Genomic DNA, 62,627 nt, shown 5'->3' on the forward strand with positions numbered 1-62,627 from the left:
GAAGTTTTTAGAAAGAAGAGTATATATTAATATAAGCCCGGCATGGCCAGGTGGTTAAGGCACTCGACTCGTAATCCGGGGGTCGTGGGTTCGAATCCCCGTCACACCAAAACATGCTCCTCCTTTCAGCCGCGGGGGCATTTACAACTATTCGTTGGTAAAAGAGTAGCCCAAGAGTCGGAGGTGGTGGTGATGGCTAGCTGCCTTTCCTCTAGTCTTACACTGCTAAATTAGTGATGGCTAGCGTAGCGAGTTCTCGTGTAGCTTTGCGCGAAATTAAAAAAACAAACAAACAGTATAATAATAATTCGACCACACTTTATCCGTCACATAGGATTACAATTGACTAACAGAAATAGGATTATGCCTCTGAGCCATTTCTAGTAATGTTGTTTCTAGTGATCAAAAGAATCTTTACTAATCATCACAGTCATTATGAGAGGATTGTTATTTGATTCGTGACATGAAATGTAACGCAGTAAGAAAATGCAATAAATTCAACGAGCCAAATGTATTCCTTTTTTCTTTTCTTTTTTTTTAAAGGCCCGTGACCTTACGTATAGAATGAGATTTTCTAGTATTTTGGTGTAGCAATATGGCGACTGTAGCTCACAGATTAGGTCATCATCGTGTCCTCTTGCGGAGAGCTTTTCCTTCGCCATCAATTTTTAATCAAGTAAGAAGAATTAGTTACTTTAAAGATAGAATAAATTTTAATTTTTAGCAATCATTTATTGCAAACGATTCACAGATGCTGTGCAAATAAATTACCGGTAAGGCGTTAGTACAAGCTGTCGGTTAGGCTACTGCTAACCAACGAGCTAGGTTTACAATAACCTTCGCATTCACAAGCAGGTCGAATGTATAGTGCTTAATAACTGGATAAATTATATGTATGAAGAGCACAGAGAATACAGTGTTAGCACATATTTATTCGTTGTTTTTAATTTTGTGTAAGTGAAATAACATTTCCCAGAAGTGCAAAGTGTTTAGATCATTTTTCCATCCATTTTAAACTTTCGTTAAATATTAATTACGACTTGAATCCAAAATCTGTATTCTAACTTCTGGTGTATTTATGAAAGGAAAATAACATTAACAAAATTTCGTAGAATGATAAAAGAGGTCAACGTTCATGGGTGATTGTTTCGCCACCACACAATCCAAGCATATTTTAATACAAGAAAAATAAAAAAATGTCTATCACAGCTTGGAATCTGCATGAAGGTGTATTTGTAACAAATCTCATGTAGGTTGGTTGATATATATACGTATATATTTTTCTCTACAAGTGGGTTTTCTCATTATCATGGATTGTTATATATATATGAACAGTTCACTAAATCTGAAAATGGACTTAAAGTTGAGAAAAAATTCTGAGACTGTCTTTATCAGTTTGGGGCACCTAAAAAGTATTATTTTACCAAATGCCATGTAATGGTTAAAACAAAAATACATTATTGAATTAAATACCTAAAATTTTGGACTTAATAACCTTTTGACACCTCCAAAATGACCAAAAATGGGCATATTCCACATTTTTATCTGTATACATGTGGAATCTGTAAAAAGGTGTCTTTATACCAAATCTCATAAATTGGCTCAAATGCAAGGGAGAAATTGTTTAAAAATGCTAAATTATACTTTTTGTAGCATCTTGACCCCACAGTAATTACTGAGAGTGGGTAAGCCCACCATTTTTGATTTTCAGTGTATGGAAGTTTTAGAAAAGTCAATTTGTACTAAATCTGATGTAAATGGGGCAAAATACTGCAAAGTAGTTGACCATAAACCCAAAAATTATGCTTAAGTGTGAGCTCTAACCCATCTAAAAAGACTGAAAATGAGAAAATTCAACATCCTTGTATGTGTGTGTTTTATATTTGTGCCAGTTTTAAATTTGGTATCTTTAAATATGACTTAATATGGATAAAAGGTGTCTGTACGTTCTTACCAAGTTTTAAAGTCAGTCCTGCAAGAAATGACTGACTGGTGGTTGATTGAAAACTGTTTGGAAGAAGAAGAAAGAAGGAAGAAACAACAGAAAAATAGTGTACGTCTCTACAGAGATGTAAAATGAGCACAAAATGATTTTGAAAGAACAGTTGAAAATGAAATAGTGAGCTAGAGATGTTTTAGTACAGATATGCTTTATAATGTATATGGTGTTTTTGCTGCTGATGAAAACAGTTTTATGTATTAAAAGCTCTATGTTTTATTGATTCAGCAATAGCTTTGTCTGAAAGGCTCAGATATTCAGTCACTAATATATTTTTTAAATGTTCTATGAATTGGTCCCAGTAAATTTTGGTTTCACTACAGGTACACAGCTTACCTTGTTCAGAAGTTATTATTTGCTAACATGCTCTTCTATCGATATTATGGTTGATGACCCACTTTAGGATCAGGAAGATTATTATGCTCTTGATATGTTTTTTTTGTTTCATGAATGATTCTTTACAAAATATTAATACCAGATCAGACATTGCCTGGTTAAACAAGGCTTGTGCAGTTTATTCTTGTATTGCAGTGGCTGTGAAAAGCGAGTTAGTGGTCCCAAGATTGTTAATGTAAGTTTTGCTCTATGTACTTAGCTTACTCTGATTGGAAAGAAGTCATGCATTATCATTCTGTATGTTTTTCTATAGTAATTAATAATTTATACTGTTAATTATTAATTTTATTCCTTTGATGTATAGTAATGACCATTATAAAAAGCTCATATTTAAATCAGAATTGCAAAGTTGTGACTCAATGACAAAACCAACTTGTATTAAACTTTGGTTTTAAAGTGCTGTTAAAGAAATTGTGAAATTAGAGTTTTCCTATGTTTTCCTGAATGAACTACCAGTAAATTTGAACAACAAAATGCAGATGCAGTTTCCTTTCATTGTATTTTAAAATATTCAAACCAAGATTTGTTTCATCTACAGATTATTATTTTCATAGTGATTTTAAAAAAAATTGAAAGTTTGTGTGACACAATTTAAAAATATCAAAATAGCTCATTTTGCTTTATTTGTGACCAACAAGGTAAAATTTTCAGGTTATTAATTTTCTTAATAATGTAATTTAAGTATAAAATGTGATATATTTCCAGTTTATGGAAATATTCTGACACTTGTTTTACAATAAGTGATTGAAAAGTAATGATATTCACGTATGTAAAGAAGCATCTTTTGGCAAGTTGTTTACTGAGTATAACTTATTGCATCAAAAATTTATGGTGCAAGGTTACTTTGGAACTGAAAATTAGATATAAAGTAAGCAATTGCTTTATTAGTGGCTAAGAAAAATGCTATTTCCTGCATTAAAATGTTAAAGTTATTACCTCAAATAGTTAAATAATAATGTACTGTACTATCAACTTAAAGACATAATCTATGCACATTAATAAAATAGTTAAATGAATCTTTTAAAGTAATATTCATTATTATTTGCATATTATTTTTAATGGAATGCATATTGGAGTAATTACAAACAAAATATATTGTTTGGTAAGGGTAATTCAACATTATGATTGCATGTGTTATCTAAACATTTCTTTTCTACAATCAAACTTGTTCAAATATTTAGGGTATTATACAAGTTGTACTCAGCAGTGTTATTGTATTTACTTCTTTAGATCTTGTTTTTAGTTAAAGTACTTTATATGGCTTTAGCTGCAGCAAAAGTTAAATTTAAATTCTAATATATGTACACAACACCCAGAAGTAGGTAGTTTTGTTAAATTTTAAATAGCAAAAATAAAAAAAATCTGCTGGATTCCTCAGTTTAAGAAAGAGTAGATTTATGTCCCAGTTTCAATTATTTATTTAATAAGTAATACAATACACTTAATAAATTAATCTTTTGCACCACGCAAATGTCTGATTGAAACAATACAAATAAAATTAATTTACCTGGTAGTATGAACCATTACATTGAAATCTGTGACAAGGCAAGATCAAATGTAATTCTAATAAGATGTTTTAATTTACATTATGTTGGTGAAGGTAATGTAAACCTTCTCAACAACTAAATGGTAAAATCAAGAATGAAATTTCATGTTTAAATATAAATTGTTTTTAAAACATAAGTACAACAGTGACAAGTATATACTTTTCTAATGATGTCCCACAATATTTATTACATTGTAACTTTAAGTACCATATATTATTATTATAAAATTGTAATTGAATTAAAAAAAAGGAAAGAAGCTTAGAGCTATGAGTTCTTTTGATCTAGCCATGCCATACTTTGTGACACCCCTCAGTGTGGATTCCTGTATGTGGTGAGGGGACCTCCCAGGGAAGGTTCTGTTCTTTCAGTTTACCTCCTCTGGGATCTAAACATCCATCCACATGTTTGCAATGTGTGGCAATCCGTAAAGGGGAGGAGAGGATCCTGGTGGTTGAGGGGTCCAACTCAAACTCACCAATTTGGCCTTGAATTCCTTGGGTCAATCGGCTGGTCCACTTGGGCAAGAGTCAACCAAGTACCAGTGTTGGATGTTCTCAACAGGTGTTGTGAACATTGTATCTGATGCTGGTGTTTGGGTACAATGCTCATGAAACCCTGGTATTGCTGCAGTGTCCTTGTTTGGCACTGCAGTGCATCCCCTCATAGGGCTTCAAATAAAAACATTCCATAGGTAAATGACCATGTCTTGAAGATTCTGAGCAGCAATCTTCAACATCTGTAACACCTGTTGTACTTCATTTTCTTATACTACATTCTCTTTCAGACAGACCTTTAGGGCAGATGTCTCTCTTTTTCATTCAGAAGGGACTAGAGGGACTTGCTGGCTCTCTAAATTTGGTAAAGAAGCTCCTCTCTGGTGGCATATTGGTGGGAACATCCACATCTCAACACAGTGAACTCCTCTTGCGTTCAAAGGCGATTGGGGATATAAATATTAAGGTTACATCTCATGTTACTTTGAATTCATCACAATAAGTTATTGTTGAGAAGGACTTGAAGAACATCCCCGAGTCAGAGATTCTTGCTGGTTTCTCCACCAAAGGAGTTTCTGCAGTGAGGCGCATCTCCAATTGCAAAGATGGAATTATAATGCCGACCAGTATCCTCATTCTGACATTTACATCACCATGTTCACCTGCCACCATCAAGGCAGGAAATCTTAATTACAGGGTATGGCCATACATTACAAACCCTCTCAGATGTTTCCAGTGTCAGCAGTTTGGTCCTTGAAGACATCATGTCGTGGTTCCTTGACGCATGCTCGTTGAGGTGGCAGGACCATGATGCCTATGAATGTGAAACGGACCCTCATTGCATCAATTGCAATGACTCTCACCCATCCTACTTTCGTTCTTGTCCTAAATGGTTAGAAGAAAAATAGGTGCAGCATTTGAAAAGGATTCAAAACATCACTTACCCTGAGGCTTGAAAGTTGCTGTGCACCACTTCATTTTGGACGTATACTGCTGCGCTTCATTCCAATACTATAGTGGAAGTGCAGACAGATCTCTCTGTGCCTCTGAAAAAATTGTTCTCAAACTAAATGAAAAGTATTTTGACCTCCAATGTTATAAAAGCTGATGAATCAACTTCAACACCTGTCTCTGTCCCTAACATGCATTCCAACAAACCCCAAAATCCACATCCTTTGGTTCTGGGTCTGGACATTTCCTCGAGTATGTCTTCTTTTCAAGTCCTGAGATGCAAAACGATCATTTGTTCACGTCCTCAGTCGCTGGAATACTCTTCCAACAGCAAAGATCTGCCCAGTCAACCCAAGGCAGGATCCATGAAGGTTGATAGACCTCCCTCAAATAAAGACAGTAAAGAAAAAAAAGACATGGTCGTAAAGAGAAGGGTTTGCCACCCTATTCACCTACACATAAATAAAAATGGCCACCTTGATACAATGAAACTGTCTAGGTTTATGTTCTAATCTGGTTGATATCAAAGCACTGATTGCTTCCTACCATCCTGTATGTCTTTCCTAACAGGAAAAATTTATGAAACCTGCCAATACAGTTACCTTTTGGTAGTTTCATTGCACAGAAATAACAGGCTGTGTGATGGACGAGTGCATGGAAGGGTGGCACTGTTGGTTGATCAACATGTACCCACCCTGTCTTTGTCACTTGAAGCCTTGGAGGCTATAGCCATCCGTGTTTCCTTGGGTAGTACCATCACTGTTTGTTCTCTCTACCTGTTGCCTGGAGAGACCTATGATCAATCAGACCTTGATGCTCTCATTGAACGGTTGCCATCTCCATTTTCAGTCCTGGGGGATTTTAATGGACATCATCCCCTCTGAGGAAGTGCTGATATTGATTGGACGGGCCACTTTGTTGAGCGTATGCTCTCTGATCTTTCTCTTTTCAATACTAATTCTTCTACTTATTTTCATGCACCTAGTCAGTCCTTTACTGCTATTGATCTCTTAGTTTGCTTCCCTTCACTATTTTCCCACTTTTCATGGAGGGTTGACAATAACCCATAAGGCAGTGAACACTTTCCTACAGTTTTAAGAGAGACTGGCTGTGGCTCATGCTACCTGACCCAGTGCCCTGGTGGAAGCTGGATCAAGCAAACTTGCCCTCTTTCACTGCTCTCGCAGAAATTGATCCCGCTATCATCTGTAATCCATCAGCAGACGATTGTGTGGCAGCAGTAACTGACAGTACTATACAGGCAGAAGCTCATTGTATTCCTAAAACTTCAAGACGTTTTCCACAATATCCTTGTCCGTGGTGGAATCCTGCATGCCACATGGCATGGAAGGCTCAAAAATGGGCCTGGGATACTTTTGGTAGGTATCCCACATTCTCGCACAGCATTGCTTTCCAGCAGTCTCGTGCATATGCTTGGTGGGTAAGATGTCAAAGCCAGAAGAAATCTTGGATTAAGTTCACAACCACCATATCTTCTACCACCAGTTCCAAAGTCATATGGGACAAGATTTGAAAGGTTGGTGGGCAATATAATTCTCTTCCCCTCTCGATCTTGCTCTCTGATGGCCAGGAAGTAACTGATACCTGGAGCATTGTCAATACTCTAGATGAAAGCCTTTGCTTGATGTCCAGCACTTCTGCTTCTTCCTCCACCTTCTCAGCCATCAAGACTTGGGCAGAGCAAATACCTCTTTCCTTTCAAGCTGACTGTCTCTATGACTGTAATCATCCCTTTACATTGGTGGATCTCATACTTACTGTTCATCAGTCTGGCAGTACATTGGTTGGACCTGATGATGTACACTATGAAATGCTGCACCATCTATCTCCTGCTTCTCTTGCTATTCTTCTGATTGTTTTTAACTGGATTTGTCAGAAGATTGTTTTCCCTGATGCCTGGCACCAGGCTATTGTCCTACCTTTCTCTAAGCCTGGCAAGGATTCCAAGCTTCCTTCAAACTACAGTCCAATTGCTTTGATGAGCTCTCTCTGTAAGACCTTAGAAGGATGGTTGATGCTTGTGTTATTTGGTTCCTTGAATGAAACAACCTCCTCTCATTCACCCAATGTGGGTTCTGATGACAGCGCACCAGCATGGACCACCTGATTTCACCTGAAACGTCAATCAGAGAAGCCTTTCACAATGATGACATTTTGTATCAATATTCTTTGACATTGAGAAGGTTTATGATACAACATAGAGGTATGGCATTTTGCGAGACCCCCATATATGTGGGTTATGTGGCCATTTGCTCATTTTTATTAAAACTTTTTTAATGGACAGGAGAGTTCAAGTTCCTGTGGGTTGCACACTTTCCTGTTCTTTTCTACAGGAACTTGGAGTCCCTCAGGGCTATGTTTTGAGTGTCACACTTTTCAGTATAAAGATTAATTCCATCACTGAACAACTCCCTCTTGCTGTTGCAAACGGAGTCTATGTTGACTACTTTCACATCTTGTCAGTTGTCAAACATGAGGTATATTGAGCAACAGCTACAGACTGCCTTCAGTCATATACTGAAGTTGACCACAGCATATGGCTTTAACTTCTCTCCCTCTAAAACCACTTGCATGCAATTTTGCCCCAAAGGGGTATTCATCCTGATCCTGAACTCCATATTGGTGAAGTTGTGCTGCCTGTGGTCCCTGAGACAAAGTTCTTGGGGCTTATCTTTGACCGTAAGCTGACCTTTATACCACAAATCAAGCAGCTACAGGTCAAATGTACAAGAGCACTGAACATCCTCCAAGTCCTCTTTTCCACCAACTTGGGGAGCAGATGATGTTATATGTTAAAGATATATTGTGCTCTTATTTGATTGAAACTTGACTATGGATCGCTGGTCTATGGCTTTGCCAGGATCTTGGTCTAAAGATGCTGGACCCCATTCATCATCAAGGAATTCAGCTCTGCACTGGGGCTTTTTTGCACTTCCCCAGTTCAGAGCGTATATGTAGAGTCTCATGAACCTTCTTTGCACCTCTGCCGTTTGCAACTGTTTTGACTATATGTTTCAAGACTTTGCTCCTTACCAGAGCAATACCCCCTTGGGTTGTGTTTTCCTTTCTCAGTGGGCCATACTTTTTCAGAACAGACAATCTGCTATTGCTCGTTTTTGGCCTTCGTATCCAGGTGCAGTTGGATGAATTGGGTCTGTCCTTGGATAACATTGCTGTATCCACTGGTCATCCCACCATAGTTTCTTACAGTCCCCACATGTGACCTATCTTTAAGTCATCTGAGGAAAGCAGACACTCCCAATTGGAAATATTGTCTATTATTCACTGAACATCTTTTGAATCATCCTTCCATTCCTGTTTATACAGATGGTTTGTTGTGGTTTGGTGGTTGGGTGCAAAATCCCCTCTGCAGCTTGTGTGTTCACTGCTGAACTGTATGCCATTTCTCTTGCCATGGATCACATAGAAGCTAAGCAGTACTTAAACTGCACTGTTTATACTTACTGGCTTAATTCTTTACCGGCCTTGGAATCGCTTCATGCTAATTCACACCCTGTTCTTGTCGATATTCAAAACCGACTGGCTTTGATATTTATTCTAAATATCTACTTCTATCCAGTTTTTCCAGATACCAGGCCATGTTGGTATTCGCAGGAACAGGCTTGCCAACACCACAGCTAAATCTGTCTGCTCTGGCACTGTCACTGCTGTGCCTGTCCATACATGGACTATGGTCCTGTATTTAAGGCTCAGCTCTGTGCCAGTTGGCAGGTGAGTTGGAGTGAGCAACATGAAAACAAGCTTTTCCAAATAAAACCCTCTTCTATTCGATTTTGGGCGTCTTGGTACCTTAAGGTTCGGGAAGAGGAAGTTGTTCTAACTTGACTATGCATTGGTCACAGTTTTTTAACTCATTTTCTTTTATCTGGAACTGATGCACCAATGTGTTGTCTGTGTAATACTCAGATCACAATAAGCTGTATTTTACTGTTTTGCTGTTGTTACGGCTGTAAACAACAGCACCATTTTAGGCATATTCTGAACCAAGGTTTATCCGTAACGTTAGTCAGTGTTATTGGTGATGGTGACACTGTCCACCTTGGAAATGTTTTTAGTTTTTTTAAAGGCCAATAATCTTTTTAATGCTATTTAAGTTTTCTGATTTATACATTAGACTTTATTAATATGACTCCCTTTTAAGAATCAAAGTCCATCTAGTTTGATTTTGGAATTAGCAAATGGCTGTAACGTCAAATAACTCAGAACCAGGACTGGAAAGACCAACTTCAGGTGACTGACGGTGATTTTTGAACTTACCTATTAGTCTTCTTGGCGAGTTGTGATAATTACATTTATGCAACACAAAGTCCTTTTACAACTTGCATTACTGTAGTTTTACTGCTGTAGACTAGACGTATACATTGGTTTTAATGCAATTTATTTTTTTCTTTAACTTTGTTTTACCTTAATTTGCTTTTATGAATTTTGCTAAATTTACTTTAATTTTAACTTTTACCAGATGTTAGCTGCTTTGTGACATAAAACACCAAACCAAGCACCCATATTTTATCAAAGAATATTTAGGAAGAAAAACATTTGAATGTATCAAAGCATTTAATGTTTATTCCAAATGACATAGAACATGACATCTACATATTAAGAAAAACTTGTTTCATTGAAAATATACATGCAATATATCAAACCAAAGTTGGATAACAAAAATCTTTTTGGTAAAACTGTGAAGTGAAGAACAAAAAACTGTTGTGCAGAAAAACACATCTCTAATTGTCTAAATATTTAATATATTCACAAATGTTTATGAGGGTTAGGAAGTCAGCCAGGTTAACTGTAGATGGTACTTATAGTATGTATACTTTAAAACACAATATTTGGCAAGAGCAAATGTTATTCAATCCCAACAGAACATGCATGTTGGTAGTAATAAATTCTCCTGGTGCAGCCAGGTAGGAAGCAGAAATTAAAGGAGGGAACTGATTATAAAACTGGAAAGCATAATTCATTACATAAAAGGTGCAATAACAGCATAGGACAGGATAATTGTAAGATCTAAATACCAGTTCACTTTCCAGAGTAATCTGTTGCTAAATAACAATTTTTTCTGTCTTTGAATAGGATTATTATAACCAGTAGAAATAGCAGAATCCATTATTAGTCTCTCTATGGTAAGGAGATGTCAGTAATGTATTATTTTTCAAATGACAAGAATATTTCCAATGGTGTTCATTATGGACATCAGTGTTCCCAGTGAGTAAACTCTGCTTGCCCAACATGGGAGTAAGGAAAAAAGCCAGTGTGTCTTTCTCATGTGAGCAGCTTAAGAATTGTTGAACATTGCAAACAGGAACTGATAATTTAGAAATGCTTACTGCTTAGCACTGAAGAGCTAAGTGAACTGCTAATTGTCTTGGATTATTATTATCTCTTATACATCCACTCCTGTATTTAGGAATTTGTTTCATTAATTATAATCCTAATCATATATTTTTGTATAGATTCATTTTTGTGTTTTAAACCACATTTGTCTGGAGAAGGTCTAGGTATAACTTAGCTTATGGAGGCAAAAACTGAGAGATGCATTTCTTTAAATTTGAATACTAGAAGCAGGTTGTTTAGAGGGTTTTCTCTGGGAAAAAGTGAGTTTTGTATGCTATGCAGTACAGTAATGATTTCCATCCCCCCTTTTGAAGTTGGTAATACTATAGTGCTTGTGTTTTTGTTTCCCTCTCAATGCAATAATCTGTTGAGAAACCCCCATTTTAAGTGGTATGTGAAACCAACTGGGATATCATCAAATAAGTTCTTCTCTTGTATGACTTGAAGAACCATGGTTTAGCTTAATTGTTACATTTAAACCATCACATTCACAACCACATCTAGAACATTCCAAGTATATTTTATTGCTGCATTATATTATTTCTTCATGTTGTCTTTCATTGGCTTGGTCCATTGATCTACATTTTGAAAATAGTGCCAAACATCATACTTTTTCATCTAATCAAAACCTTTCCAGGGTGATAGTCTCATTGTTTTGGATCAGGTTGTCTTGTATGGCAAATGTTAAGTGGTATACAAAATGGTAGATAGTTCAAGAAATGAATACAGCTGTTGTTGTTTTTTAATCAGCATATGCACTGATGTTTTTTTTTTATTTACCTCACTTTATATTGCTTCATGTTGTGGAAAGAAAATCCCAACCATGGTTTTCTGATGCAAAAGGGACAGTGTGTGTTTTTTTTTCAGTACACAGAGAATTTTATTGAAGGGCCAGAAAGTATGAGATTGAAACTATCAGTTCTTGCTTATTTACACATGTATTGTATACTTAATGTCCATGAGTTGAGAATCATATCAATATGCAATACACAATCTAGTATTGCATATATACTGCATATACCTTAAAAAAATGAATAAAAGAAATATTTAGAATAATGCTTGATACTGTTTGTTCACAAAACATTATGAAATTAAAAACTTGTATCCAGTTTAATGAAAAATCTGAGTATGAGCTTTTTCTGACAACTGAGAAAAAATAAAGTTGTGTTTTTAAAAGTGAGGATAAAATGTTTATCACATGTAGGTATATTTAGTTTTTCTTCATTGTTGCTTACAAAATTAGCAAAATAATATATGGAAGAATATGCAGTAAAAGGTTTCATTATCTGTGATGTAATGAAACATTTATTAAAATCAAAATAATGTATGTGACAGTGATGTTGAGAAAACCCACTTGTAAAGAAATATATATGAAAAAACAGCTTGTTTGGATTGATAAAATATTTTATGTAGAAGAGCGAACAACATTTCGACCTTCTTCGGTTATCGTCAGGTTCACAAAGAAAGAAAGAGGTAACTGACCAGAAGCTGACCACATCTTCGGAAGGGGTTGTGTAACTGAGTGTTGGAATGTAGAGGGCAGTGTTAGATGTTTGAATATATATGTAATTTTATTTTATTATATTTAATATAGGTATAAAGGCATTCCTTTATATTGGTTTATTTTGGGTTTAAGTTGTTTACATCCAAAAAATGAAGAACATCCTATCAGACACGAATAAATTTAAGCTAGTACACACAAATCCAACAAAGACACACGAGACGTAACAAAACAAATCACTACTAAAAATGAAAAAAGCCAACACAATTTCACAAACACTTTATTCCTACCTACGTAAAACCGACTTACACCACAAATATACAGCATCCCCAAACCTCAAAAACGTTCATTACGATCAATAATGTCCACATATGAATCGTTTAATTACAATCTCGGTAAATACATAGCATGGGCATTCTCCAAATATGTAACATCAGCCAGCTCATTCGTCTAAGACTTTTAATTTCAAGTCTAATCTAAATCAACTTAATCATGAAGCCTTAATGGCCAGTTTCGATGTTATATCCCTCTTTACAGAAGTTCCAACCACTGAAGCCTGCAAGATAGCCTTAGAACTCTATATCTGAGACCCTAACCCAACTATAGACATTCCCAGTAACCAATTAGCAACCCTCCTAGAATTCACCCCGATAAAGACAAACTTCATGTTCAACAACCACAACTATATACAAACAAATGGCCTAAGCATGGGCAACCCAGTATCACCAGTTCAAGCCAATATTTTTTATGACACAAGTTGAAACACAAGCAATTAACACAGCATTACATCCACCACTATACTGGTACAGATATGTAGACGACACGATTGCGAGATTCACATCTGCAGAACACACACTTAATTTTTTCAATCACATTAACTCTATGCATCCCAACATTAACTTCACATGTGAACAGGAAGAAAGCAATCAAATATCATTTCTTAACCTCAAAATTACAAGAACCGATACACAACTTAAAACAGAAATCCACCAAAAATCACCCATACTGGACTATACATTCCTTGGAACTCAGCACGTGAAACAAAACAAAAACTCAACGTACTAAGAAACCAAATAAACACAGCCATAAAACTATGCTCACCAGATAAAATTAACGATGAATTAGACAAAATAAAACAATACTTTATCAACATCAATAAGTTTCCTCCACAAACTGTGGAAAACATTATACACACACCTAGACAGAAAGCAAAATCAACCAAGAAAAGTAAATATATCTCACGAATCAAAAAATCACGAAATCATATACTGCTGCATACCATGTATTCCCGACATCAGCAGACAAATAACTAACATTTGGCAAAAACTAGCAACAAAATATGACAGTTAATACCAAATTTATTCAAAAACCAGGCCCAAAACTGAGGTCTATACTATGTAAAAACTACACTGACAAATACCACACCAACATTATTTATAAAATACAATGTGATAACTGCCACGACTTCTATATTGGAGAAACAAGTAGAAAAATGGAAACCAGATTCAAAGAACATAAAAAGTCACCTTCACACGTTTTCGAACACTGCAAGTCAAATAAACACAACATAACCATGAAAAACGCTTAAATACTAAATAAAGAAACAAACATAAACAAATGCAAAATTAAAGAAGCCTTACTTATACAACAACTTAAACCCAAAATAAACCAATATAAAGGAACGCCCTTTATACCTATATTAAATATAACAACATAAAATTATATATATTCAAACATCTAACACCACCCTCTACATTCCGACACTCAGTTACACAACCCCTTCCAAACATGTGGTTAGCTTCCGGTCAGTTACCACTTTCTTTTTTTTGTGAACCTGACGATGACCGAAGAAGGTCGAAACGTTGTTCGCTCTTCTAAGTAAAATATTTTCTCAACCCAAACGAGCCGTTTTTGCATATAATGTATGTGACAGTTTTTAATCTCCAATTATCAAGCTTGTAATAAGTATTGTTACACAAGGCCTCTTTGTAACTTGATTTTAATCAGTGAAGCATCACTTAAAAAGAAAAAGAAGTATGTACAAAGTTATAGGTAGTTTTAGCCACAGTTAGGTACAATTGAGGTTTGATGTTGACTTTACATATGGGATATCTCATCACTGGTGTAAATTTTTGAATATGGCTAGAATAACAGCATTTTACTGTAATGAACACTATAACATTGGAATAGTATGAAGGTAGTTCATTGAGTACAAGTGTTTTATGTGTAGAACATTTAATAAGAAAGATCTTTGAAGGCATTAACTTCTGGCTGTTCTTTTTCTTATTTCTCCCAGAATGCCAAGATTTCTACATTTGGAACATTTTCAACAAAGAAAAAATTTGTAAGTATGATACAGCTATTAATTAATTTCATGTATTTTAGTATTTAACCCTTTTCCCACAGCATCTTTTTCTACATATGTCATAAGGCTTTCAGTGGGCTACATTAAAAATTTAATTCAACTATTTTCTTTTTGGTATACCAATAAGTACAGCATAAAACTGTTGCTAATAATTCGTATTTTAATAGTATATACTTTTGAAGTTCTTAGTTTTATAAGTGTGAGATTTGGCAAATCCTCTCTTCTCTAATTATTTACCACTCTTCCAAGAAGTACAAAATTTGTTGTAAATTTTTCATTGTGGTGTCATCAGTGTCAGGCAAAGCATAATTTTCATCACCTTCAGCCTTATTTGCTTATGGAGCCATGAAGTTCAAAATCAGACCCATCTTGCCACACTCACCTGTTACATTCTTTCTTTCAGAAATTGGAAAAATTTTCTCTGATGTTAAATACTGTATTATTTATAACCAACAGATAAGCAAAAAAAAAGTTTCCATCTATCAAAGGGCATATTAAGTTACATTGCTTTCTATACAGACAGTTGTTAATTTTACTTTCAGTTCAAGATTTATTCCCAAAGGAAACACATTGATTAGCTTAAAAAAATTTGTAACTGCACCTGTTGCATAGTTAGACATCCAAAAAAGTTGTTATTGTTAAGAAGCATTGCCTGCTTTTTGCATGTTGTTTTTCTGTGTTCTATGGCATGTTATTTAATTAGATAAAAAGTTAGAGTTGAGTTAAATGTCATGAACAACAAAATAAAAATCCCAGGTCAGTACTTTATTTCATGTTTTTCATATATATTCTGTATTTATCATAAAAGTAACTAATATGAAAACTTTTCAAGCTAGTTAAGGTTAGATTAAGTAAAATAAATTACAACAATATATTAAAAATTCCTAAGGTACATGTGCCAGCAGCAAAAGTAGTTCATGAATTAATTTGTAAAAATTAAAATGTAATTTGTACATTGTCAAGTGATTTACAACTTACATTGCCACAAATAGTAGTTAGATATGGGTCATAGGGCAATAAAATATAAATAAATGTATATATACTGTAATGAATTAATAGCTGTTTGGCACAGATAGCCTAGTTGCTTTGTGGCAATAAATGCCAACCAGTCAATTTTTGGTGGTTAAGAGGTTCGTGAAATTATCAATCCTTGTATCAAGGTAGAGAAAATAATAGATGAAATATAAAGTTTTACTGAAAAAAAATGATTGATATTTGTTAAGGTTTTTGGGATTATGCAAATAAAATTTCAGATTGTTGAGATAAAGAAAAGTATTTTTAATTTTAGTGTAGAGATCACTTTGCACTTGAAATAATAAAAAAACTATTATATATATTAATGAACAAATCTTTAGTAAAAGTACTTTATTAGAAAAATCTGTTGTTTTTCTTGTGTACAAAAAATTTGTAATATTTACTAAAAGTCTGTCAAATTTTGTTATGATTGATATACTGTATTAAAAGGTATAGTGTAGAAACTATAACAAGTACTAAGTGGTTATGAGGTCAATCAGTTTGACTGACTTCATGTTGAGAGAGTTAAAAGTATCACTATGATATTATTTGTATAACAGTTTGTATTTCTGAGTGGGTTAATTTTAATTATTCAGTAAAAGTAATGCAAAGTTCAGTCTATCTGATGAAAATAGAAGTATTTATTATTAACTATAACAGGCTGTACATGCTGTGTTCACTGGTAGGTCTAATTTCACAAACATTTCAAAAGAAATTCTGAAACTAAAGATATATTTAATTGACAAGAAAAATTCAAGCCACATCTTAAATTTTCCTCATAAACTTATTCTAAAACTGGTTGGCTCAATAATTAATCAATTGACTGAATTAATAAGTTTCAACTCACTTGATCTCTTGTTCATTGGTTCACAGTCTAAACAACTTGGTGATTAACAAAGTAATCTGAAGTTCTTATATGACACAGACTTCACACATAGCTTTGTAATAATGACAAAATAATGATTTCACAAAATGCATTATGTTGAATACCTAGAAGTTAAACTATAATATGTTATCTTTTAAATGATTTTCCATAAAGTTATACAAGAAATAAAATATTAGGTACTTTTTAAGGAAACATACCAAAACAAAAATTAATACACTTTATTAATTTAAACTAGATATTTAAGTTCATTGTTGGAGTAATTTTATGTTTAATAAAGCTTGTGTCTTTGATTAATATAGTCTGTGTAATTGTTACACTTACTGAACATGTCAAAGGTTTCAGCAACTGAGCTGAAAGCTCAAAAAAGTGAAAACAACCCACTTGTTTCTTTTATTGAGATAGGTTAAAGTTTTTCTGGGTATTAAATAATATCCCAGTACGTTTTTAATTTTATTTGTTATTAAATATGCTAAATGTTTGACCAAAAAGTGAGTCGGTACTCTGACACATTTTTCCAAACTTTTCTTTTTATAGTTCCTAAGTGTCACCTAGTAGTTTACTTTGCAAACTTTTTGTTTGTGTAAAAGAAATACCTGTATCATTCATTTTGTGTGTCTCTAGATACTGACAACATCTGGTATCTTAGCAACTGGAGCAGCAGGACTTGTATATGCATTAAATGAATCTGTTAAGGCATCAGAGTTAGAATTACATCCTCCAAAGTATCCTTGGACTCACGATGGAATGTTCAATTCCCTAGACCATGCCAGGTAAGAGTTCATAAATTGTTTTTATACCTGAAATTTTAAGTATCTAAGTAATGGTTATTTTGTATTGTTTTTATCTTGACTCTATTTCTACAGGTTTTCCTACAGGTATAGGTCAGAGTGCATGTCATCACATTTACATAAAAAATTATATTGAACTACAGTGTTATGAATGTATAGAAATAAGTTTGGTATCAAACTGTAGATTTTAATTCAAGTTTTAGTATTATACATCAGTTAATTTCTTAGTTTAAAAGTAAATATTAATAGAAAATTTCTTAATATTCATTTTTGTGTGTCACATGGTATGTTGAATGCAGCTTTGGTTCAAATTAGTTAGATGTGTTGAAGTCCAGTTACAAAGTCTATGGCCTTTTATGAAATAGAAACTCAAATTACTAATATTTAGTACAAGCTAGGATATAAAATAAAAACCTTCTTTCTTTTCTATTTACTGAGATATTGCTGTATTTTGCAGATCAAATGTAGTGAGCCCTATCCACCTCTTTCATTTTTGTAAATACTTGTTATGTACACCAGCATCACTCTGTCATGCTTATAGCCAATCAAAAGCTCAGAATTTCCCCCATGTAGTTTTCTCAGCTTTTGTAAGAAATAGTCTGTTTGTTTCAAAGTTAAAAAAAAAAAAGAGGTAAGATGAAATGATAATGAAAAAATATTTTTTTAGACCCAAATACAGCTTTGTTAGTAAGTCTGAGAAATTGCAGTGGAATTCTGTGGTATTGATATAGTAATTTATAATCTTTTGTTATTTAAAAATGGATAAATAAAACCTAAAAAAAATTGTTTTCCATGTGCAAAGTACAACAATGCTTTTAGTATGCAAGGTATGGTACAGCAAGGAAGTACAAACTTCCTAACAATTATAGGTGATTTTCTAAGCATCTGCAAAAGTTTTGCTTGGAAACCTCTATCATTTCTATCTGAGCATTGGTCTGATTTTTGTCTTGTTTGCTCCAGTCTTTTATATCCATCCAGTTGCCCTTGGCAATGTGCTCTCCACCTAGGTCAATATTTCTTCTCTCTTGGTAATGTATTTGAGCACTTCATTTAAATTATTTTATCACTTTTTCTTAATAAAGCATTAAGACCAGGATTCTCTACACAAGTGTTTGCAGTGATTAATGTACTTGATTGCCATTTTCCCATCACTCAGTGCCTTTTTGTATAAATTATGCAGGGTGTTCGGAAAGTCACTGTGCACTTATATATTTATTAACAGACATGTTTCAATATAGAATACAGGAGGTAAATATGAATGACAATTATAAACAATGTTGAAAGTGACTCCCGTTGACATCAGTACAGGCTTGGATCCTTCTTATTTTGTTTCAAAACACCACTATGAGTTGCTGGCTTGAAATAGACAATAAAATATGATTACAAAACTGCATAGTGACTTTCTGAACACCCTGTATTTAATAATTATTATTTAAAAAACTTGTGACATGCAGTTTTCAGACATGAATTTATAGGTTACTGTTCTAGCATGGAGGTTTGTCAAACCCTCCTGTATTCTTCTTCTGTTATCTAGCATTTCTCAAAGGGGGAGACATATATTCAGTCTGGGGTTGTCTCTCTAGGGAATTCTGAAGTTATTTTTGTCAATGAACCAGGATAATCTGAGAGAATTTGGACTCTTTTTCTGCTGCACCTTTGGTTACTGGGTCAGCTTCTCACAAGGCTAATTTGGATTAGCTTCTTTCTGCTCCATTTCTTCAGTTAGTCAGTTGGATTGGGAGGTTTTCTCCTGTTGCCTTTAAATCTACCACTTTCTTACTGACTAAAAGGTTCTAGGGTGACTATGTTTTCCTCCTTCACCTAATATTGCTGTTCATGTTGGGAATTTTACTGCTCTATTGTGAACAGAATAGATGCATATATATATATATATATATATACACACACACACACCTCTTCCTCATCATTTGTCTGAATAGGAATCTTTAGCTTACCATCTTCAGATGGACTTGTGTTTTTATTCTACAGACTATGTCCTCTTTTGGATATGTGGAGTTCCAGACTGGACTCTGTGATCACTTTGGTCAGATCACAATTTCTGTGATTCGTTTGCCTCAGGAATCTCGCCCTCCATGTTATTTTGAGGATGGTTTGGGTCTTTTGTTGATTTCTACCTTGCTAAAATTCTCAGTTTCTGCTCTTTCTCTTGTTTTCTGGCTTGTATGTTGTTGGAGTTTATAGGATAGAGATGCCTTGATGGACAGAGTTTGTCTACCTGATGTAGCCCTTTGTGAGGTTCCTTTTCTTCCTCCCTTGATGCTTGCAGGCATCCCAGAAGTGTTGAAATTGCAAATTTATGCTACTTGTTTGCTTTTTTTTTTCCTTTTTGTTGTGTTTTGCCTCTGGTAAGGGGGTACATTCTGTAAAAAAACATTATTGTAAGAAATTTTAGGTATCATACAAATGAAAATTGTAATTTTTTTTAAATAGATTTTTTATTAAATGTGTATTAATATGACCCTTATTGTAGGGTTTATTAATGTATATTAAAGTAATTTTTTTATTATTATTCCTGTCAATTTTGAAAATAGAGCAGTTCTACCATGTTCTGCCTGGTAAGAAATATGTGTAAAGACATCTAGAGGTCTAGATTTATTGCAAGGGAAAATGATCATGATTTATTTAAGCAGTTCCACAGTGATCTTATAAACTTCCTCTTCAAGAGGGCCCACTTATTCTTTTTTACCTCTTCCTTTTTTTTTATGGAGGCAACCTTCACCCTTTATTCTACACCCAAACTTTTCCAAGCTTAAACTTCACTTATGCAATATTTCCTAGATCATCAGGGTTTAACTTCTAAAGTTGCCTTGTATATATTTCAATCTGTCTTTAGATATACAATGACCATTTATCAACAAGAATGGCACACTTTTAGCCTAGACAGTTGTGTCTTGCAAGGAGATTAAACCCACTTCACCTTAACGTACTTATCATATCTTTTTTTGACTCGGATCTTTGTCTGCTTTCACTTTATATAAGGCAACTTTAAACATCAGAAAGTATTTGACTCTCCAGTGCTATCTGGCCTTCTTCCATCATTTAGAGTTTTACTTTCCAAAGGGCCTTTCTGTTACCCAGTTGGGGATATTAGGGTGGTATTACAGTTTGTCTGGACATCCATTCGAGCCTTTAGCCTCATATATCACATATCACATTTCCCTTAAAGGATATTTGTTATTGCTTCTGGTATGTGAATGTCATAGGTTGGAGTAATTTCCATTCCACCACTTGTGTACAGTATTTTTTTATCACTCCACTTCTGCCCTTTCTTTCTAAGACTCTTGCAGTTAAAAAAGGTGATAAATCTGTCTCACCAATTCTTTTGCCAGCTATTTCTCACCTTTACGACTGTTCAGACTCTGATTATCTGTTATGTCCTGTCAGAGCCATAAAGCATTTGTGTGGCTTGCCTTAACCCTTTTTGGGGTGATGGAACTTGACTTTTTATTCATTGGGATCCTTAAGTTTTTCAGAGAGTTACTTCCAGTTACTTTGACAAAGTGGCTTTGTAAATATCCATATTGCTTATTCTGGACCTTCTTTACAGGTAAAGTAACTTCTGAGAGTAATGTTTCATCAGATTACTCACATTTTTGTCTTTTGCTGCCCACTGGAGACAGAGAACATTGTATTGGCTGGTGTGTGTGCTCTTCTCCCAATATTTTTCCCTCACATTCTTTATGTGACCTGGCAGTGTCTTCTTGTGAGGCTTTTCAACTACTCCTTGTGACTGTTTTAGACAGCAACTGCTAGATTATATGGCAGAATGAGTATTTTTGTCCTCTTCTTATCTTCTACCATCAGGGTAATTGTCAGCAGGTGGTATGTTTTAGAAGTTAACATTTTTATAAATTTAAAATGTATTTCCAATAATACTTACCCCAGCTGACACTCCCCACTAAAATCCAGTGTTAGTGACTTGGATTGTGTTAGTGTTGAAAAATTATAAAATTATCTGACTAAGGTACTTATAATGAGTATCAGAATAGAGGGCACATTGACACAGGTGGAGAGTGTGTCATAAAGGGGTGGAAAAGACTGAACCAAGTAAGATAAAATCAGACCAGTTCTTAGATGGACAAAGATGGAAATCCTGGTGGTTGACTAATAGCTATAAGTGTCAACAGAGGTAGGTATTGTTATAAATAAGTTTTTAATTGAGGAAAATGTTAACATTCAGTTTTTCTAAATGTTCATTTAAATGTGTCATAATTGCATCCTCAACTCGAAAAGAAGCTGTTTGATAGCAGATTTTCATTTTTGCTCTGTACCTCTTTTTTTTTAATTGATTTTTCATTAAATATAAGTGAAAATATAAATTCAAATGGTACAGTACGTGTAAACACAAAATATTAAGAAATGAGAAATATTTTGATGATGAGCAGTTCTACAACTTGTAGGAATTAAATTTCATTGAATTTCAAGTTAATTAATTTTACAGATTGCAAATCAAACTCAAGTCAATTTGAAACTAATTAAAAGTTGAAGTTTTGGATGAGCTACATCAGATGTTACCACCATTGAATGAAAGCATACATTCTGACTGATACTTGGACTAGAGCGAGTTAATTTTGCCAGCTTTCAAATTAATGTATAGAAGGTCATGTTTACATAGGGAATGGCCCAGTTTCAAACAATATAACTTATAGGTATGCAGTTGGAATCTTTGTTCTACTTTTAAATGCATATATAAATTCCATTAGAGGCATAGTGTGTTTTAAGATCTATTGTAATATCATTGGGAATATTTTCCATATTTAATGTAAACAATTTGTTTTCCTGACCAGCCTTTGCAGTTTCCTAAATTTAATGAAATTTCATTTTTTGGGTAAGTTTCAATTGCTAGTAGTCTGTGACATTAATATTCATTACACTGGTGACCCTTTTTGTAAGAGTTATTAATATATGTGAAAAAAATTATTTTTTTTATTCCTGTCATTTTTGATAGAGCAATTCTGCTGTCTTCTGAATTAAATTAGAATGCTAGCATTAGACTGAAAGATATTGAAGGTTTATTACAGGGTGTTCTACAGAAATGTATACACACTTTGAATGATTATAAATACAATGTTTAATTAAGATATATCTAGGTTTTATAATCGAAGATTAAGAAGACAAGTGTAGAATCTTTTGAGTTATCGCAGGTGTTCGAACTGATGACCGTTCTGATCCAGGCATGAGCTAATTATGTCAACAGATGGAATTGCAAACTTCACAAATCATTTTATTTGGTATTTGGGTGCATTCTCTTTCAATTGCTGCTTTCAGCTCATTGATTATTGCAGGTTTTGTGCTATAAACCTTATCTTTGACATATCCTCATCACAAAAAGTTCAGAGGTGTGAGGTCTGGTGAACGTGGGGGAAATTCATTGCTACCTCTTTACCTAATTTATCTATTCTGCAAATTTTCATCAAGATAGGCTCTCATATTATGATGGTAGTGGGGAGGTGCTCCATCTTACTGGAAATAAACTCATCTCCAAATTGTTCTCGAATGTGTGGCACAACAGATTCTTACAGCAAGTTCAGATAAACGAGACCAGTGACTGTGTTCTCGAAAAAAGAATGGTCCAATTACGCCCAACTCTGATAATTCACACCACTGTAACCCCTGGTAAGTTAATGTGGTGTTCAACCGTAACATGCAGGTTCTGTGGTGCCCAGTAGGTGCAATTATGGCAATTAACTGAGCCATTTAACTTAAGTGTGGCCTTATGGCTCCAGACAATCTTGTTTGGAAACTGTGCATCCTCTGCAGATTTTGCCAAGTACCACCCACAAAATTCAACTCTCTGGTCAGGATCATCTTTATTGAGGGCGTGGACTAATGCTGGAATAAAACTTTTCCATTCAATGTACTTCAACATGTGATGGATGCTCGATTTTGGGATTCCTGTCTCACGGGTTGTTTGGTGAAGAGATTTTCTTGGAGATCAGTGGAGACTTTCCAACAGCTCTGCCTCTTGTGTGGGACTGGTAGATGAGCACGGTCTTCCAGAGCACCCTTTATGGGTGTCTTGAACAGTTTCGTTTGTTCCAAACTTATCTCTGATACGAGTAATGGTGAGTCGCGTTGGTGGATCTGTTTTAAACTCTCTTCTAAACTGTCTTTGTACTTCAGGTACATTTTCGTACTTCCACTAACACTTTAAAATAAACTTCCTTTTCTCAAAGCTTAGTCTTGCTTTTGCCATTACTTCAAATCAGTTGTATCTGTAAAAAAAGAAAGTTTAAGTGAGTTATAATCATTCAGAGTGTGTATATATTTTTTGGGACACCCGATATAAATAAACCAGGTTCAACTGGGCAATTAATGAAATACACATAAAGTTAACAATTATGAATATTATCCCCTTGTTTTACCTAGCATCCGGAGGGGCTATGAAGTCTACAAGCAAGTGTGTGCTGCATGTCACAGTATGAAGTACATTGCCTATCGTAACCTGGTAGGAGTCTGTTTTACTGAGGATGAAGCAAGACTTGAAGCTGAAGAGGTGAGAGAAAGATTAGTTATGTTTTATTATCTTATTAAATTGATTTGCACACCAGATAATGTCTACTGAAACTAACTATAACAGCTGTTTTTATAAACTCGGTTAACTTCAATAAAACGTCTTAATGTTGTGATTCTGTTTATTTTTTAAACTGGTAACACTAAGTAGATACATGCTTCATCCAGTGTGATGACATACTTCCATTTGTCATATTCCATATACTACCTGTACAGCTTTCAATAGCTATTCTTTCAGTTAATTAAGCTATGTGCTTTAGGAAAAACTTGTGAACATGAGTCATGTGTGACTTTGTAGACATGAATATTATTTAGTTCCAAAGGAGTTTATTACTTTAGCGGTAATGGACCATTGTGTTTGTGAGTCATTTCTGGTGACAAGCTATTGGATTTTCTTCATTACCTCCATGAGAGCTGGTCGTGAAATAACCTGTTTTTCCCTGCTAGAATTATGCCTTTTCTTGGTTTACAAATGTGGTTTGACACAACAAATCCCTTATTATCAAAGAATAAAAATTTGTGTCTTCAATTCCATATATAAGAGAACCTACATTTGAAAATACTTATATTTTCAAATTATAACTCACCCAATATTGGTTATTTTAGTTGGTATCAACATTCACAAATCACCACACATCAGTTGAATTACAGCAAAATTATTAGAGGTTTTAACCTTGTAGCACAGTCTGTTTGATATTCATATTGTTACCATTGATTCTTAACAATATACAGTAGTTGACTAGAGCTTGGCAGGTAGTGGAGTGTGATAATTGATAATCATTTAAGCTCATTAATGAATTATATTAAAGTAGGGAGATTTGGATAAATGAAATAATTGAACAAAGTAATAACCAGAAACAAAAATGTTTGTCATTTGATTATTTTCATGAGTTATATTACTAATTAGTTAAGCCGAACAATTTTGAATTAATCAAAAATAATAATAATAAATTAAAATGGCAGTATTTTAATTACTTGGATAGTTGGAATAGGTGGAAACATTAAATTTTGACCAATTGACCAGTGGGTTAAATGCTTGGTCAGTGGGAAAATGTATAATTTGTCTTTATTATGACTGACATATGCACAGAACAGCTTACACTGTTCAAAGCATTGATTCATCACAATAATGGTGCATTGGAGAAGTAATGTTTATTTATTTCTGAATTTCTTTGTGTTTCTCTTCAAAATTTGGAGTTTCATAGTGAAAATTGAGTCTGCCACACAAAAAAAAAATCAAATTTTTTATTGAAGTATATCGACTAAGATTTGTTATTGAGTTACCAAGTCCTTTATTGAGTTGTTGGTAGTAAAAGATGATTTTCATGCTAAGAATACAAATACGTGTTTTTTCTTATAATTGTTCATGTTTAATTTGAATAATCTGTACATCCTCATAAATGAATATTAAAAGTTTACTTCATCCACATCTGGTTTCATTTAGTTTTAGTGTTTTACAGCTGTACTTGGATCATGTCAGAGTATGCTGAAAACCATTTATCACAACAGGAATGTCTTGTGTGTAAACAAACCATTAAGATACTGAGTATCATAGAAATTACATTTTTTTTTCTTTCTATATAAACCTAACAAGTTTCTAATTTTACATATATATTTCTCTGGTTTTCTCGACATCACTGTTTACAGTGTAGTTACTTTTATACTTTTGAATAATAAATGTTCTTAAAGACATTATTGTAATCATAGATTTTTGTGACAATATTTGATGTCCATTAAATAGTTTATATTTATTTCAAATAATATATTTTAGAATCCCCCAATATTATGGTATTGTAACTAAGATATAAATTGGTTTATAAAATTTTCTTTTCAAAGCTGAACATTGCTCAAACAATGAAACTGAGCAGTTTCCACTTCACTCTATTGGCTTTTGAGGGGCAAGAAACCAAAATTCAGTTATTATTCAGTATCAATATTTATGAAAATCAATATTTTTTTAAAATTAAAATTGAAAAATTAAAGTAATCACAATTAGAGATGCTTCAAATAGGTAAGTAACTTCATTTATGAGTCAGCCACAATTCATATTCAGTGGCAATTGCATTTGCTTCCATTTTTAGTATACACTTTTTGAATTGGGTGTTTAGCTAAAGACCACCTCCCTTCCTCACAGGCAACTAATATTCTGCTTGATTATCATAATCTCTTTAAGTACTGAAAAAAATATTGCTAAAAAATAGCAACAAGCCTTTTCAATTTCCCAAATTTAATGAAATTAAGTTTTTTGGCTAAGTACCAATTGCAAGTAGTCTGTAACGTTAACATTCATTACACAGGGCAACTGGATAGTTGCTAAATTCCTTCACTCCTGATCAGTTGTGGTTTTATTCTAAAATGAGAAGTCAAACTTTTTAAAACAAGAACTAGATCAAACAACTTAGCAAATGAACAAAAACATGTCATGTTTCAAAGGAAACTACGTGACTAAATAAATGACAGATTTCTTTTAAAAAATCTCTTAATAAGATTGTTTACTACAGTGTTTTGTTCATCAAAATCTGGGTGAGATTTTTTGATTCAGTTACCTTCTTAAAAGATTTTCTGAGTTAAACTGATTCAGCAGATACATTGTCTGCTAGGTTATCACATGTATTTCAGTTACTTACTGGTTCATAAATGTAAAGACTGAAGAATGATGTTGAATTTATTGAACTTTCCATAAATCCATGATGTGCATGATAGCTTTCATGTAAGGGCTGCCAAGGGTTATGTAAACTAGATCATTAGCACAGCATGGATTCTGAATGGTCAGAGTACTACAGTGAGACTTGGTAGGTAGGTTCCGCTGTCAGTAGTTCTCTTAATACAGGTTTGCAATGAAACCCATCTGGTTAGGTTGGGCATACAAGAAATACTTTTTTTTCAACTTTAACAAGTTCTTGAAACTTTAATGCATGCTGCATTTTAGGGCTAGAACTGAAGTGATTATAAACAGTCCTGTACAAATCATCTAGGTTTTTAGATAATTTCTTGCATTCACCTAAGGCATGTAGATGGCACAAATGGTAACTGAATTTCACATTTACTGCCTATGGAATTGTGCCTTGAATCAGTGTATTAACCCTGTTGCAACAAATCACAAGTCAAAGGTCATGCCATTGTGCTTCATTGACTTTGATTCACAATGTTATTGAACTACTATTCTATGAATTAACATCCTTAAATTTGGTATCAAACTGTAGATTATAATTCAGATTTTCATATTATACTTTATATAACTTCTTAATTTTAAAAGTAAATGTTAAACAGAAACATATAAACATTGATTTTTGTATGTTGTGTGGTATGTTGATTGAGCACTGGTTCAAATTAAGATTTTTTAATGTCAAAATACAAAGTGTATAGTTTTGTACAAATTAGAATATCAGATTACCATTGACAAGCTGTAATATAAAACAAAAACTCTTTATCTTTTCTGTTTACTCAGCTACCCCTATATTTAGTGATTCAAACACAATGGCCCCTTTCACCACTTTCTATTTTGGGAAATGGTCCTTATATACATTTATTTCTGTATATGACATGTGAGTAAGCTCAGAATATCCCCTTATACAAATATAACACATACTCTCTTTCGAGACAAACCTTGATGCTGGTAAGTCAAGTCTTTAGCCTGTTTTAGATTTCATATTTTTTTAAATACAAACACAGTTTAATTATTAAACTTGATAAATTATAATAGAAGTGTATGGCATAGTGAAGTAATTTATTATTTTTTTGCTATTCAAATGTATGTATTCATAAAAAACCTTAAGATGTTTGTTTCACGTCTCCACTTGTGAAATTTCTTAAGACTTAGCAAACTATGAGAAACAGCAATTGAGTACAAATGTTGTAATTAGAAGAGATAATTATTTGCTTTATTTCTTTATTTACTGTTCTGTGTTTTAAGAAAAATAAGTTTAAGAGCTTGTTTATAAATATTAATAATCTGTATACATATATAATTCATAATATTTGAAATGTGACTGAATTGTACCAAATACTAGTCCACTAAAGCACAACCAAAATAAATCAGTTTTATATTATTAGATAAGTGTACATGCACCATGTTATTGTAATTTCTGTGGTGTTAGTTGGGCATGGCTGAAGGGTCAATATGATAAAAATAAATCTATATAAATGTATAACATTATGAGATCCTATTTAGTCTAAACATTTGTGTTTTCATTTTATAATCTGTTGTCATTCTAGAATGAAAAGGGTATAATTTATATTAATTTCCTAATTTTATATGGTGGTTACAAGATCAGTCATATTGACTGGTATCTTACAGAGATTCATTAGTGAAAGTAAAATAAAATATAATGTTTTTTCTTATGAAATGTGATAAACCTATTAGCATGTGAAATTAGAAATTTTTCTGATGCATAAAAGAATTTTTAATCTTAGAATGAAAATTACTTTGCAAGTTGGATAGGTAGCATTCAGAAATAATAAAGGCATGAAAAAGACATTGCTTAAGAAACCTTAAACCTTAAGGTTGTAAGGCTAGTTCTAAGTTTCAAGCTCTTGCTGAAAAGGTTAACATGGTGATGTACTCTGAACATAGAGTTGTTGTATTTGAATAGAAGCACATACAATTGTTTAATGTTCCATCAGCACTTCTTATCAACAAAGCTTGCATAAATGGCCAGCTGATTAGTAATAGAAGTATAATCATCTTCGTTTGTCAATATTGAAAAGGAATTAGATTTAAAATCATCCATTAACAAGGCATTAAAATATTGTCAAAGACCTTGTCTAGCAACATTTTTAGTTCCCATTTTGCAAGCCTCAAATAAGTCATTACATCTGGATCAGGTAAAGATTTTATAAGATATTCTAACTTGTCAGATAAATAATATGACAAGTTATTCTCCATAACAAAAGCTACTAGTTCAACAAAAACCACTTTGGTCTGGATCTGATTTTTCTGATAATCATTCACCTATTGGTTTAGTTCTAGCTGTATCTAAAGTTTTTTATTCTCTGTATAAACGCCACTTTTTTGTATTTTAGTAACTCATACTTCTTCTATGTCTTAACTTTTCTTCTGTACAATCAGGTGGCTAGATTAGCTTTGAACTGGTTCTGTGGGGTTGCTTCCTCCCTTCAGCTTGAGAATTCTGCATCCTGCCCCAAACTGTTCTGTACTTCTGATTCAGGCTTATAAATGCTTTTTTTGGCTTTAATCTCTTATCTTCCACTTTATTAGCATTAATTACTTTTTCATTGCCTAATTCACATGCTTTAGAGACAGTAGTAATTGAAGTCATTCCATTACCATTAACCATTTTAAGGAAAAAAAAGATATAAAGAAACCAAGCATGTACACTATTAAATGTAACTTCACAACTAAAGTAACTAAAGCATAGAAGCTACAAGGTAAACTGCAGTAGTGTACAAAAAAGGAAGAGTAAATTATAAAGTTTGTATGGTGGGCTTGTGTAGCACGTTTATATAATTAGTATATATATTCACAACTAAAAACTTTCTGAAAAAGGAGGTTGATGTAGGACAGCTAATGTTGACACTTCAAAAACAAAGCATAAGCAATAATTGACATATAACAATATATATAACTGTTCCATTACAATTGAATTGAATTTATCCAGATTTTGTCTGTTTGGATTCTACTGTACTATGTGTCTGTGTTGTTACATAGGGATGATGCAAGTGGTATCCCTACTGTCTTTATTGTATTGTTTTTGAAGGATTGATATTAGCCATCCTACATTTACTTCCTTTTTTGAAAAGTTTTTTTTTTACTTTTTTTATGCATGTTTCAATTGACATAGGAAGGTTGTATTTACAGCTAAGTTGTAAATGCAATAAGTTCTATCTGTCATATTTATTATCTGTTATTGGCAGGTAATTCCTGTTTCATTCTTTACTTTTTAAAGTAACATTAAATTTCTGTAAGAAGGCTGACTTCAAAGGGTAATAACAAAATTGTTTACACTAGAATTATGATTTTGTTTAAGTGTTAATGATACTTATAAAAGTGGATACTTAGTTTGAAACTGTGTCACCTCAATGAAAGTTGTTGACACCATTGTTTGGGTTATCTTGTAATAAAAGATATATATAGAAGAAGAAGAAATTCAAATATTTTACTATGATATTTACAGACATTCCCAGAACTTGACACTTGGTCATTACACAGGTAGTGTTATAGAAATATCACGTGATGAGGTTGTGGGCTGACCAGCAGACAAACTGAGTGAGTTGAATTGGTTTAGCCATTGGAGCTTTGACTAATACTGCCCACTGTTACATGCAAAATTTATTTTTAAGTGAGGATGTTGTGGCAAAGGGAGCTCATAGACCCTAACTGAAGGCTTTACAGTTCAAACAAGAGAGACTTGAACCTGAGGCATCCAATAAAACACTTCATTGATACTTTCAAACATTTAACACTACACCAAGAGTTGTCTCATTGATTGAGGTCTTCAGGTTCAGCATTTCTTGATTTTAGTTCACAGCTTTGGTAACCTCCTATAAATCCAAGAGCGTCTATTTGTTCAATCATAACACATAACTGAAGTCCCTTGGTGTCTTTTACTTCAGAGAAAGTTGCTTGATTTGGTGTTTTATGGCAAATGTTCTGTCCATAAACATTATTGCTTTAAAATAAATATGTTTGCTTATACTGCACTTTCAGATTACTTGTAGGGCAACACATTTCTCAATGTGTTTCCTTCAGATTTTGTTATTTTCTAAACATCATTACTTTGAAAAATATGTTTACTTATATGGTATCTTTTCTGTTTATTACTATAATTAATCATGCGGGCATCCACATACTTAGCAATGCCTCAGAAGGAAACACTATTTAGCCTTGTAAAGTTGTGGTGATCTGTTGAGGAAATATTTAAAATACTAGTGCTTTTGTCTGGCTGAGTAAAAACTGTAACATACTTAAAATATAATAATATTAATTTAGTGTCCATAGTATCAAAAGTGACCTAAAAGGTTGCATGCTGTGCTGAACCTTCTAGATGTGTAAATTTTGTCACCTTCTTTATAATAATGATGTGTATAACTAATGTACTTCCACTTGTGTTTGTTAATTCATTTCACACACCATTTTCATTAAATTTGCATATTTTGCACGTCTTGTAAAAACATAGAGAGACCAAAAGTAATGCCATCCCACAATCATTTATAAATTAAAAAGTGATTTGATGAATATTGTTTAACTAGAATTTATCTATAATTTGGTAAAATTGTTTAGCTTGAATTTGTCTATACTTTGGTATTTAGGAAATTATTCAATGAAAAACTAACCTCTGAGTATTAAAAATGCTGTCAATTACCAAAATTTGGTAAAATACCTAAAAATTAATATCAGTGAAAACATTGAAACCTAGGCTAAATATCTACTTATGAGTGATAAGTAAATGATATAAAGAATATTGTAAATCAAAATTACTCTTTTCATTAGTTAAAAATAATCAAAAGCAATGTTAGAATTTATTGATGTGGTTTGAAAGATTGAAAAGCATGTCATGTGGATTTGATGTTTTGTTTTAATATCTCAAGGAAGAAGACTGGATGATCTAAGGATATTTTGTTAGTTTTTGTACTATGTGTTTGTAAGTAGTTGGATAATTATTTAAAAGGGTAGAAATCAATAGTTCATCACTTGTTTTTTGCAGCATACATTTGCAGTTGAATAGCACTAATATTAACTTCAGCCAAGGAAGCTTGTCTTCAAATATATTTTTACATACTTATACCATTACAGAAAGTTTTTGACAGAATGTGTTTTATAAATTATAGGTTCAAGTATTAGATGGTCCAGATGAAGAAGGAAAGATGTTTTTACGACCAGGAAAACTCTCAGACTATTTTCCAAATCCATATGAAAATGATGAAGCAGCAAAAGCTGCCAACAATGGTTCACTTCCTCCAGATCTTAGCTTTATTACTCTGGCTCGTCATGGTGGTGAGGTACGTTAATAAGTGTCAGTATTCATAAAACAAAATGTACTTATCAATTCGCAATTGTATGTGATGTTATAATTTTGCTGTTTTTTGTTTTTTTTCTCATTATCAATAAATAAATAATTACTAGAAATCATGTTTAAATTGTCACCAAATCATCAACTAACCAAAATATTACCATTATGATTTCTCATTATTACTTTTGATTAATTCAAGTTGTTTCTTTAATTGGCTCATGTCACAACTAACAAAAATAGTCTATTAATCAAAATTGGTACTTCCAGTTCTTACTGTTTTTGATTTACTAACATAGAGCTAAGAGAGTCCTTGTGTAGCTTTGTGTGAAATTTAAAAAACAAACAGTATATTAATAATTCAACCACACTCTGTCTGTCACATAGGATTACAGTTAACTAACAGAAATAGGATTATGCCTCTGAGCCATTTGTAGTAATTTTATTTCTAGTGGTCAAAGGAATCTTTAATAATCATCACAGTCATTAAGAGATGATTGTTATTTGATTCATGATATGAAATGAAATGTCGTGTGTTTTGTGCGAACTTCAAACCAAACCAGCTGTGTAGATGTGTTTTGGTTAAAATAATGGAAAGTTGTTTTTTTTAGCAGTAGAATTGTATGCATCCTAATCTGCAATTTTTATTTGTTTAGGCCACATGATGAACATAAAGTTTAGTTTAATCCTTTGTTCTCTCATATTTTTTTAAAATCTGTATCATTTTAAAGCTTTTCCTGCATAATGAGAACAAGTAATACAAATTTAAACAAGAATTACTGAGAAAGAGAAGTCTGAGCCTGTTGCTATCCTGGCTGAATTACATCTAAGTGTTTTGTTATTTATGACACATTATGCCAAACCACGAGATAATTTAAATGAATGTTTAAGTGTGATAAAGTTAAATATAATTGCTATATAAAAATATTTTATATCATGTTTAAAAATAACAAAATATATTTTATATTTTATTTAATAAAATGCTGTACACTTTGATAAGCATAAAATAGGCTTTCCTTTCATTAGACTTATTTGTGCTTATGTGAAAACTTTTTCCATGACTTGTTTAGTTTTTTGAAGAATTTCTTGTGTTGATTTAGTTTGTTCACATTCATTGTAAAAAAAACAGAACAGTTTGTATTTTGTTTATATTTTAATATGCTTAAATATATTATTATTTTTCATTAGAACTACGTCTTTTCCCTGTTGACTGGGTATTGTGACCCACCAGCAGGCATAGAAATCCGAGAAGGACTCTATTACAATCCTTACTTCCCAGGAGGTGCTATTGGAATGGCACAAGCACTGTATAATGAGATCATTGAGTACAGTGATGGAACTCCAGCCACAAGAAGCCAGTTGGCTAAGGATGTTTCTACATTTCTGAAGTGGGCTGCTGAACCAGAACACGATGACAGGAAAAGAATGGCCATTAAGGTATTGTAACTCCAATATTCTGAGTAATAATTCTAACTAAAAAGTTCTAAGTTGGAATTATAACTGTTTATAAACTGGTCAGAAGGCTCTGCAAATTGAACAATAATGGCTGACATTTATTTAGTAGATGGGGTTTTTTGTTGTCCTTATATTTATGTATGTGTAATTATGACTATTCACAGCCACTGACTGAATAGTAAGTCTCAGGGCTGACATTCCTACAAAAAAAAACTGGGTTTTTATATTCTTGGTGAGCACAGCACAGATAGTTCATAGTAGATAATTCTTGACAAGAAACACACACAGGCTGTTCATAGGCTTAGTAGGTGATTATAACTACTGAGTTTGATCATACTCTGGCAGAACCAGCAGGAAACCTTTCTTTTTTTTTAATCATACCAAAAAATATTAGTGTAACTTGTATAAATGGTGTACTGCAGATTCAGTACTACAGTGGTATGATTTTGTGGTTTTTGAAAAGTATATTTTACTTTTGAAACTGACATGACACAACTGCACCTTGGAGATTTGCAATTAGAAGGTTCTTGACAGAAATTATATCAGTTTGTTAAATGTTATTTAACTTAATGATTTTAAATCTGTTCATCTTGAGTGTGAGGCCTTGCATGTAAGGTTATGGAATTAGGTAAATGCAGAGGTAATTTTATGGAATGGTTTGTTTTATACACTTTTTTTTCTGGCAAAAGATATCCTTAAATATTGTTATATTTTTTAATGTTGTAATTTAGATGTTAGCTGGAGGGCATATGACATTAAAATTGCAAAGTCTAATAGTATAAGCCTAAAAACGTTCTAAAAGTTTTGGCATTAGAGTTTCTAGGTATCAGAGTAAATCATTGTTTTTCATTTAAGCCATGAAATTGTGCAAGTTTATTTTGTATTAGTGTCACGCAATTGTCATCATTTGTAAACACGGGTTACATGTTACCAAAGTGTTCAAGTTTTTAAAAACATTAAAGATTTTGAATCATCTCCACCATATAATTTGAAATACCTCCTCCCCCCCAAAAAAGAATAACATTACAAGAATTACATAAAATGTTTTTGTATAGTTTCTAAATTAATATGCATAAAGTATCGATAAGGTATATTTACAAAATGAAGGATACCTCAATTAACCCTCTCCATACAGGTCAAAGGCCACATTATCACGTTTGTTGACTTGCAATAAAAGTTTTATTGAACTACTATTTTATAAATTTATGTCAATAAGTTTAGTATTAGATTACAGATTGTAATTCAAAAATTTTAGTACTATATGTTGTTTAATTTTTAATTTAAAAGGAAATAATGAAAAAACACCTAAACACTGGTGGTTTGTGTGTGTCACATGGTATGTTGAATGCAGCACTGGTTCAAATTACCAGTATTGACAGGTTAGGGTATAAAATAAGAATCTCCTTTCTTTTCTGTTTGCTGAACTATCACTCATGTAATCAAACACTGTGTCTCTGCCCATCTCGTTCCTTTCTTTTCTGTTTGCTGAACTATCACTCATGTAATCAAACACTGTGTCTCTACCCATCTCGTTCCTTTCTTTTCTGTTTGCTGAACTATCACTCATGTAATCAAACACTGTGTCTCTGCCCATCTCGTTCCTTTCTTTTCTGTTTGCTGAACTATCACTCATGTAATCAAACACTGTATCTCTGCCCATCTCGTTCCATTTCTGGAAACACTTCCTCATCTACGGTTACTTCTGTCTGTGGCGTGAATAACCAAGTGAAAGCTTAGAATGTCCCCTAGTGGCTTTCTTTGCCATTTGCAAGTATTATAATGTCAATTCATTCTTTCATTCTTCAAGTTGGTAAGTTGAGGCTTGAGTTTGCTCAAAATTTTGTATTGCTTTAGACTAAATTCAACTTAGTTATTTATTAAGCTTGATGAATTAGGTGAATTCTGAGGTATTGATATAGTAATTTATACATTTTTGGTTATTTCAAATGAATATATAAAGCCTCAAAACTTTATTTCATTTCACATCCTCCATGTGCAAAATTCTATAAGACTTGGCAACTATTGGGAAGCAGCAAACAAGCACAAAGTTTGTAACTAGAAGAGATAATTGTTTTTCTATTCTTATTTATTTAGTATTCTATATTTTAGGAATTAACAAGTATAAGAAAATAGTGATAATGTATTATAATTGAAATATAACTGTGCTTTACATAAATCATAATACAAGTCCACTAAAACACAGCCAAGACAGATAATTTTGTAAATGTCAGTTTTATATTATTGGACATGATGAGTACACATGTGCCATGTCATTGTAACTTTTGTGATGTTAGCCAGACACAGCTGAAAGGGCAGTATGTTGAAAATAATAACATACATAAATTTGATGGTGAAAATAACAGATAAAATATAAATTTCTTTTTTTAAATAATTTGATAATTATCAGAAGCTTATAAAGATATTACAGGTTAAATTTGAAAATTTCATAATGCATAAAAGCATTTTTAATGTTTAAAATAATATTACTTTGCATATTGTATAGGCATGAGAAAAGATTACATAAAAACCTTAAGATTTAATGAACAACTCATATCTTGTGTATAAAAGCCTTGTAATGTTTACTGGTAATCTGCCAAATTTGATAAACATACATGTACTAGTTTAAAAGTTAAAGCATAAACTATAACAAGCACAAAATGGTTACGAGGTCTGTCCCAGGGTTCGAGTCTGTGCTTAAATGATTTAAATAAATTGAAAGAAAGGACTTTTACAATGGGTGGTGTAGTAGTTAAACATATTTTGTTTAATTTTACTGTATTTGTAGAAACTTTATTTCTGTAGTAGTTATACATTTTAATTTACTTCCACTCTAAACATAAGCAGCTAGATCACATGAACAAGGAAAAATTCAAATATCAAATTTTTAAACTATTATCACTTGATGAATTTTAATGTAATAGGTTCTTATATAAGCAGTCATAATTAGATATTACAATATGTAATGTAATTAAATAATTATCCACATTAATGAAAAGTAAATTATAATGTTTAACGTTACACAGTGTAGAATCTTTATTGAAGGCACTAGGCCTTGTCTGAATACTTCTGCATTTTTCAAAGTCACAGACCCACCATCATCAGTGAAATGCTATTCCTGTATGACCCACCGAAACATGTAGAAGGATTCAGATGAGGCTTGGTGCCTTCTATAGAGTTTATATATTGTGCAAATGTTATGTTTCCTGGTTTTATTAATTAATTATTTACATTTTTCAAATACGTAATGCTGATTGGATTATAGTTCATGTAATTATGAATCATTTGAAAGATAAAGCTTGCTACAGAAAATTTATGCTCTTGATGAAGTAGTAAAGCCAATAAAAAAAAAATACTTAAGATATTTTGGAATTCAGTTATTCACAGTTAAGAGCCTGTTGTAATGTGTAATCTTTGTATGCATCTAGTGAACATGTGATTCATATATCTGAATTTTAGTAAATATTTCAATGTGTGACATTACAGTTGCCAGCAAAATGCATTTTAGTTGATAAGTAGAAATGAAGTATGTGTTTCTATAATAACCTAGGTTACTGTTAATAAAAATACTTATCAAGGACTGGTTTTAACAAGACCCGAGTAGTACTAACATATAACGTGTTTCACACACAGTTTGGTGTATTACATCATCTGGCTCTGAAAATCATTTAAGAAATTTGTTTACTATGACACAAAATTTATTCCTTTTTCAGGCACTGATGATTTTCTCCTTGCTGACAGCTGTAGCATATTACTACAAACGTCACCGATGGACTGTTCTCAAGTCACGCAAAATTGTCTTTAAGCCTAGCAAGAAATAACATCTCTCTTTCTTTAAAAAAGAAAAACTAGTGAGATAAAATGTGTTACCACCTAATGAGAAAAATGGTTTTTGTGCAAACAGCCAATAATGTGGGTTAATTCAAAACTAGCCTGTAGTCTGGTTTGTAGCCATAATAGAACATTATTTAAATTTATTATTGTTCATTTTCATCGTACAAGGTTTTGGTGTTCTTATGTGGTCACCAAACTAAATTTACTACAATGTAATCAAAGAAACTTAAAATATTGTTGTCTATAAACAAAAAAATAGGCTCTGAATGATTCTTATGAATTATTACACACAATGCATTGTATTCAGAATTTGGCAATGTTTTTTTAAATAGGTTTTCATAGTTACCACTTATCCAAATTGATTATTTTAAAAAAATGTTTCTGTTAACAACCACTAATGAATATTTGTTAACTGTCACATTTTATGACACTAGACATTAGGTTTCCAAATAAAAGGTAGTTCTTTCTTGAAAGTGTATTGCTACTTTTCTCTCAGTATAAGATATATTTTTACAGTTTCTTTAACTCATGTACTTTAGGAGTCACCAAAACAGTTGAATAATTGTAGTTCATGGTCCATTAAGTAATGGAAACACAAGAATGAAAGGTAAACAAATTAAGACTGTAATAGTAATTTTTTATGAACTGCACATATGTTTAACACATAGCCAATAGCTGCTTTAATAAACAGTGTGGCTAAAGAACGTGAAAGTAAAAAAAGATGGAAAACAATATTTGATGATGGCTACTTTTCCTTGTGACAAGTACTTGTACATATATTTGTTAATCATTAAATAGGAGCTACTGCATGAATTCACTTTGGTGAAACTACAGCTATAATTTAATGAAGTACTGATGGGCAAAAGAAAGCATAACACTTCAAGGTATTAGTTTTTCAATGTTTTGGCATCAGATGAACAGAAGTGTAGTCTCCTACTTGGTGTAGCACATAACTGATCACAGAACCAAAATATTTGCCACACTGATGAAAGTTATGCACAGGAGTTATAAATAAAGCACTACATCCATTGTAAAATTTATTTACAACAATTACCTGAAGTTATACTAACACTGACTAGAAGGATCAAACTGCTTCACTATTAAACACAGTACAGCTGGATGATTAAGTCAGTTACCTTGGAGCATTGATTGTCACAAAAAGAATGTTGTAATAATTGATTATCAAATTCCATTAACTGCCAACCAACCTACTGTGGACAATACATCAAACTGTGAAAGAAATAATAATAATAAAACATGTTATATTTCAAAACATACTAAAATCTTGAACAGAATTAAATTTTACTTAAAACTTATCAGTTATGTAACTCCAAAATGAAATTAAACAATAATAAAATTGGAGCTAAGAATGCGATAGTTGCATTCCATGAATTGGTTACATAAATAAAACTATTCCTCATAGAGTACACACAATGCATGCAATTGGCATTGAAAATGCCATTAGTTAAGCTTTAATATATACTGCAGGAGTGTTGCTTACAATCACTCAGTCAACATAATATATCTACAGAAAACATCAATTCCAGTATGAACCATGATAAATAGATTTTAATGATTTCATTAAAACCCCATGACCATATGGCTGCTGCAGGGATTACCATAATGTTATTTTCATTGAAACTTCACTTCAACTATCGTGCGTCATATTATTGCTGATATTATTGTAATAAACAATAAAACATCTGCATTGGTTAAACCTTGAAGTATATAGTGCTTCTATTTGTACTGTTACAATATGCAAATTGCTTGAAAATCAGGTTAGTCTGAATTTGCAAGTACGTAAATTGAGAACTACCTGTATATTAAACCTTTTGCTATGGGTTGGTTAAAATGCACATATGATTTTCTATACAGTTACATTTAAAACTTTATTTTCAATGTTTAGGAAAAAACTCAGATGAAAATGTAGTTAAATTTTTAAGTTATATAAGTTTACGTTCTTAACTGTATAAGGATTTTTTTTTTTTTTAATCCTCTGTCTCCCCAGTACAAGAATTGTGACATTAGTTTTGTAGATTCTCCCATTCTCTATTTACCACTCAACTCTGAAGTCTATAAATAATAAGGCAGAGTCTAATTTGTTTATAGCCTTAAATCTTATTAACTTATAGTTATAAACTAGAAATCCAGACCACCTATCACATCCTCTAACATATTATCAATGATTTTCCTTGACATTTTATACGACATACTTTATAATCAATAGAAAAGCCAAATTTTAATCTGTTGAATGATGTTACGTTGGTTTCGGTACAGAGTACTGCCTTTCAATTTCATCTTCAGTTTGAAAGTTTCTGTCGTGCTATTCTTATCAAACAGCTTAGCAAATTTTTTAAGGCTCAAAGGAGAGGTTAAAAGGTATTCTGTTAGAGAATTTTCTTCTACTTTTTTTTTTAAGCAGTGTAAAGCTTGTTAAACAGGTACTGAGTTAAATGAAGATTTTATGATTAAAGATACTAATGTATCTTGCTTTAGGTTGAAGTTGTCTTATGTATTGGCAGAGTTATGTTTTTAAGCAAAGGGAGTTTGGTTTCAAGTAGAGGGTTTAATCTCTTAGCAACATTTTGTAAGTGTAAGCCTGTGCCAGATACTAGAGGTTTTGAATTTTTGGAAAAGTATAAAATTTGGGGATAATGATGTATAAGAATAAGAGAAATGTCTTTATTATTAGTATATAATGTTTAAAATAACTGTTGGTATGGTGTAAAATCCATCATTTAATGAGGTAGGTGTTAAATTAATGAGAAATATAGACTGATGCACTTATCACAAAGGTTTTTAGCAGTGCTTAGAGGGCAGCTGGAGATCAAGATAGCTTTGTGTGCATGAAAGGTAAATATCTATTGGAAATACATTTTTATTGTCAGAAAAATGTTAACTTTCTTATTTTGTAATCTTTTGAGATTCAGATCTAAAACAACTTGCGAGAGAAACAAATTACAATGTTGTTAGATGAGATCATAGAAATTCAAACAATATACTAAAGGTCTAGATTTTTATTGTGTACCCTGCAGTAGAGTTTTTTGTTGTTGTTTTTTTTTTTGTGAGGGTAATGGAGAACAAACCATCAAACTTGGCTTCCACAGCTGGAAGAAGTTGCTGTCAGTGATTCCTGTATGTAATAAACTCCTTTGTCAGACAAACTTTTAGATGAAGTTATTAAAAATTGCTTTATCATCATCTGTTGATGTTATCTAGAAAACAAAACTGTGAACAAGTGCACTAAGTTTGCCGTAAAAAATTAAGTCGTACATTATTTATTAAACTATTAGAATGTAAAACAGTGACATTTTTTACTTCAGAAACGTTGGGAAAACCTTGTTAAATATTCACCTACATTTATAAACATGTTTATCCAATACATTTAGTTACATTAAACATCATAAATTATTCAGAATAAACCAACCTATTTCTACATTACAAGAAATGGTTTTATTAAATCCTAGTTCATTTTAATGTTGCATGTATTGTTAAACCTCTTTTGTCATTTATATTTTTTAGGTACATGGATTAAATACAAGTAGATTCAACCAGTTTCAAGATCTAAAATATAGAAAACTATTTATAATGAATATGCCACAAACCACATTCAACAATTCATGTTCTCATGTAAATTATATACAGAATCCCTATACAGCATTGTTCTAATATAATAGCAAGGATCTCTTTTAATGAAAAACTGAAATTATAATTACATATTGAAACTTCACTCAAACCTTATTGTCCTTAACATTGAAAACTAAGGATGTAGAAGTTATTTCTGTCCATTTTGTTAATAAGTATAGCAGAAGATATACCACAGTTTCACAATACAGTGTTAAACATTCATCCACCTGAGTTAATGAACCACAACATATTCACATTAAAGAACACTATGCTGTCGAGCATTGTATCAAAAGAACACAAGACTGTGTCATAAATTCATAAGAAACAGGAATGGTAGCAAAATATACAACAAAAGTAGAGAATAATTCTAAAATGAAGAATCTTGTTTCATATAGTCTTTATCACAGAGTTCATTTTTCTACCCAAAATATATAAAGACACTCAAAAACAAACTAAGCTAAAAGTTTTAGAAAATAAAAAAAACTGCAAATACACAAACTCTTATAATAAAATTAACTTGTGGTTATCAAAATAGTTTTGAATATCATAATGTTACAAATTGTTTATGACTTGATATGTGCAAAGAGTCAAAAGACAAAGGCTAGGATTTCACAAAATTATTTCTTCCAAGTAATTCAGTGAAGCACTGATTCTGTCTTCAAATTAATTTCTTTCAATGTTTCTTCTTGGAAATAAGTGATCTCTCACTGTTGTTGGTAAACTGAATCATAAAATAAACTTTTAAAGCTTGTAGTGCACCACCATTACTAGGAACACCCACTTCTATGACACTTGACTCCTTTCAATTATATTTCAAGACAATAACATCACAGTTATAATTCAGTGATGATAATTAACTAATTTTACTATTGAATTGTTTTGATTTTGGGTTTACTGTACTACTATTATCATTTTTTGACTGAAAGTGTTTTCAAAATCATTTAAAAACTGAAATTTCACACTCAGTTTTAATCAAATAATGTGTAATTTTAAAATTTCATAAAGAAAAGTGATCCAATAAATCATCAGAAGTAGTGGTGAGTGAGATTACCTAAGTTCTGTCCCATTAAAAACAAGAGTTTGTGGCCTTTTTTCATCCTCAAAACATTGAATTTCAATCTTTAACAAACAAAAGTTAGCAACAGTTTATGTACTGTAAACCAGACCATTACTCAAATTTGTTACTTTCAATAGTTCTTAAAAATAATCTAAATACAAGATTACTTCATATCTTTGAAGATAATTTTTCACACTTCAGAAACTATTAATTTAATCAAATTTAAATTTTCATTTGCCCATAACACATGTAAGATCTCAACTTGAAAGCCCTTCTTAAATAAGATTCAACTGAAACTTAAATTGTGAATTTTTGCTTCCAGCTCTTACAGATTCACTCAACGTTTCTCTTTAGTGTGCTTCAGTGAATGTCGTTTTAAATCTCCGCTTCGTACAAATGCTTTGCTGCATACTTCACACCTAAACGGTTTCTCTCCTGAATGCAGCAAGTAATGTTCTCTTAAATTAACGCGCCTTCGAAAACTTTTCGCACATATAATACAAGTAAATGGTTTTTCTTTCATGTGTATTAACATATGTTGTCTAACATTCCCATTGGATCTAAACTTTTCACCACATACATCACATGGAAATGCTCTCTCTGCAGTGTGTAAAGCCTGATGTACTTTTAAATGGTGTCTTCTTTTAAAATTTTTCCCACAAACATTACAACTGAATGGTTTTTCTCCACTATGCTCGCTTTCATGTAATTTTAAATGGTGGCTTCTGCTAAAGTTTTTCCCACAAGTATTACAAACAAATGGTTTTTCTCCTGTATGTTGAACCTTGTGTTGTTGTAGATGTCCACTTGTCCTAAATTTCTTTCCACACATATCACATGGAAAAGGTTTCTCTCCAGTGTGCAGAATCTGATGTAACTTTAAATGATGACTCATTCTAAAACATTTTCCACATGTTGTACAAGTAAATGGTTTTTCTCCAGTGTGAAGCAACTGATGTTTTTTCAGTACTTCCGTTCGTGCAAATTGTTTCCCACACAACTCACAACAAAAAGGTTTTTCTCCAGTGTGCACAATCTCATGACGTTTCAAATGGTAACTCCTTTTAAAACTCTTTCCACATACATTACAACTAAATGACACGTTTCTTGTAAAGGATGACTTAAGACCATGATTTTTTACTGGTCCATTTTCTGTAGAATTGCAGCATGTTTTTACTTGTATCTGTTTTTTACATGTGCCAAACACGTTTTCTTTCTGATTTTTTTCAACTTCTGTAGGACAATCAGGTACTGAAGAAGTTTCCTGAATGTTTTTGGAACCTGCAACAAAATATACTTACACTTAACCATTCACCAGAATACTAGATGAGGTTCATAATTCCAATTCCTGAACTTTACAAATACCACTAAAGAAAAAATGATTAAATGTCAGTATTTCAATATAACTGAAAAGGTAAGCACACAGTAGTGCTTTTGTCTTTCAAGACATAAACCAAAATGTTTTGAAAGATCAAAATCCAAAAGCCCATGTAAATTCATATATTTAATGTTTGAAAATGAACAGAAAACATTCAAGGTTCTACATTTGAATTTCCCCAGTTAAGAACAAGCTTTCTATTCATTATGTAGAGAATAATTTTACAAATTTTTTTAAAAAATTGTTTTATATATATATATAATACTGTCTTTTAAGACCCGTATTGAAGTTTTTTATTTTCTTGGTATCGGATAAACTGAACATAGAAAAAGCTTGTTACATGTAATTTTTGATGAAGTTATATGAAGAGGTGTTACTTGTTCTTGAAACATTTGATGAATATCTCCGAGATTTAAGAATATTTATGTAACAGCCCAAAGCTAGTATAAGAAGTGTACTAGACCAATTACTTTCTTTACCACTTAAAATGGATTAGCCTATAGTTGATAAATAGGCCACTGATCCTAATCATTTGTGGCATAACCTTTTTTGTATATTTTAGTCACTGAATATATAGTTGATTTTAGGCATGCATATTTCATGAAATCAAAATTACACTAGTTCTGAGATAGCACATGTAATTCACAGTAGCCCAAACTCAAAATCTGGTAGATTCAGGTATCGGGCTAGTGGATTTTTACACTTCTGTATCTACTGGCAAGATCTGTAAATTGTTGATGTTGGAATAAAGAGTAGTATCATATAAAAATTACACATATTGGTAAGGTGGATACATTTTTATAGTGCTTATTTTTGTTGGTAAATGAAACATCATGCTAGTTAGAACAGTTTTTTAGTGACAACTTCATGCAGTAAATCATTAATCGTCAAGAATTTATTAACTTATAAAATGGGTAAATTTTAGTCATCAACCCATCAATGAAACAGTAGAAATTTCTACTAGGTGTTATGGTTAGGAAATTTGTCAAGGTTTTAACATAGAGAAAAAAAAATGGAAAATTATAATTATTAATTTCAAGATTAGCATATGAGCATAAAAAAAAACATTTGAAAATAAGATTTAAACACTGAAAAATGAAAACATCTCCATGAACTATGCAAAAAAGAAAACCTCATGTGACAAAATTTTTAAATATCCATGGAAGACTGCACAGGCATTATCTGCAGTTAGTCATTCCTAATTTTGAGCTGATAGGCTAAATGGAAGGCATTTGACAGTTCTAAAGTGCAAACCAGCTGCAGTGAGATGCCAATCAATGATGCTAATGTTCATAACCTGGCACATTAACCACTAAGCCACACCTAACCCCTTACAGAAAGGACATTTAATTCACTGTGTTTATTAGAGCAAGTGAAGACAGTAGCTAAAGAAGATATTCACCTTTTACTCCTAACACAAAAAAACAGCTTGGTCAACTGATTTGATGGATCATCTTGTAAGCAAGCACACTCCAGTTAAAATTCACAGCACAACAGAAAGTGTTATATCTTTTTTGCTACTTACAAACAACAAGGTTGTTAATCATGGATAAAAATAATAGTTTACTTCTTCTACTTTATGAAATAAAAACGAGGAAGTTAACAGAACTAATCCTTCTGTACTTATATAAGCACACATTGGATTCTGCATACACAAACTGTTACAGTACATAAAGTACAGTTTACCCATTCTCAATTGAGCATAATATACATTATACAACAAAAACATTACCACATTTTCTTTCTGGCAGTTTGATTCCTACAATTAATAGAAAGCAATACCATGACAAATGAGTCTGGTACCATTAGCCTTAAGAAGGCCACTTAGCCTTCTCAACAACTGTTCTAGCTAAAACAGTACTGGGTCTCAAAATATCACTCAAATCCAAAAAGAAATAAGGAAAAGTAAATGGTGATATAAAATATTCAGAAATAAACTTCTGTTTCCTTTTTCTCTCTCAGGGAAAAGAGCTGCGTAAAAATATCTAGTAACTATAGTTACATTTTAACAAAACATCATGAAACTTTAAGCATGTCATGCTCATTAATTCTAATGTTTGCATTTGTTGTGTTAAATTATCACCTTAAATAAGTAATCAGCTATTAAAAAAAATTGAAGTGAATAAACAGCTTATTATATTACAAACTCTGATATGAAATAAACATACAGCACTACCTTAGAAACATCATAAGTAAAACATTTCTGACCTAGCCTCATATTACATAAAATAAAACATTAAGAAAAGTTTTTGGTGCATATACAAAGCTTGATTTATTAATAAAAATGAATTATGCAACATCTTTACAAAATGTTCAAGTTATTGTTTTTTTTTGGTTGAATATTTTTGTACACCTTATGCAACTATACAATTTCCCTCATTTCAAATACTTTCTGCTAATTCTTTGTAAAATTATGACTTGAGAAAAAAAATCTCAATTATATTACAGTAACCTTAAATGTTTATTCTTCTCCATGTTTAACATGTGACAGTTCCACAGGAAAAAAAATGATTAAAAGCTAGTATTAGGCCTGTCACTGCTACAACTGTCATTTTGTTAGCTCATATAAAATTACTGATATTAAATTTCACAAATTTAATTCAAAATATGGTTACACAGTTACTTGAAAGTTACTTATGATGAGGTACTACTTTTTCTGAGTAAAGGAAAGTAGTATGTCCAAAAGGTTTTAAAAGTAGCAATAATGTAAACAAAACACAATAGAAGTTAGTCTACAAGAAATAAATACAGAGCACAAGATCTTACAGAAACATCTGAAGTTTTTTCTCACAATTCTTAGAAGTTACTTTTTCTTTGTCATAATACAAAAACTACACATTTGTGGAAAAATATATCTTCATGGAAAACAAAATTACCATTTAGATCACCTGCTTGGAACTTGGATTTCTCTGAATCAATTTCCAACTTACAGCATTCTTTTAATAAACCTTCATCTGTTACTTTTATCTTCTCCTTCTGTTGTTTAAATCTGATAGCTGTATCAGTTTCCTCATCACAAACATCAAAATGTGAAACTACATCACTTACTGGTGTTTCATTGAAACATTCTTTCTTTATATTCACAGTTAGCTATAAAAAATACAACAAACATTTATCAATTCTCATTCGAAATCTCAATTTAACTTTACTGAATTAAAATACTTATATGTTACCTCAATACATTATATCTGTCAAGAAACATGAATTTGATTTTAAGGAGGTATTGTCAGGTGTACAATTTGTTTTGGAATTTCATATATAGTTACTCAAGGGCTATCTGTACTAGCTGTTTGTTCTTTTGAACTAACAGACTAGAAAGAAGGTAGCTAGTTAACAACACCAACCTTTATAGAACAAATAACAGAATTTAACTATCGCTCGTTCTTGAAGAACGTTGAGGTGTGATCTAAGTGTAGAATTCTTTAACATTTTTCACATAATTATCAAGATACACCCCTATTTAAAAAATGTAATCCAAAAATGTTTCTTTTTGACTGAACTTACCAATAAAGATAACAGAACAAATTACAGATATTAAATATTTACCCTTCATTACTTTCTTGAAAATAAAAAAAAAGAAGTTCCTGATGTCTCCATATTTTTTTCGAATTTGACTAACCAAAATGAGAAAATATTCGACTTTTTAGTAAGAAAATTTAGATGAACAAAATTATACAGTGGAAAAGTTGTGCTGAACAATTTTATTACCTTGCTACATTTTTCCTACTAGAATATATTTTTAAATAAGATAATGCTGAGTTAACCTACTAGACATTCCCATGAATTCCAGCCAAACAAAAATTATGAAAGGTTCCATATCATCATATACATAAATCCGGTGGTGTTATTGTAGTCAAGTGTTTCACACGTCATTATTTATTTCCTGATGTACTCTAGAATAAGGCTTCAAATAATCAGATTGTCCAAGATAGATCAGTTCTGGTAATATAATAAACTTTATGAGTCCACGTAATTAACAAAATCAATTAATAAAAATGGCTTTTGAGTTATTAAACACCTACACAAGCATATAAACACTATTCTACAACAAATACCACAACAATGCTTTTTTTTGTTTTACCATTAAATATGTATCATAAAAGTGTACCTCCATTATATAATTGCTTTGTTGAACAATTTTTCAGAATACAATAAATTTTTTGTTGTTGCTCTTGTTGTCTTTATTTTCCACTCTCCGATTCTTTCATTTGTAAAAATTTTTCTACAACTGGATCCAACAATGGTGGACGTAATACGTTTTTCTTTTGTCTGTAATGAAAAAAATAGCAACAAGTGCCAAGTTATTTTCTTCCACAAAATGCTTTATTTATACAGTCATACAAATGCTAGATCTATGCATGTACCTAATTACTGGCACTGCTATAAAACAAGTAGGCCTTTATACTATTTATTAAAAAAACAACAAAACAAATATTTGAGGTGAAATAGAAAACACAGTCGGTGATGTACAAGCCTAATGCATTCTATAATTGGTCATACTCTCTGTTGTGTAGTTTTATCTGCTCAAGACTTATCAGCAAACCATTACACCTCTTATAATGATGTTTATATAATATCTATGTTATCTTAAGTCCATTTTACTTCAAAATATACTAACCTAAGTTTATTTAGATATATGAATAATATTAAGACATTTTGTCAAATTCATGTATAAATGTAAAAATATATACATGCATATGTTGAACAGTTGGTCTGCTCTACAGTATTGAATAATGAATTCAACAAAATATCACAACATTATTCACATATCTACATTCGCTTAGATTACTATATGATAAAGTAAAACATACTCAAAACCCTACAGATAAGTTTATTAATTACACATATATAAAATAAAAAGAAGTAGAAACTCCACTAAAGAATATTAAAAAGCTCTTTGAATTTTGTTTTCTATTTATAACCCAGTTAAAAGTTTCCTGAATGTCTTAGAGGAATTATGAATGAGTTATTTTGAATTACATTAAATTAATTAATTAATTTTATCTTAAGTTATTGATATTAAATTAGTCTGATGTGTTTAGCCTGTTTCTATAGTGTTGAAAGATACATAGTCAATTAGGCTAATCAATTAACTGTTCAGACATTAACATCTCATTATGGAATAACAGTGTCAAGCCTTACTGTTGTGTTAAGCAAAATATAACTAACTTCACAGTCAAAAACTTAAAGCTGTTGTTCTCAAATACCATAGTTTAAAATATCACTTTTCTTCTCAATTTCTTATAAGTATTCTAATTATTCTGAGAATATTATGTTTATCACTGCTAGATTTATGTAATTATTAATCAGATTGGGCTCAGATTAGTTTGCCCACTTGCTAAAGTGTTGAGAATTGATAAGCAGCCCTGACCCCTGCTTCTAAGCAAAAATCAGTCCCTTCTTCTTAACAATGGAAACTTGATGCAAATCAAACATAAGAATAACAAATAATTAAAGTATAAATTAATTTATAGCACACACACACAGCAATAGCTTGTGAATGTCATTTGATTCCCAGTGGTCAGTGCTGTCTGGGCTGTACACTGACAAACCAACTACAACAGGACTCCATTAAGTGGAAGGTAGAGAGTCTGTGCTTTGATTGATGCTAATAATTTCTTTAGCAAGTAATCATATCTACTCAACAAAATGCTTATAATAATTCAATCCAATCAGCATATGACATAGGAAGGAGCAAACTATTCCATATCAAAACAAATCTAGCGACAATCAGCGATTCCTATTTAATAAAACCTATCAAATAATCTGTACTACACTACTATAACATTATAACTTGTAAATAGAGAACCAGTTACCTAATGCTCTATCTAGACATTCTGGTGGTCTCCTTAATGTAACTCCAGATTTGGATGTTGTTAAGCTATAATCTACACTTTTTGTCATTGTCAATGTTAGTATTTGAGAACATTTGACTACTGGACAAGTTAAAAATAAGTACAAGCACATTTACTCTTACTTTAAAACTGGACAGTTGGCAGTTGATTCTACTATAACTGCAGAGGATATAAATAAATCCAAACATTATGTCTTGAATGACAATGTTCTTTATTACACAGATTGGATTGCTAATGAGGGTGAATTTAAACCATTGTTCCCAAAGCACTGTGACTAGCATTGTTAATACGAATGTTAACTACAGAAGACTTAAAAACCCCCCTCCACACACACAAGACAAAAGACTTTAGTTGTTGTCTCAATTTATCATCCTTCAACAGATCCTGCTAATGACTTACCTATGTCTCCTGTTCAACCTACTCAAAGACATTATGGCCACATCACACAGTTGGTTATCACAGTTTAGCTGGTCTCTGAATTGGTAACAAACTTCCAGTAAGCCAAACCACAGCCAAGAGGTAGTGAATAACAAGTTGAAGATTCCAAGACATGAACTCTTATTTTTTCCTTGAAACCTATCTGTATTCAAACTGTAAAGGATTTCTAGTGTCAGTATATAAAAAAAAAAAAAAGACATAAAAGTAATGACATATTGCTAAAGAGAAAGGAGAGACAGTTTTGTTTACCATTAACTCATTATTCCTTCTATTTAGTTTAATTATGAACTTTTAGTTGTATTAAAGTGCTAACTAATCATCTAGTTTGAGTATGCTTGTATAATGAAACTGACACAGACTTCCTTAGCAGTGATGTACAAATATTAATATTATAAAAGATCACGTAAATTAGTTAGTCATATGAAATGTAACCTTGTGGTCTTACCAATAAAGAAAAATGGAGTTCACGAAATATAATTTCACTAAATTATTGCTCATTGTTACATGTTATTGATCTTAAAGTGGTTTAACTTTGGGATATTGTTTTTTCATTACTAGGTTTTTTTTCTTATTATGGTTATTTTTTCCAATTATTTTATTTATTGAAATTAACAGATTGATGCTGTATACTTTATTAATGTTTGCATCAAGTCCTAGACAGTTTTTTTTTTTTTTTTTTTGTAAATGATAAAATTTGCATTCCAATTGTTTGAAAGTTTTGTTTTGAACTTTTATTATTACAATTAAAAAAAAATGTTTTTCTTCGAACCTTGTTGTAGCAGCATTTTGTTTTAGCCTTTGATATTGTGTGATAAATAAAGAACACCAGAGGCTAACTTACTTCACAAGTTTATACATACATACATACACATATATATATATATACACACACACACGTGTATATATAGTAACCAAGTAAGACAAAATACTGATTATAAATTTTGTTTTACTACATATAATTGTGACATATTCAGGTAAAACTTGGTTAACCTTAGGATAAATTTATAAAAAGAGTTCCAAAGAAACATTCATTACAAAGTGATTCTAAAACTTTGCATAGATGAGTTTATGAAAATGAACCAAACAATCTGAATTCAATGTCAGTTATAAGAAAACAGTATTTATTTACTTATGTACTTGCTTTGCAGACACAGGATGTCACTTCTACTAGACTAGGTATCTTAATTATCTACTCAAATGTTTAAATCCACCATTCTTTATTTTGCATATAATGTTACTTTATCCAGAGCAACTACATGACTGGTCATTCTCATTCAAGCATACTGTGGTGTTAAGACTCCAATTAATTGATTATCTATGTGCATTAATTACGATGGTTAGTGCCACATAAAATTAATAAAAAAATATATATTAAAATTACAAATAAATAATGTCACAAAAGTAACAAAATATCTGAACTACATACTTCTAATAATTACTGTTTTTGATTATTCCAACTACGTCTCATGTGAGAATAAATAATTATTTTAACATAATTGATTAATCAACTAGCAAACTCCACTGATCATCCAACTCTTATTGGAAATAATTACCTCTTTTAATTCACAATTTACCTATAAATTATACTATTAGCAAAAAACACTTTGTTGGTGGCATAAGTGATATATATACCACTATGCCAAGATCCTTATATTTAGCCATGTTATTGAGAGGATTACCATCTATATTAAATATCTGTTTCATATTACCATAATCTCAAATACATAACCTCTTGATGAGGAGAAACCCACTTGAAGTAAAAATTTATTCTCAAGACAACAGGTACAGGTATTAAAACTTTAATTAAAGTACAGAACAATGTTTCAACCTTCTTAGGTCATCTTCAGGTTAACAAAAAAAACAATGTTGTAGTTACTATACATAAAAGTTATGTCCAACTCTTGATTTAATCTAAGTTGTTCTGTAATATCTGAATATCACCAATACAGCTAGATAATGTCATCACCAAGTTTGTTTGTCTCTATCAATATGATTAATGTAACTAATAAACAGTAAAGGTCCTGAGCCTTGATGCATGCCACTAGCAACAAGATTTCAGTTCCATCTAACTGTTAATAACAACATTTGGTTCTTCTATCCAAATACTACAATCTAGTTAACTAGTCTTTCCCAAACCCCTACTGATACAATTTTCATTAAATCCATGTTGACTTTCTATCTTATTTAAATAAATAACTTTGCAAAGGATCTTTTATCAGACTTCTCAGATTCTTCTTACCACAGAAATAAGATTTCTTTTTTTTAAGATAAGACAATTATTATTACTTCCATTTATACAGAATTTCATAATAGAACTCCTCTGATGACTTTAATGGAGTAAGTAATCAACTTAAAGGGATAGGTTAAGACCTCTTAACCCTATAAAGTGGACTAAATCAAATTTTTATTATCATAACTTTTTACACAGTGACACCCTAAATTTTATTAAGCAACTTTTTTTATCATGAGAAAGGGGCTGAATATCAGAACTGAATGTATAGCAATCACTATAAAGAAGGAAGTACCAGAATGGAGATTAACCACTGGGAATGAAACAGATAAATTTACATTTCTTAGAAGCTAGATATCATCAGATGGAAAGTGTGATCATGATAACAAAAGGCAAGTAAAATTGACAAAAAAGCATTTCTAAAAATGAAGATTATATTCACCACTGACAATTAAAACATAACCAAGTTCTTTACAATTCCAAATGTTGGACAATATCACCAATGAGAAAGAACCACAATGATATAGTGGAAATTTGATAATATTTTCCTCTAGAAAGAACATTATTGTTATTTATTCTTGCTCAGTATAGTAATTTAGATTTCATTGTCTGTGATTGCTGTTGTTCAACTCTGTACAACCAATAGAATGATTTTAACCTACTCATAGCTTAGTTAAAAAGCTAATTAAAGTATATTATTTTTGAGAATTTTGTTTTGATAAATTCTTGTATTATACAGTCCATATATGAAAGTTAAATTAATTTTTATTCAAACTTACTTAGTGTGAAAAGTATGACAAGCATGCAAGCAAGGCCAGAGTCTTGACGTGCAAAGTTTATTTTTTCTATGTACATTTTTTATTTACTGTGAAATATTTTTGACACAACTTCCTCTTCTCTAACTTCTTGAGCTCATTTGATCATTCCTCAATCCTGCAGTATGCTTGTGTCAGTGACCAACTGTTTGCTTACAATTATCTCAATTGAAATCATCCACAATGACTTATTGCTTTTTATATTAATGGTAAAAAAAACCCCAAAAAACAGTAATAAACCAATAAAATTAAAAGAAAGGACATTTGAAAAAGTAAGAATCTGAGACTGTCAGAATAAACAATTATAATTGTCTGTTAATATCTGAAGTCATTCTACAAAAAAAAAAAGTACTCACTTTATATCATATTTTAACTTTTCTTTTCACTATATATTGTTTATCACATTTAGCATTATGTTAGGAAAAATAACAGATACAATAAAAAGTTTTACCAAAATTAGGAAATTCTATAGGTTATGCATAGAAGACTAAGATGAAGAGAAGTATTTTTTATTCTTAGCATGAAAATCCCTTCACAATTAGATTGATTTGGTAAATGTTTTGGAAACTCACAGATAAATCTTAAGTAGAAATGTTTTATTAAAAATTCATATTTTTTGTTTACAACAAATTTGTGATGCTTTATAAAATTTAACATAGGATTTCATTATGCTAGATTCAGAATTATATTATTTTTATTATATTATAATCCAGAATTACAGTAAACGTTCATGATGACGAGAAACCCTCTTGAAGTAAAAATGTATTCTTAAGACAGCTAGGTATCGGTATTAATACTTTAATTAAAATAAAGTACAGAACAATGTTTCAACCTTCTTAGGTCATCTTAAGGTTGTCTTGAGAATACAGTAAACATTACTTCATATAGAAGTTTACAGAAGGTTAGGTGTTAACCTTATTGAAGTTTACATGATTGTCTGGGATGAATCAGTAGGATAAATATCTCGATATTTTGTGCTGAATTCAGAAGATAAATGTTCAAACAAAAGCTTATGGTTTAAAAAAGTCAAGCAAGGGTCTAGTTATGTTTTATATTACTGATTATCATATGGTATCAGTTGTAATTAGTAGTAGTTAATATCTGTATCTTACTAGTTAAAGAGGGGAATTGTTTATTTCCTAAAAAAATTAAGGGAGATTTGAATTTTTACTTTCTTCTTATGTGTAGGTGTCATGGAATAGCTTTGAAAAATCAAATAGTCACTTATTTTCTGAGTGTCATGGTACGGAAAATGTTCATAATCAAAAATAAAATATAACGGCAACTTTGCTTTTGATTTTAAGCAAATAAATACAAAAGACAAGAAGCATGAAACAATAGAATTTTTGTTAAGAAGAATGCAGTGGTTTGTCTGCAGGCTTACAATGCTAGAAACTGGATTTTTATACTTGTGGTGGGCAAAGCACAAATAGCCCTATGCATTGTTTTGTGCTTAATTACAAATAAACAAGCTGTAGCAATAGAGGTAATTATAATAGCAATAACTCAAATAGTTGGGTGATTATTAAAATTTGCTAAATAATTAACTGTCGGACTCAATCAGTTGCATTTAACTAATCAGTTGCTTTCATGAGTTTTGAATAAGTGAAATAATGAAAAATGGTAATAACTGCAAGCACTAATTTTGATTAACTGACTTTTGTAAGCCATGACACTCACTGATTAAGTTGAATAACCATTAATTAATCAAAATAATAATTTAATAATGAGAAATCATAATTACATTATTCTAGTTACTTGAACAGTTAAAACACTAATTTTGATTATATATATAAAAATGGCTGGTATGAGTAGAGAAAGCACTATGTGGAGGAGTGAACAACATTGAACAAGTTTATTTTTTTATGACATTAACCAATGTAAATGTAATTACATTTAGTTATTTTACAAGACATCAATTAATAATCTGACTATATTCAAGGGAAATATTAAACTTAAGTTAAAAAAACAACATTAACTGTATTGAACTGAACACAGTTAAACTTTATTATAATCTTTGGTTGAAGGAGAAACAAGTCAACCTCTCATGCCTAACCATCTTGAGGCCATAAAAAAAAAAAAAACTCATTACAACTCCAAATTATTGTAAAAAGTAATAATATTAAAATTTCCTGGCATGCTACTTTTATTAATGTTTCACATTCTAAAGCACATTGTGTCATTGATAAGTTGTTAAACATATCATTTTAGGGCCAACAAATTGAGGCTGTCTCTTCCACTTGAAAATAAACACCTCAAAATGATCCCTGATTACGTTACATATTTATTGAAGCTTCCCTTAAACTTGCTGCATATACCACATCCAAAGGCAACATCACCCTGTTATAAAAGTAAAACATTTTTAGCTAAAAAGGACTCCTACTCTGCCAAAATTTGTGGGTACCTTTGTCCTACCATTTTCACCATTAAATATAAAAAAATCATTGATACTATAAACCTCCTAAATAAGCTTGAAAATATCAATCACATACCATCTAACTCTTCTTTTTTTTCAACAGAGAACAATTACAGAGATCTAAATCTATCCTCATATGACAACCTTTACATCCCAGATATCATCCCAGTAGCTCTCCTTTGAGCCCTTTAACATCCTTCATAAGTTAAGGATTTCAAAACCAAACACAATAATTCAAATTTGGTTTAAATGATGACCAATATGATGAAATTATAAACTTCTTTAGATTTAATATTTGTACAAATAACCAAAAATCCTACTTGCTAAACATTGGCTATCACTTTTTCTTAGTGCAAAGCTTCCTACTCAGTAACCCCACCCTCTACTCAAAGAACCTCTAGAAAGCAAGTATCTTATGAGTACTGGGTATCTTGTTTGCTGTGATATTCTAGATATCTGTGGCACAGGGTCTGGAAACACTTGGCTCAAGAAGCTGACCAACTAACACAATGAAACCCTTATTTTTCATAAAACTGTTAAAAATATTCCCGTTACCATTATACTCAAAGGTTATAAACTGAATTATGATAACCTACATGTATTTATTTAGTCAACTTCCAGTCTTATAGCTGTTTAGCACATGTCCACAACTAAAACCAGGATGTACAAAAAATACTAAAAAGTAACTCATCTAACCTTTAATTACTCAAACCCCATTCAAAACCCTTGGAGAAATACCATATTACTGTAAAACTTATATTACAAAGTGAAAATGATTTCTTTCCGATTAATATGTAATACTACAATACTACATAGTAATGAGATGAAAATGTGCAACAATGAAATACAAGGATACTTTTCTACATTAACACTGCCACTATTACTTTCAGTTTTTACTGTTGATGTTTGAACTTGGATTCACCATTAATATTACTTATAATAAATAACATTAAATTTTAAAATATTTTATACAGTTCATTAAGTGACCACTGCATGGAAATTTATGAATATTTCTCCTCAGACACAGCTACTTGTGATAATTTACATAGCAATAGCACAGGTTATGCTTAATTATTAATCAATTAATGTTAGTTTATATTTAAATTACATTACAACTTTGCTATTAACTTGTGATGTTAGTTTTACATTTTTTGGAATTCAACTATGAAAGTACAAAGAAACAAAAATGCAAACTGCAGTTGCTTTATATCACATTCCTCTTAATTTGTTTAAAAACTACAATAAAATTCCTTGTACTCACTTGCAATTTCATATGCTTATCAACCAATCGAATTCAGCAATGAATTTTAATTTTTAGCATACATCAGTTCTGACAAAAAGCTAAATTATATCTAAACATAAATAACTCTACTACGCAAGTGCTAGTACTGCTACGGAGTACAAGACAGAATTTTATTTTTATATTTCTAATTCAAATGCCACTTACAATAACAATCGTTGACAAGCGCATAGAACCTAACACAAATCAATGTTCTGCGCACGCGCTTAACTGACATTAGTAAAGTACAAATTATTTGATTTTCGTACTAAGAAAGTCTATAACACGGTATTCGTTTCTTCGTGGTAGAAAACCCTTAGTGGTTTAGCGTTACGTATGACAGTTGATAAAAAAATAAAAATTCGGGTTTTGATACCCGCAGTGGGCACAACACAGCTTTTATCTTAGCTACAAACAAACAAATAATCCAACAAAATTCATACATATTATTATTGTAACTATACAATCTTCCAGTGTCTCAAGACATCCACTTTAATCTTGTAAGCCTTTTTTCATTCGAACCGGGTAATATAGTTATGAAGGGCATAAACTCATAGACACCTTTTGTAGATGATAATATTACTTATAAGTTTACATACAAACATTTCACTTAATAGAGAAATTGACCACACTACTTCAGTTATTTATCACTTGATATCAGATTGCAAAAAGGATTGTACCCTTATGTCAAGTGGCTCAGCGGCAAGTCAATAGAATTATAATTCTAAAAACTGGGTTTATATAGATGTGGTGGTCACAACATTGTTTAGATTTTCACTTAAGTAAAAAGCAACAAACAGAAATAAATATTACAATATACACCTATCTAATTTCAACATATATTTGCCAAGAATGCTGGCAATATTTCCGAAGTTATCATCCATAGTTACTCTCCGTGTAGTGCAGTTTCCCCGAGTACTTTTCCAGCTCCCTTGATTATACTTTTAGTAGTATTACTGTCTTTTTATGCAACGAGGCTATATAGCTTCTCATCTTTGAGTAACTGAAATCTTATGTCATAAGATATGGTCACGTTAATTTTTCGGGTTGTATAAAATATCTACAGTTAGGACTAAATGAATCAGCGTATTCTGTGCTGAAAAAAAAACAAACATAGAACGGTCGCATCCAAAGATCTCCTGCAACAAAACACATCCATAGCGACTGTACTGATAATCGGCAATAATGCGATTTGTTTTCTAGCTTCTCGACCCAACAGTTCAAATGTTTCGTAATACACAATGTGCTCCTGGTCACTTACAGTGAGGAATTCATGTTAGGGGTAGAAAAGTATGGTATAATACAAGGAGCGGGTCGTCTTTAGGCATTGTACTGCTATACCATTTGTTCTTCTGATAGCAGGTTCTTTTAAATTATCTGGTAAAAATAAATCAGTATCTAGTCCAAGTAGCGATTACAAATTAGTTTATTTCCTCGTGCTTGAACATTTGTATCCTGTCGTAAATTGTTGTAGGTCTATGTTATAAAGGATGTTAACTAACACGAATCAAAACTACAACTGTTATTATAGACACTAGACGTGCAATTCATAGATGATCTTTCTGCTGTATAAAACATTTGATGATGTACAAAAAAGGCATAGAAGCAATCTGATGTATCCTCCAACATAGATAGTGTTAATTTATTCTGTAACTTGTACGACTACCAGCCATGTTTAATTGAGAAAGATCTATTTGTATGTTTACTCTTAAACACGGATTAAAACTATTTTCACACTGTTATAATTGTTACATTTGCCACATTGTTGAATGCACGAAAGTGCTGTATTATAACCGAGCCCTTGTTTTAAATAAGGGAACTGTGCATAATTTCTGAAACATCTATAAAAATGTAAAATAGTTAGTGAACATAGACATTTGCAAGGTTTTTAGATTGTTAAACAACGGTTTTTATGCAAAATAATTGATTGCTAAGGGCTGTTGAAAATTTCCATTGAAGAAAGAAATGGCATATCTCACCATTTCTTCAATGATTCTCAAGTCATGTATAATAGTGAAATAAAAAACGCTACAAAATTCTTCTAAACGAATTTCTGTTCTGTGTTAGAATTTATTTGGGGGAGGGGGGTGTACTTTAAGGATACGATATTATTGTCGCCTATAATGTTTATAAGAAATGAAAAATACGGAGTCTTTGATCTTAATTACAAGATTATAATACAGAATATTTTAAAGTTTTAATCAACTCACTTACTTCGTGGCTTGTAAAAGAATATGTGACTTTTATTGTTTGTTTTTGAATTTCGCACAAAGCTACTCTCGGGCTATCTGTGCTAGCCGTCCCTAATTTAGCAGTGTAAGACCAGAGTGAAAGCAGCTAGTCATCAACACCCACCGCCAACTCTTGGGCTACTCTTTTACCAACGAATAGTGGGATTGACCGTCAAATTATAACGCCCCCACAGCTGAAAGGGCGAGTATGTTTGGCGCGACGGGGATGCGAACCCGCGACCCTCAGATTACGAGTCGCACGCCTTAACGCGCTTGGCCATGCCAGGCCCTGTGACTTTTATTATTGAAAAATAAAGACATTTCGCAAAAAAAAGAAGTTATCTAAAACTTACAATCAACGCAGTAGCGTTATATAAAAACGTGTCTCTATTACAATAATGTAATTTTTAGGATCACACATGTTAAAATACATATCAAAAAACGACTTTACATCAGTAACCCTAATAATACTATGTAACACAAATTTTGTTCCAAGATGGCATGTGTTATTTCTTAATTGTTTATATTGTAAAAGTACAGAAAATGGCCATTACTCCCTTCAAACTTTGCTTTTGTGGTGTGGATAATGAAATTTAGAAATTAACCAATTTTCCATGTAAAAACGGGTAAATTTGCACATTTTCATTTACATAAGGTCTTAGTAAAACAACATATGAATCAAGATTTACACGTATTTATACTGAAGTTATACAACAATGAACAAAAATGTTTAGTAGTGAGTAGTTTTTCGAGATTTACGACTGTAAATTACTTTCACGTATCAGCCTCCAAATATAGTCTCCCATCATATTTTCGTTATATGCTCCCAGGTCATAAAAGCAAAGTTTGAAGAGAAAAATAGGTCTTTTCTACTTACTTTAAACATAAGCAGTTGGGGAATAACACTTTCTGCCCAGGAAGAAGAAGAAGTAAAAATTTTGTTATATGGTGTTATTATATAACTCATATTTTTACGTAGGAAGAACGAGGGTTATTTCACAAAAAGGCAAAAATATTTATAAAAACTTCCGTGTGTGCTTTCCAGTATTATAGCTATCCCAAATAATGTCAGAGAATATGCAAATGAATGACAATTAAGCACCATTCTTTCACAGTTAAGAGTGTCAGCTGAACCTAAAATGAGGCTTTGGTTCCACTCCTTGGGTAAACTGTTACAGCTCTTCCCGTTCTCTCGCTCAGTGAATCGTTAAATCAATCTCGTAACTAGAGAGCTTTGATACCCTATTAAATATTAAAAAATTATATTACCACAATCGATTTTCATTCCTCCTCGGTTTCTAATCTGAATATTGTTTTACTTCTTTCGTATGTATATATACATTATCAATATTTTTAAAGCAACTTTAAGATTTTAATAAATTTGAATAACTTTAAAACATTTATTACCTTAGATACAGTTAACACCATTAAAGTAATTTTGGCTATGTCTCACCTTGTCAACTAGATTTAACTCAATTTCAAGTCACTGTCTTCAATGTATCTGCCCATTTCCTAAGACCACTAGTCTGTATATACAGGGGGAGGAGAAACAAGTTGTTATACAGTTGTTTTATTAAGAACATAGTTTAATGTCTAATATCTTACTGTTGTGACATACCTTGATGTGTGGGTTTACCACAGATCAAGAATATTATTCATTAACTGGATATCATGTAACAGAGGTGTATGGGTCTGGTATTCAGTGAATTGAATCCATCTTAAAAGAAGAGTCAAAACACGAGGTAGCACAACTACAAACTTTGATAACGAAAAGTGAAAAACAGACAGATAAATACAATACTTTAAAAGAAAACTAAGGAAAATGTGTTAATCTAGCCAGAAAGAGAGACAAGCTCTCTCTTTTCAGTTCAGTAGGTACGTATAAAGTAAACAAAAAACCCACAAAAAACTACAACACTGAAATTTTTAAGGGACAACTAAAAGACAAAAATAACAAAGTCTCGCAATGCAACCTGCAGTAAAATGCAAACAAATTCAAAGTTAAAATTATAGAAAATCAATACTGTCTCTTTCCAAGAAGTTGCAACAAATTTCAAATTAAAAAGTTATGAAAAATCTGGTTTTAACACTAAAAATACAATTGCATCATAAAATATATGTAGCACACTTAGCCACATGACCACTACAATGGAAGTGCAAGGGCAGAAGAACCTTGGACCATTATCTGAGTTGCCGACATCATGAGCTATCTTTTCTTCAAGAAAACTCTTTAGTTGCCTGTTAGTGAACTGAATTCAAGAAAAGTTAAATGTGTTTACTTGAGCAGACTTATGGGACACAATTATACGTCTGTGGACTTATAACGCTAGAAACCGAGTTTTGATACCCATTGTAGACACAGCACAGATAGCCTATTGTGCGGCTTTGTAGTTGACTATAAACAAACTAATGTTACTAAAAAGATAACCTTTTGTTTTACAATAATGTTATTGTTAAAAACTGAATGAATAAATAATTTTTAAAGATGTTTGCTTGTTCGTTTGTAATTAAGCACAAAGCTACACAAAAGGCTATCTGTGCTTTGCCCATAACAGATATTAACACCCTGTTCCACATTGTGCCACTGAAGGGCTTTTAAAGTCAAATCCCTATATTTTGTACAATACAAGTATTTCGTCCAGACTTTTTGATAACTTTGTGTAAATGTTTAGTGGATGAATTATTTTGTCTAAAAGCTCTGATAAAGGAGCTAGTGGAGAACTACGCGTAGAACTAAGGGATTGAGAGGTTATGTCTATTTTACGTTCATTAGGAAGTTCATACTACTTGGGAGCTTAATAGCTTGAAGAGTTCAAATTACTTAACATATACAGATAGATACTGGAGTTAACTCTCAAATATTTCAGTATGTTTTTGTTCTCCTTCGTCGAGACGTTTATTTAGGTTTGTGTTGAGAATCTCCAGAGTACAAGTGACGTTTTATCATTTTTCCTACATAAATAGTTTTCTTCCTTATAACTAAACCTAACTTTTACAATCAACTTCTCATTGTTTTTCAAATCTTTAAAAAAAGACCACTTATTTTTCGAAACATTTAGTCAGACATAATATTTAAAAAACAACAACAAACTTTTTAAATATTGAATTAACATCATTTTCAACTTTCTAATAAGACTTTCAGCCTCGAAATCAGTCACAGAAACGACTGAGTTAAAAAAGTAAAAGGGACAAAAAATTATAACTTGATTTAACGTTGTTATTTTCGATTAAATCATACTTTTTAATGAGATCTTTAAAAATTATGGAGAGATTACCTGATATCAAGACTGACGTTAATTGTCTAGAAATGGCAAAATTGATAATTATTGAATAAATGGAGATACATCCTTTAAAGGTGAATTTTCAACAAATTTAATAATTGTCTTAGAAACAGTACTTTGGTTAAGTATAATTCCTGTGTGGATGCCATACTTTTAAACACTTTAGGTTTTGAATAAAAAAATGAAACAAAATATGCGGGTCCTTGAACTCAAGTTCCTCTCGGTCGTTTGGCTGTTTCCGTGACGTTTTACAACTATGACGTAATAGTTGCTAAACACGCTTCGTTGCGCGCCGACCATTGTGAACTTTCAGTGCTGGTGTTTTATGTAAATCTATCGGCGCTTTTTTCGGATTACACACTGTGAGACTATTTTTTATCTTGATATTGCTATTTTATATTTGTTTTATGATAACACGGTTTACTGTGATGCTTAAGGTTGTAAAAACGGTTCGGTATCGGGCAAAAGCTTCTTTTCGTTTCCGTGCAAGGAGAAGAAACTGGCAAGGTGGCGACAGCGGGTGCAGATAGAAAAAACAAGAAAAACTAAGATGCAAACAACAGAAAAAACACCAACACGACAAACCGTTGACTAACCTCATAATTAACAGATCCGACCGACAATGAAACACAGACGAGATACATCTACTTAACAAAGGACTCAACTTCGCAATAGCACCTAGGTACATTCTAACCATAGAAATCAAAACATGTTTAGAAGATCTAGCCAGAAGACTTGTGATATTTTCCACAGAAAACAAAAACAAGGAAACAACCAAAAACAACCAACAGAAAGAAGACAACTTAGATAATTTTATTGACATCCAACAGCCAAACTTTTCAGGTAAAATTAAAAATTTATATTTTCCAGAAACGCCTAAAAACATCTTAAACAATTTTTTCAAAGAATTTTCTCA

At 31.8% G+C, this 62,627-nt stretch overlaps 2 protein-coding genes across 5 annotated transcripts; one reads left to right on the plus strand and one right to left on the minus strand.

The window, feature by feature from the left end:
• Positions 1–333: 333 nt before the first annotated feature.
• Positions 334–37,577, plus strand: Cyt-c1 (Cytochrome c1). Its single transcript, XM_076480228.1, has 7 exons — positions 334–676; positions 14,561–14,608; positions 17,151–17,299; positions 23,708–23,834; positions 31,640–31,810; positions 33,007–33,255; positions 36,984–37,577. The coding sequence occupies exons 1-7, from the start codon at positions 596–598 to the stop codon at positions 37,089–37,091; spliced, it is 933 nt and encodes a 310-aa protein (XP_076336343.1). The 5' UTR covers positions 334–595; the 3' UTR covers positions 37,092–37,577.
• Positions 37,578–40,449: 2,872 nt separating this feature from the next.
• On the minus strand, positions 40,450–56,501 carry LOC143239297 (uncharacterized). 4 transcript variants are annotated; one of them, XM_076480225.1, is made up of 5 exons: positions 56,368–56,501; positions 49,421–49,612; positions 47,275–47,435; positions 46,043–46,256; positions 40,450–43,069 (listed from the first exon to the last, which is right to left on the minus strand). In XM_076480225.1, the coding sequence occupies exons 3-5, from the start codon at positions 47,278–47,280 to the stop codon at positions 42,126–42,128; spliced, it is 1,164 nt and encodes a 387-aa protein (XP_076336340.1). In that variant the 5' UTR covers positions 47,281–47,435; positions 49,421–49,612; positions 56,368–56,501; the 3' UTR covers positions 40,450–42,125. The 4 variants fall into 4 exon arrangements, with proteins under 4 accessions (XP_076336340.1, XP_076336342.1, XP_076336339.1 ...); XM_076480227.1 differs by having other exon boundaries at positions 49,421–49,625; positions 56,368–56,453; XM_076480224.1 differs by having other exon boundaries at positions 56,182–56,422.
• Positions 56,502–62,627: the final 6,126 nt, after the last annotated feature.

The sequence above is a fragment of the Tachypleus tridentatus genome, chromosome 13, assembly GCF_004210375.1.
Source record: "Tachypleus tridentatus isolate NWPU-2018 chromosome 13, ASM421037v1, whole genome shotgun sequence".
In the NCBI taxonomy this organism is placed as follows: Eukaryota; Metazoa; Arthropoda; class Merostomata; order Xiphosura; family Limulidae; genus Tachypleus; species Tachypleus tridentatus.

Excerpts from the sequence above, each read along its gene's own strand:
- Cyt-c1 (XM_076480228.1), top strand. The coding sequence starts at position 596 with ATGGCGACTGTAGCTCACAGATTAGGTCATCATCGTGTCCTCTTGCGG. Across the intron at positions 677-14,560 it reads CGCCATCAATTTTTAATCAA|AATGCCAAGATTTCTACATT; the intron begins GTAAGAAGAATT and ends TATTTCTCCCAG. Across the intron at positions 17,300-23,707 it reads AATTCCCTAGACCATGCCAG|CATCCGGAGGGGCTATGAAG; the intron begins GTAAGAGTTCAT and ends TGTTTTACCTAG.
- LOC143239297 (XM_076480225.1), bottom strand. Across the intron at positions 43,070-46,042 it reads CCAAGCAGGTGATCTAAATG|GTTCCAAAAACATTCAGGAA; the intron begins GTAATTTTGTTT and ends ATTTTGTTGCAG.